Genomic DNA, 67,928 nt, shown 5'->3' on the forward strand with positions numbered 1-67,928 from the left:
TATATGTTTCAAAGATCTTATCACTCAAAGAAAATGTTTTAAATTAGGAAAATAAGTACGAGGTATGGCTATTAAATAACGGGACTGACGCTGCAGTGGAACGAGTGCGCATGCGCCAACCAACAATGACCAACAGCTGTGTAGTTTGAGACTTCCTCTTCAGAATGCAGTTAGTCTCGTTTCTGTAAACAACATCGTTGTGTCATAACCTTCATTTATGTAAGTGTTGTTATTTTGTTTTCCCGGAAAAATGGTTAGCGTAATAATAGAGCAACGAATTGTTATTAAATTTCACGTTAAACTTGGAAAAAACCGCTACCGAAACCTATAATTTACTAAAAGAAGTGTATGTCAGTGAATGATTATCGCGGACTCGTGTTTTTGAATGGTTTAAAGCGTTTTCAAGATGGTTGACAAGACGTGGAAGATGATTCGCGGCCAGGTCGTCCTTCAACATCAAAAACGGAAGACAATGTCGAAAAAGTTGCTAATTTGATTCGGTCTGACCAACGATTAAGCATTCGTGCAGTTGCTGAATCTGTAGGCATTGATAAAGAATGTGTACGGCAAATTTTACATGACAATTTGAACATGCGAAAAGTGTGTGCAAAAATGGTACCAAAAATTCTTACAACTGATCAACAAGCAGCTCGTAAAAATGTTTGTACTGACACTTTGAATGCCATTGAAAATGACCCAAATTTATTGGAAAGAATAATAAGATGTGATGAATCGTGGTTTTTTACTTATGATCCGGAAATGAAGCGCCAATCCATGCATTGGAAGACCTCAACTTCACCGAGAGCCAAAAAAGCAAGAATGAGCAAGTCAAAATTTAAAGCAATGATGATTGTTTTTTTTTGACATTCGTGGGATTGTGTACCTTCACTGGGTTCCTGAAGGTCAAACAATTAATCAACATTACTATCTTGAGGTACTTAATAAACTACGTGAAAGAGTAAGAAAAAACTACCCGAAATGTGGAAGGACAAATCATGGATTTTGCACCAAGACAATGCGCCAGCTCATTCCGCGTTATCTGTCAAGCGGTTCCTGACCAAGTACAGCATCCCAGTGTTAGAACATCCACCTTACTCGCCAGAACTAGCACCATGCGACTTTTATCTTTTCCCTAAGGTGAAATCTGCATTGGAAGGTATGAGATTTGAATCCATAGAAGCTGTTCAAGAAAAAGCGGCAAGACTCCTGAAAGAGTTGACAGAAGATGACTTTCAGCATTGTTTCCAACAATGAAAAATTCACATGGAGCGTTGCAGGGATAGAGAAGGGGTGTATATTGAAGGTGATAATAAGTAATTATGTTTCAAATTAAAATAAATGTTTTTACAATATCAATCCCGTTTTTTAATAGCCATACCTCGTATTTTATTGACTTGATTATTCTTAACAATAATATTGATTAGCTCTGAAAATAAATCTCATCTTATTAAAGCATAATCCATTTCAACCACCTACTATAACGAAGTAAACTTAAATTTTATATCAATGTGGGAGACTTGTAAAATAAACAATATCCTTTGTTTCATACAACAGGGATGAATCCTGAGCAAAGTTACATTAAATCCTTGTATTTTTCAGCTGTTAGCTTTGGAGTGACTTTTTTCAATGTTTTACGTTTTGTTTTGGGTCACACACACTTAGGCAAAACTATGCTTGTGTGCTCAGCATGAAAGTGACGTCTTAAAAAAATCTTGTTTGGCTCTTTTTTTAGAACCGTGCACTCAATCATACTTGGCCATTCCACTATGCCTCCATATTATGTATTGTGTATGTTATGTCCATGTTTATGTTTATGTATTTTCTAACAGACAGCACTCTCTGAACCTCTGCCACTGACTTCCTTGAAATCTTATGGTTCAAGGTAGTGGACTGAATATGGCGTGGACTCCTTTGTCTTACAAGTCTAATTAAAGGAATTAGCTGGACAGGCAGAAAATATCTCCAGCTTCTGGTAATACAGTAAACAAATTTCAAAAAGATGTATGAATTAGCAGTGGGCATAATGACTACATGTAGCAACATACTAGCAATGGCAAAGTTCTTATTCTGTCCTCTGCAACCATCAGAGAATAAAAACATTTCTTTTACACTGTTTTTGTCGAGGTCCTGTACAGATGGGCCAAGGTATGAGTGCACGGCAGAGGCTCTACCTACTAGCCATCCACAAACATTGATCATTCTGTGATTAATTTAAAAGGGCTTAACTATGGAACACCTTATATTTGAATATAACCATGAGACAACTGAATAAACCAATAAATATTCCAGTTCTCGCCTCTTTGGTCACTAGAAATAATGAATGATGGACTCTAAAGGAAAGCCCAATGTTCTTGGAAAAGACACCTCTCTCCCCCACACATCAGTGCATTCGACTTGTGCAGATCGCTTGGCCCATATGTAGTTGTATAGGCAGGAGGATCTCGGATGACCCATATTTACATTTGTATCACGCCACAGGTAGCATACACATCATTTGCTGGCAACATCATAGATAGTGAAAATGTGAGAACCTCCTGTGATAATGAAACTGACTTTTGTTACACTTCCCTAACAAAATTACTCTCCAAATCCAAAAAATTCACCAGTATTTTCATCAGTAAACAGGTTAGCTTCTTTTTTATGTGTCTTCAAGTTTGTTTATATATTACATGCAAATACTGAGTATTCAGTTCAGCTTTCGTTTTTGCATCTCCATCCTTATAAATATTAGATAAGACACACTGATCCTTTTTGGAGTGATGAGAAAATAGGTTCATTTTTGTTCTGGTTTGTTCTAGAGATATTTTGTGAAAATAGACACACAGGCAAATAGATAGGTAAGCATACGGAACAGTAATTTGCCAGAAGCCTTAATGACGGCAAAAATATACAAAACTTGAAGTTTATAGCACAATTCATTCTTATGATGTCACAGAGAGTTCTAAGTTTTGCTAATTCTCAGCCAAATCCCATGGAGGGACATATATCATCATCAAACTCTATCTTGTCCATATACAAATACATTAATACAGCAGAGTATACCCAACAGAACATAAAGACTCTTACCAACCAATCCAACAAAGTAAACTCATTACATGTGTTAATAAGTCACATTTTAAAATGCCATATGATTGTACTAAATTTCATTCACAAATCGGTTTGTTCTGCGATTTTCTCGTTGCCATTATGGTTACCTGTTACATCAATGTGAAAATGTTTGGTAATGCTCAGCCAAATCCCATTTGACATGAAGAGCTCCGTGCAAAATCTCCAGTCTATAGATCAATTAGTTCTTGAGATATCATGTGGACAAGCAGAAACTTCAAGTGATAGGCCTCCCTTACACTCAGCCAATAACATCAGACTTACTTCATTAATTTCACCACTTGAAAAAATCATAAGAAGTAGGAAAACTGAATTACGTTATTCTCCCAATGCCACAAAAACAAGAAAAAACATGCAGGTGGTAAATTTTAAAAAACTTGATGACATCTATTTACTCTACAAGATGTTATTATTTCATTTTTGAAGAACATTTCTTTAATTATCTAACAGCCCTTAAATTAGGGTTTTTATTTCAGATTTTAATTGTATAGTTTATAGTGTTGTTTGTGTAGTACTGGTGTTGCAGAGTATTGGGATTTTAATAATTATACCAATGTTTGTATATCTGACTGTACAACTGAAGATGTTTAAGGCATCCTATTCATTCAATAAACACAAACATTGCACTAAAATGTAATTAATCACTCCTACTAATAAGTAAATTTTGTATTTACACATGTTGTTACAAAACTATAATACATTTCTTGCACATGTGCGAGTACTAGAAGGTTCAAGGGACTCAAAAAAGTGTGTTTACAGTATATCACACTCTTGAAATAGGGAATACATAGAAGAGGCAAAAAGACAATATAAAGATAGGGTTAACAGAAACATATAAAACTGTTCAACATTACTTTACTGAAAATCATCACATGAAGTACTATAAAGCAACGTAATACACTTTGAACAGAATTTTTCAAACGTAAATTAATTGAGGCTTTATACATAAAATTGGCAGATCAACCATTAAATGAGCCCTCTCTTGAAGTTAGGCCCCTTTGACTACTAGTATTAAAAAAGTAATTAAGTAGGAAACCTACACTAATTATAAAATTCAAAGAAACCTTATCTAATAAACTTCTAACACATAGAACATGACTTTGTGTACATAAACAAAAACGTCCCTCTTTTCAACCATTGCCATCCTATTCCCTCTTTTTGTTTGATGATTGACGTACAACTTATCAGTTCTTATCCATGATACGGTGAATTTATTGGCACATATTTATTTGATTTCTTAAATTTTTGTGCAGGGTTAACTTATGCCTTAATGTTTTTGACATCTGATGATAGATTCCAATCCTCAAAACATAGTGTTCTATTTTTGTAACAATGGCAAATATCTGAAAAGCTGTTATCCTATCAAGATTCAAGATTCAAGAATTATTTGGGTTTTAACATCAATGTCTGAAGCTAAAGTCAAGCTGTACAAATAACTCAAAATTTTGGTCAAGTATCGACAATAGAATAATTGCTCAGGTCTTAATAAAAATCAGTGTACTAAAATAATGAGGAACACAGCATACAAGATACAACATGATGTGAATTCTAAAGACAAGATTTGACTTAATGCTATAACTGTGACTGCCTTGCAGTCACTTCCTAACTTGTACAATACTGTGAATCTCATATTATGTTTAACCCTCTCCTGATCGAATGACACGCTTCTGGCACTACCGGGCTGAATTAATTCAGCTGTTCTGCCAAGGAAGAACACTTTCACATTTTAAATTATAATTACAACACTATTTCGACACAACTGTTGCATATTATACATTGTTGTTAAGATTTTTAAGTTCTCTATAGTACGGTGGGATTTGAAAATGTACTAATCTTATGAGGTAAATCAAATCCAAATGAAAACTCATTTGTACAATAAATGTTTATTTGTATAATAATATAAATATATAAGTTTTTATGCCTCTAACATATAAAAACCAAGATTAAACTTACACTTAAATGTATTGATTATTGTGTAATCTCTACTCCTTTCTTCTGATGATACAAGAAACAGTTTATTTTACAGAATGGAGTATCACATTTTTTACACTTGGAAAAAGTTTGAACAGCTCAGCCTGATTTTTTTTCGTGAAAACCCCTCAAACCTGAGCATGTTTGATTTTTTTCTAGTTTATGAGAAGATTTTAGGTCATTTAGAGAACAGGGAAAACTTAATTTTGTACCAATATTTTTCCAAGACCAAAAATTTCCAATGAGTTGTTGCAGCAGGACTTTTCAGAACTCCGGGTGAGTGGTGCCATGTTTAGTTCTTTCCTGCCTATTTGTGAGTTTTTCCAATAAAAACGAATTTATAATTGCTTGATTTAATACAAAATCATACAAATATTTCCATAACTTCTTTGATGGTCTTCCAAAACTGTAGTAACTAAGGTACTGATCTGATCGGTTCACTACTCCTATGTTTTTCGTGCACTGAAGTACAACTTCAGGACACTGCATTGATATTTTCTCATTTCTAGTCCTTGTGTGTCTTTCTTTCAACTACATGTTAACTTGTGGATTGGCATTTTTGGCAAAAACTAAACTTAGTACTTAAATGTAAAAGTACTTAGACACAAACAGCATACAAAGCAATTAAAGTTTAACATGTAAAGGACAGTTATACTTTATTTATTTGTGTTTATTAACACAATGTTAACACTACATGTTTAACTTGTGGATTGGCATTTTTGGCAAAAGCTAAACTTAGTACTTAAATAGAAAAGTACTTAGACACAAACAGCATACAAAGGAATTAAAGTTTAAAATGTAAAGGACAATATACTTTATTTATTTGTGTTTATTAACACAGTATAAAGTAATTTCTAACATGATTATGTATAATAAAGGAGTGACAACATTTCTATATATATAATATGAATTGTTGTAAAAAAGCCTCACCCATTACAACTAATAAAACAATAATAAATCACTCGAGACTAAATTTAACGCAGAGTTTGCATGAATGAAATGTAATATATTGCAAATTGAAATATACTTACAAAGTACTTTAATTGTAAAATAAATAAAAATAATAAGTTGGCAGGTAAAATATTATTCGTGAACATGTATGTGGCATGTATTTTTAAAGTGATCTATCTGATTATAAGTGACTGATAGATAACAATAAATCAAAGTTTTATTTAGTAGTAAATATATGAAACATTACAAAAAAATACGATAAAATATTAACATCATAGTCTACAAAAAGTAATGTTTATACGTTACTGAGGTATCATATCAACACATCCATGAGCCCCTCTCCAGTCAAATCCACCATCATCCATATTTCGAGAAGGTTCGACGATCGACTGCGATGACTGGTGACCTGTATGAACCTTCCAGTGCTTCCCCACACACGATTCATTTTCAGCTTCAGTACAATTATCGCTTGTATGAATCGAGCCTACCACATCGGTGGAGCTAACAGCTGAAAGCAGCGTTATCTAGTAGATCTAGTATTGGTGGTGGTTGTTTGCAACCGTCGATCCTGCATGCTGTGTTCGGTTGCAATCGTCCAGCTTGCGCTTGCTCATCTGAACCACTCCATATGATCTAGTATGCTACTAAATCGTGCCAGGACAAGTTGCCGCTATTACGCTTGAGCAATTCTCACTCATGTGTGAACCGGGCCTTACTTTATAATCCCAATGATGACGCATGTTCATTCGTTTAATTTCAAGGTGTAGAGATTTTCACGGTTTGTAAATTAAATATAGCTTATTTTAGTTTCTTTCATGGTGAACAAAATTCTCGATTTCATGGTTTTCACAGTCAGGTGGGGTTCCTGGCTCATAATTTTCAGTAAAACAACAAACTGATGAATGATTTCTGAGTAGGCGTTTGAGTTAACAGTACATTAAAAAACTATTGGTCCAATAATTTTGTCTAGAATCTGTACACCATACTCCAACTTTTTTAGGGTTGAGTGAAGATTTTTGAAAAACATGTTGGTTTATTGAAGCTCAAATTCAGCTATTCTGGCAGTTAATGTATCAGTTTAAGTAAAACTAAGTTTCATCTTTGAAGAAAGTCACATCTAACTTCCCACTCCCACTTACCATTATTAACTACATTTTACTATAACTACTTTCAGTTGCTTTGCCGTTGTGTCAGCATATGTAACATGTTCAACTGCTTGCTTGGATATTCTTTTTTTTGTAACTATTATTTCATTTTGTAAGACTTGATGTGAGAGCTGAAATGGGCTTACTGTATGGATATATTTTAAAAAGTCTGTTCTATTACATTATTTTTAATAAGAGCTCACCGTCACGCACAGGCCTCGGCCCATGTGGCGGTACTTTCAGTACAGGATGCTTGGAATTGTAATTATTGTATATTTGAAAATAAAGAGTAATTTGGTTTGAACTTCTTAGTTGCATTATTTCTACAGAATCTCTTAAATTATTCAACCAACATACCTTTCTGGGTCTGTTAATTTTACATTTCACTCCTGGACTGCCTGTATGTTGTAAGGATGAAACCTTAAACGTTTACTAGTTCTTTGGCACAAACTGTATGGTAATTGTGACTGTTGGGATAGCCAGATAGTAAAAATCGATTATAGTTGTTAATTCTAATTGATAATTAGATAACTCCAAAGTTATTCTTAATTGCTGTTTATATTTCCAGTACGGCGACTACTGATTTACTTGTTAGCAATTTCTGGATATATATATATATATATATATATATATATACTAATATTTTTGTGAAATAATCTTTTCTACCTTTTGCTGTACTATGCTAGTTGTTTCAAGAGATGAGAGATACAATTTAAACACTTGTTATTGCATATGTTACTTTAAATATATTTAAGTTTAACTTTTATTTCAAAATTCACTCTTCCACTGGACTCAAATAGTACTCGCACACTCGTATGCATCTGCATTGCTTAGTGTATGTAAAAGAATATATAAATGTATTAAGTAAATGTTAAAATTGTAGTGTCAACAAACTGTTGGAATAACAACTAAGACTTATATAGTACCAATTTGTACAATATATTTTATTTTATAAAGCTCAGGGTTGTGGAAAATTAATGACTATTATACTTTACAATAATTACATAATCAAGTAACTTATATCTACATTAAATAAAAAGTAGATAACTGATGAGAAAGGTTTAAAATAGTATTTTCTACTAAAAAGTTTGACTCATATAAGCAACACTACGGTTGAGTCAACATTGTCAGTCCATGGTTTCAGAGGTATAACAACTATAACCATACAAAGAGTACAAAAATATAAACATATTTATAACACTACTAAGTAAAAACTAAAATGCCTGGTCATTGTGGCAGAAGTAAAAGAGGAGAGAAATATGGTCAATCACATTATCTAAGGCTAAAGGACAAACTTCTTTTTGGAATGAGAGGAGGAGCAGTTGGGGTTGTCAGAGTTAGCTTTGGAACTCTTGCAGCTGCCGATATCACTAGCAGTAGATTGTTGATGCTGCAGAATGTACAAACATTGGCTGAGGCTCAGCAACATAGCATGAGACGCAGCCTTCAACAGCAGCAAGTCGTTGTCTACATGACGCACATCACCTAGAAAATCAAACCAACATTAATTTACAGTAGTTGGAGTAGTAGATTTTGCAGCTACTTAGATTACTCGCCATGAATTACTGATTCTGTAGAATGTAGAAACAATGGCTTTGCATATGTTTCTGTATGTGTCATATATCTCAAAAATTCCCTACAGGCTAAAAATTGAAAGGATATTCACAAAACGCAAATAAAATATGACAGACAAACCATCTATCAGCATATCTTGGTTTGCTGTTTACAACTGGCCCAACTTTTTCCAAAGTTATTTAAACATTGCACTTGTTAGACCAATGGAGCACTTCCTGCAAAATGGTATTCTGCCTCAAGAACAGCATGGATTTGTTAGTGGAAAATCTTTGGCCCAGAAATCTTGGACACAAAATGACCTTGTTATCAACAAGAAAAAGATCAAACAACTAACTACGAGAAGACATAAATCCAATGTATTAGAACTTCCTGGTTTCAAACCAACTAACACTATAAAGTTTCAACTGATATCTTTGAATTGTTCCTAACGAAAACCTGTGGGAACCATCATACATGATGTGCGCCAAGCAATTCCAGATGCAGAACTGTTGCAACGAGTTCATGGTAGCCGTGGAGTGGTTCCGGTTAATAGTTCTGTTACAACTAACTGTAAATGTTCATTTGTTGTTGTTTGGGTTCAATACTGCAAACTGCATGAAATATGGTATATTAAAAATATTAATGTATAGTTAATTGAGATAAAAATTAAATGTTGATAATAACATAAAAAAGAAACATATTAACATTTTTCCAACTAGGAATTAAAATTGCGTATAAATAAATAAATACAATCCCAATTGATAACAAATAGAATTGTAGGAAGAGGGAAGAAAGCAGGAAATACATAGCCTCTCTAGACTCTGCAACATATGGCGTCGCGGTTATCTCATCATTCCAGTACCAACCCAGAATCTGTTGCAATGCCAGGTATTTACTGCAAAGGTTGTGTTTTCATGATGATTGCAGTGGAATCTATTACTTTATCATTGTTGCGGTTCCCAAACCATTATAGTTACAGAGCGTTCTAACTGGACAGTGCCAGTTGCAACAACACAACTGTTCATCGTACTAATGCCTTGTGCTTGAAGCTGAACACTTCATTGTTTGCCCTAAGCATAAAAAGCAATTGCAAAACCAGATTTTACCAGGACTACTTATCGTATATTATTCAAGAGCTATGTGGGATACAGCATATCAGCTTGGGGAGGATCTTCAGAGAGTAATCTACAGAAAATTCTGGTAATAAAAAGAAGGCAATCAGAATATTAGCAGGCCTATGTACAAGAGATAGCTGCAGGTAAATGTTCTACAACAAAATACTTACTGTTCCCTCTTTCAACACTCTTGAAACCTCTATTACATAAATCAAGACAGCCTTAAATGATATACGTATACACCTAAAACACAAGACAAATATGAAATTTCAACATATCCCTTCACAGAACATTTGCTTTCTTCTCCAAGCTGTACGTGTTTATCTATACTGCAAAATTTTACTTTAAAAATGCCTGATATGGTAAGACAATGGTGGTTTTATACCAAAGACCTAGACAATTCTGATGAGAATAGACAGTTTTATTTATTCTTGAAAAAGAGGTACCAAGCTACTATTAGGGATGCTAAGTCATCTGCAGTGCTCCCTAGTCCCAGTCTCAGATATTGTTAATACGCAATCGAAATATCAGTCATCATCCAATCTCATGCAAGTCATTAAAAGAACTGATGGTGTAATGATAAGGGATCCGAAATACATATTACATTTTTGTAATGACTTCTTCATTAATAAATCGGACCAACAAACTGTTATAAGTAGTAGAAATATTTCACAGGTCCGCCTCCAGCATATGTAGCCTCTACATTCTTTCTTAACCCCATCACTAAGTCTGAAATAATTAATATAATTCATTCCTTACAACAAAAAACTTCGGCTGGAAATGATACTTTGTCTTCAAAAGTACTTAAATCTTGTCTTCATCTCTTTCTTCACCCATTAGTACATGTAGGATCTGATGGTCTACTGTAAACTATTACATAAAAAAGGAAAGTTCCATGAACTTGATAACTCAGTGCTTGGTACCGTGTGGACGTGTCTCAGCCGGCTCCGCAGCGTAGAGGTTAGGTTATTGTGCAATCTAAGTAATACGTGTAAAAGCTAATAAAATATTGTGAATTAAGATAAACCAAGTATGCCGGGCTTGTGTAGCGTCTGTAAGAATGATTTGGGAGATGATACTGATTCTATAACCTGTTCTGGTGGATGCAAATGTGTGTTCCATTTACGATGTGCTGGCATAACATCAGAGGCACTGAAAACTAGAGGATCAAAAAAGGAATGGGTATGTAGTAATTGTAAGACTAAAATCCAAGTTGATGCTAGTGAGGGCTGTGGAAAATCTCAAGCTTTGACACAAGAGATGTTAGTAAAGATTTTACATGAATTCAAGAAAGATATTGTTGCTGAGCTCAAGAACTATGGCAAGCAGTTTGAAGAATTTAGGGAGTCTTTGCAAATGTTCTCAGATACCATAGACAAGGCAAATGAAAATATGAAAAAGCTGACTGAAAACTATAAGGAGCTCAAGAGCGAGAATCAACAAATTAGGGCTAGTAATAAGGAGCTAAGAGAAGAAGTGGATAGTTTAAAGATGAGAATGAGACAAATTGAGCAATACTCGAGGAAATCAAATATTGAGATTCAGGGCGTTCCTGTAACCAGCAACGAGGACCCTGTCCTAATTGCCGTTGATGTGGGGAGGACTGTGGGTGTGGAACTGAAAGCAGAAGATGTGATGGCTGCTCACCGAGTGCCTACATTCAAGCCTAGAGCCATACCACCACTCATCGTCCAGCTTAGGGACCGGAGGCTTAAGAATACGTGCATTGCAGCCTACAAGAAAAACAAAAAGTTAAGTGCTAAAGACATAAACCCAGCGTTCCCGAACAACATCGTCTACGTGAACGATCATCTGACCCCGGAAACCAAGAACCTACTCAGACTGGCAAAGATGAAAGCAAAGGAAATTAACTATAAGTATGTCTGGTGCAATGACGGCAAGATATTTATGAGAAGCGAGGATGGCCAAAGGTGTATCCGAATCGACTGCGAACAGGACTTGTGTAAAATAAAATAAGTCTATTCACCTACTTATGTTCCTAAGGTATTTGTATTTATTTCTACAGTATTATTTTTAATTAAAAAATATGTTTCTAATGAATTTTAAAATATTTAAGGCACATTTATTAATCAGTAATAGTTAACAACAAATGAATTTGGATGATGAGGAAGAAGTCATTTGGCCAGTCTCTTATACTCTAGATAATGTTTTTCCAGACACTAGTATTGAAGGTTTTACTTTTGTTCATTTAAATGTTAGATCCATAAGAAATAAATTTAACTTTTTACAAACACAAATTAATAGTTGTAATAAAAAATTTGACTTTATAATTTTCAGTGAGATATGGATTAAGTCAGAGGAAGTAGGACTCTATAATTTAGATGGATATAATTTGTATGCGACTTGTAATGACAATTATGCTTCGGGTGGAGTGATGGTTTATGTTTCAGATAATATCATATGTAATAGCATTCATAGTGATATGAAAAATGCTGACTCTGTAATTTTGAATTTTAAGCTGAATAATATCAAATATACTTTGGTTTCTTTATATAGACTTCATGATTACTCAATTAAAAACTTTTTAGAGGAATTAGAGGTTATATTGAGTGCCTTAGAAGGTAATTTATTGTATTTAGCCGATGGTAACATTGACATTTTAAAAGATAATTGTTATTCAAAAAACTACTTGACCTTAATGAGTAATTATGGTCTTTCATGTTTAGTTAAACAGCCAACTAGGATGGGTAAAGATACAGAAACGTGCATAGATCATGTGTTTATTAGGTTTAGGTATTTGAACTCTTTTAAAATTGAAATTTGTAATTTAGGTATATCAGATCATTGTTTAGTAGCAGTCAATTTTAGTAATAACCGTCGTAAAAAGGACTTTGATCCCACGATGAAATCAAATTTTTTAAATATCAAAACGGTTAAAAGATATTTAGAAAGCTCACATTGGGATGAGGTAATTAACTCACAGGATGTTAATCTGTGTATGGATAAATTTTACAGTATTGTTAATAAAGCAATAGAGGTAGGTACAGAAAGTAAAGTTATATCACGCAGAGAGAGTAAAGCAAAAGCCAAAAGCCCTTGGATAAATAAATATATACTAGACAAAATTAAAAAACGAAATAGGTTATACAGGATAATGTCAAATAGGCCCTATGACATGCATTTCAAAAGCTACTTTAATAGATTTTCTCTTAATTTAAGAAGTTTAATAGACAATACCAAACACGAGTATTACAACAATTTACTTACTAAATATAATGGAAATTCGGCTGAACAATGGAAAATAATCAATAATATCACTGGATGTAAAAAGAAAACTGACATTGAGAGGTTAACTTTAAATGACGGATCGATTATTGAAGAACCGCAAGCCATCTGTGACACGATAAACAAATACTTAATTGACGTTCACGAACAGCTGATTGTTGACAACACAGGTGGCGCGGCGGCAACTACAGCGACGGCAAGCGGCACTAGCCAACTAATAAACACTGGGAACGTGCCAAGTGCACAGCAACGTTCATTCTTTTTAACTCCTGTTGATCGCGAAGAATTAAAAACTATCATCAGTAATTTGAAAAATAAACGCTCTAGTGGTTTTGATAATGTAACTATCAATCTAGTAAAAAGTTGTAAGGATATTTTTGCTCTTCTGCTTGAACATATAATAAATTGTAGTTTCCATACAGGGGTGTTTCCAAATTGTCTGAAAAAAAGTATCGTAGTTCCGATTCCTAAAAAATCTAACGCAATTAAACTGGATAATCTTAGACCAATAAGTTTGCTTTCTGTGTTTTCTAAAATATTTGAGAAGGCAATGAAGTCAAGGTTATTAAACTTTTTCAGCAGTTTTAATTTTTTCAGTAAAAATCAATATGGATTTTTGGAAGGTAAAAGTACGGAGCATGCGTTGTCCGCGTTTTTGGAGATTGTTTATACAAAAATAAACGAGAAAAACAAATGTACAGCTGTTTTTGTAGACTTTCGTAAGGCCTTCGATTTGGTTGATCATGCATGTTTACTGGATAAAATGGAAAATATAGGAATTAGAGGAAATGCATTGAACTGGTTTAGGCAATTTTTGAGACCGAAACGCGAACAAATTGTCAAGTGTAGGGGATGCTTAAGCCAATGGCGCAGTGTAGTGGGTACGGCGGTTATCGCAAGATAACCAGATCAAGCAACGCCGAGCGTGGCTGCTGCTTGGACAGGTGACCGCTGAGCGATCCTGTCCTTGCAAGCGGCCCGCCTGCCCGGCCATTGGTGGTGGTTCGGAAGTCACCTTTAAGCCGTTGGTCCCCAGGTTAAGTGTTAGAGAGGGCTTCTTAGCCCTAACTTCGCCTGGTAAAATAAGACATTCTTTACTTTTACTTTTACTTTACTTAAGTAAACCGGGAATTATAAAAAAAGGTGTACCGCAAGGATCCGTTTTATCAGCTACTTTGTTTTTAATTTTTATTAATGATCTTTTAGAAGTCCAATTCGAAGGAAGGGTAACCGCGTTCGCTGATGATGTTGCTTTTTTGTTTTGGAATATAGATAGCCAGAGATTATGTAACAGTGTAAACGAAACACTCTCCTTCTTGAATAGTTGGTGTTTAGAAAATAAAATGTGTGTCAATGTTTCAAAAACAAAAGTTTTAAATTTTAAAATAAATAGACCCTTATTTGAAGAGATCCAATTTAAGTCATCATCATCGTCAGACGTTTCCGTTCTCACGGGTCGTCGTACACAGCCTCCTCCACTTTAGTCTATCGTTCCAGGTCTCCTCTTCATCCACCTGTATTTTCTGTAGTCCCCTTCTCTCTATGTCTTTCCACACTTGGTCCTCCCATCTTCCTCTCGGTCTTCCTCTTGGTCTTCTTCCTCCTTCCTCCTTCTCCAGTGCTATTCTAGGCATTCTATTATCTCCCATCCTCTTCACATGCCCCATCCACTGTATTCTTCTTCCTTCCATTGTCTCTTGCAGTGAAACTACCTTCAATCTTTCTCTAGTTATTTCGTTCCTTATTCTATCTCTTCTTGTAGTCTTCTCTATCCAATTTAAGTATCATTCATTAAATTGTCAAAGTAAGCCAAATTGTAATTGTCTAGCCATAGAAAATGTGGGATCCTTCAAATATTTGGGGGTTATAATAGACAGGGAATTATCTTGGAAGGATCACATTGAGGAGCTAACAAGAGGATTAAAAGGGAGCATTCGAAAATTTTATTTTTTGAGGAATATATGTGACCAAAGGCTTTTAAAGATACTCTATTTCGCTCTCATAAACTCTAAATTACAATATGGCATTCATTGTTGGGGAGGAACTTTCAAGAATTTAATAACAAAAGTAAGAACAGTGCAGAATCATTATATTAGGATTATATTACATAAAAATAAAAGAGAATCATCTTTTAATCTATTTCATCAACAAAATATATTGCCTTTACAACATTTATATATCTTCAAGGTTCTTCAAATTTTCTTTATTCGTAGTGGCAATAATGAAACCGAGCTTATAATGCATAATCATAACACACGTAGTAAATCAGCCAATTTATTAAGAAAACCAAAAGTTTCAAAATCCTTAATGACAAGATCTTTTATTTTTTTAGGTGCAAAACTATTTAATGAAATACCAGCAGACATTAAATTGTGTAGATCAAAAATTAGGTTTAAAAATAAATTAAAGCAATGGCTTTTTAACTTTGAGGACACGTCAATACTGATACATATCCTGAGATAGTCTGATTTGGTATATTTTGCTGAATGTGAATAAGTTTGAAATAATATTTTGAGTAAGATTATGCTATTTTTGTTATTTTTGTTTCTTTTACAGATACTTAGTACAATATTACAGTTCAATCATTATTGTTATTAGTATTTTCTTTTGTGGAACTTTGTTAATTTCAATTTGATTATATCTAAGCTACGACATTTTGTTATGTTACTTATGATGTCACATATTTTTTTATTAGAAGTGAAGCTTTGTTTTTGTCTAATTATGTTCTGACTATTGTTTTTTGTATGTTGTTTTATTGATTTAGGTAGTGTACATACTGTGTTGGTTAAGATGTTGCACGAGCTCGTCGCACTATTTATTTTGTAAAGGTAGACTCTAAGTTATGTTTTTTATGTATTGCTAAACCATCGCAACTGGTTAAAGATGGTTTAGTATTTTCAAATGAGTAATTTATGATTAAATTGTAAATATTTATCGAAAATAAATCATTATCTCATTATCTCATTATCTCAATTTCAGACCCATTTCCATCACGTCTAGTCTCTAAGGTGTTTGACAGGGCTGAATTGAATAGACTGTGGTTGTTTAAAAATCAAAATAATATCCTATTTGCAAATCAGTTTGGGTTTGTAAAGAATCAATTGATGGTCGCACTTACAAATAGAAATGTTCAGGCTAATCAATTTTAAAATATCACCTGCAACTCATGAAATCAGTCTGTACATGAGTCACACAATTGTTGAGCCTGAACAGCATATAAGATTTCTGGGCATCACAATTAACAATAATCTGAAATACAACGCCCACATGGATTACATATGTAGGAAATTGTGTTCAGGGTTGTTTATTCCTAGTAGATTGTTCTACTTTTCATGTGCCATGTTTTACCAACTGCTTACTATGCCTAATTTATCTATATATGTGTGTGTGTGTGTGTTTTAGAGTGGCTATCTTGGGGTCTGAAAATACACTAATAAAACAAATTTTCATTTTATAAAAAAAGGCAATATGAATTATAGCTCACATTAAGCTTACAGAATCATGCAAATCCATATTTTGCCAAAGTAGGATTGTTTACCTTTCCATACCTATATAATAACTTTTGCATTGCATAAGCAAGCACAACCAATTTAAAGGTTTGTTTTTTGATAGGCATCAGCTGTTTTAAATAGGTTATAAAAATGTTGCAAGATACCAACCATTTTGCAATATTTACAATAATTCCAACAGTACTTTTTTCAACAAAATCTGTCAATGCATAAGAGACCACGATCACTTTAAAGATACAGTACAATTGCACAAGCCGGGAGCGCCAAATATGTCACAGTTGAGAGGTATCAGTTGCTTGTTGCTCCCGACTTTTGCAAAAGATTCTTTAAAGTGGTCGTGCTTGCTTATGCATTGACGGATTTCACTGAAGCATGTACCGTTGGAATTGTAATAAAAAGTTAAATAGTTTTTATCTAGTGTATTTTTTATAACTATACTGGTTTTTTTTTATTTGACTGTGAAAAATTTCAGCATATGTCATTTTGTTAATATTAAAGAAAATAGCACAATTATTTTTTCATTTCATCTTATCTGTTCAAACCTATGTGCCCAATTTGGTTTCCTTTGCTTAACTATTATTTTTTTTTTAATAATACAGGCATTTCTAGAGTTTCATATAAACTTTTTCCTAAGTCATTTATATATTAACATTTAAATTATTCCTACAGGGTTCCCACTAATCCTAATCATAAAATTCATGGTTTTACGGTTTTTATAGTACAAAAATAGTAATTTCAGGTCGATAATTTTTATGAATATTACGCAAGTTTATGCGTTCTACTGCGATTCAAGTTCCCCTTCCCCGTCTTCTTAACATCAATTAAGAATAATTTTTATTTTTTATAATGCTTTGCTGTTTTGTGATTTAAGGCAACATAAAATAAAAAGTCGAAATCTTTTTTATTGTAGCGACAATACGTACATTGTATGGCAAACGTCAATACAGGGTTTCTAAAATTCAAGGCATTCATACACACAATACACATCCATACATACAATTTTACAATCACGCCTCTTTCATTCATCGCAAATGCAACCCACTTAGTTCAGCAGAGTCAGTCTTCTAATTGGGCGGTCTCCCAGTCAAATGCCAAAAACTCACCCGCATTATAGAATGCTTGAGACACCAAGAAGTGTTTGAGGCGAGTCTTTTAACGCCTTAGGCGTTGGGGCATTTTAATTGAATTGGGCAGTCTGTTGAGGAAATGCACCCAGTCTGTGCCTCCCAGTCCGGTACTTTGCTCTGCCACATGTCTCATACATGTGTATGTCTTGGCCTCTGGTTAAGGCACATTTACTCATACAAAACAAAATAGTTTCCAAAATGTAGTGGCACGGCACAGGCAACAGCTGCAATTTCTTGAAAACTTCCCTGCACTACTCTCTAAATTTGATTTTGGCGATTACTCGAATTCCTTTTTTTTGGAGTCTGAATGCTCTTTGAAAACGGAGTGTTTGCACAAGTTCCCCAAAGGACCACTCCGTAGGCCAGATGGGGGTAAATCAAGCCATAATATGCCGTAATCAGTACCTGACTCGGACAGTATTTGGCTAAAGATCTCAAAACAAAAATGCCTGAGAAGATTTTTGAGCAAACATGGTTAATTGTGCTCATTCCAAATCAGCTCTCGATCAAGGTGCATTCCTAGGAATTTTGAAGAGCTGATTTCTTCCAGTGTGGAGTAATCTAACAAAATGGCAGGCCCACACTGGTTGCCCACAGTGCGCAAGTAAGGCAAAATTCAAAACGTTGGTTTTTGAAGAGTTTGTTGTTAGATTGAGGCTATGGAAGTATTGGACACAGTTGTTGATGTCACCAAAAGCCTGTTTTTCCAAAACTTCGCTTAACATTGCATTGAAAAAGAGAGTCGTATCATCGGCAAACTGCACCAATTTTCCATGCAGAAGTGATGATTTTATATTGTTCACGTAAAGCAGGAAAAGCACAGGACTCAGGATAGACTCTTGAGCGACTCCATATCTCAGGTCTATTGGTTTGGATGATTTATTTGATATTTGGACAACTTGGGATCTCTGACTTAGGAATGAGCTAAGCCATTTAAGAGGCACGTCTTGAATGCCGTTGGACTCGAGTTTGTCAAGCAATGTACCGTGATCTACGCAGTCGAATGCTTTGGACAGGTCTAAGAACACACTCATTGTGTGGTTTCCACATTCAATCCCCTCTACAATCATATCGACAAGACTCACAACTGCGTCTGTTGTCGATTTGCACTTTCTGAAACCAAATTGTTCACGTAAGTGCTGATTGTATTTGTCCAAAAAGTGAAGCATTCTTATAAGAAAAAGCTTTTCAACAATTTTGCTAAGCACTGATAAAACTGAGGCAGGCCGATAGTTATTAATTGAAGTTGGGTTGTCTTTCTTAATATATATATAATAAATAGGATTAACTTTAAGCAATTTTCAGAAGAGAGGGAAACACTCCTTTTAGGAATGAATGACACAGAAGATATTGAAGCGTGACAAGACAATTTATAGTTTATTCCATCTTGAGTTCCAGGTTTCTATCAAGCCAGTTTAACCTAATGCTACTGCACTTAGAACTGGAGAAGACACCAGAATTTGTAAAAATTATTACCAAATGTCCGAAAAATCATTCTAAGAACAAGTGTGGAATATTAACTATTCATGCCAAAATTATAACTAAATAAGGATATACTACTGATGGCATACTTCTTCCCATCAGGTTCGGTTCAGGTTCATTCACATTTAGCTTACGGCATAATGTTATGGGCTAATATCAATAACGCAATTGAGGTACTTCATTAACAAAAGAAGGTTAGGTTGAGTTTAAGCAAGACTGGATATTCATCTAAAATATTGTGGTATATTGATGGTGACGTTTGAAATTTATTTAGTGTGTTTAACCAATCTGAAATAATTTTACTTTGTGTTTGTTGTTTTGGACATTTGCCGTAAATACCACACATATGGAACATCTGTAAGTCTTTATATTTAGTTTTTGGTTGCAATCTTAACCTATACGTAACAGGCCAGTGTCAACGTACTCATCATTGTGCGCAATGTTACACGACTTACTGCTGCCAGACGCTGGGACTTGGGCAGCCACTGCTGCCGTGCCGTGCCACTGCCGTCAATTATGGCTGGACTGTGCTAGCACCTGCAATCTTTATAACGCAACTCACGCACTTCATTGTTATGCTGGACATGCGTCTAACGCTCTGTAGGCATTGTACTGTTACAGTTCAATAATTCAGCAAATGTTATAACAGTGAGACTTGCAAAATGGTTCTTACTAGGGTTAGGACAATATCTCACCCTCAGCTTATTGAGGATAATCTTTGTGATTCTTTTAAACTGGAAAATATAACTGAGGAACTAGTTGCTGATTTGTGTGCAATATTAAATAAACTGAAGGTTAATTACCCTGCAAATGATTTTCAAAATTTGGAATCAACTGTTGTGCGACAGACCTACAATTTTGACTCGCTAGGCAGACAAAATTTCTCTAGTGCAAAACTTGTCTTTGACAGGTTTGCTGGTGATTTTGCTCTCAATGAGATGGTATTTACTAAATAAAACAACCATATGAGTGAAGCCTGAATGTCATGTATGCTAAGTTAGTTAATGAGGCTTACTGTAATAAAATAGTACAGAGATAATTTCTTGATTAATATAATCATGTAATATTAAATGTTATTTCAAGTGAAAATGATTCCTGTACCACAAATAAAATAAATGAGAAACAGACTAAACAGTCTGATCTAGTCAATTTAACGAGTCAACTTCTCTTCTTGCTGAAGAGGAGCACTTAGATGAGGCTGGTTGAGAAACTGTTCAAGATCACAGAAAAAAATCAATTCCATACCCCCCAAGGTCTCTCTTTTGAACACAGTAACCCTTAATCCGTCCTTGCTGACCTCAATGAACCTGACTCTCCAGGTGGAACAATGGGGGTGGATATTGGAGAGGATAAAAATTCTGGGAGCCTTAAAATGTTTTTATGCAACTCATCTAGTCAGGGAAAGGGACATAAGTCATGCTATAAAAATAATGTCAAATTATGCTAATCAAGAACTAGCCATTGTATAATTAGTTCAATCTAGTTCTATTATAGATAACATTTTTAGTGATATTCCGAAAAATCAGTTTTCACTGTATGTCTTGGTTACAGGAATTTCGGATCATCATGCGCAACTTGAAGATTTAAATATCCCTTTATCCCTCAACACACAGTGTTGCAAAATCTACAATCAAGCAACATTAGGCTTTCAGGTTATGAGGAGATTTCTGGAAAATGAGGAATAGCATGAATTGTTTGCAGCCTTAAGTGTTGACGGAATGTGTGACTCCTCTCTTGCCACCATATCAGTTTATCTTGATTGTGCATTTCTGAACAAAAGATCCAAATTGTGGTTCTAAAATGAAGATCCCTTTGGATGAAAATCTAAAGAAATTGCATAATCAACTACTTCTTCTCTACTCACTGTCCAAGCATCTAGAATCTTCTCACCCTTTGCAAGTGTCTTTTCTTAAAACCAAGAAGGAGTTCAGAGGGAGAATTCATTCTGCCAAGGCGAATAAAATATCTGGCTACATCAGTGGGGCTTCCAACAAACAAAGAGGTGTCTGGGATGTTGTTAGAAAATGTTGTTGGATATACTTATTCCAAGTATAAAAACTATCAATTTTAATCATATAGTGCTTGATGACAGGAATTGAAATCTTAAACGGACTCCAAAATTAGTTTCTGAAAACTTTAATACCTTTTGTAGAAGTAAGCCAACGTCTCACAGACTCTGATGTGAATTCTTCAATTAGATCTCCGAAATCATCATCTTGTTGTAATGTATCCACATCTATATTTCTTGCTCCAACAGATGAAAGTGAAATTATTTCTGTAATAAAATCCTTAAAAACAAGCAATTCATGTGGAATTGGTGGTTTCATCTAAAATCATGAAAACAGTTGTGTAGACATTGGCTGACCCTCTGGTTCACATTTCTAATTTTTCATTTGAAACTGGGAAATGTCTATCTAGTGTGAAACTCTCAATAGTAAAACCTATTATTAAAAACTAAGGACATCCTAATCAAATTAACAGTTTTCAAAAATCCTAGAAAGCTAAGCTAGTGCTTATTAGACTCAAAGTATTTGTCTCTTAAGGTGTTTTATATGAAAATCAATTTGGCTTTCATCAAGGAATGTCTACTGTTGATGCAGTTTATGAGATTTTGTCCAAAGTCTTGTACTCATTGGATAACAAGAACCATGTTTTAGGTTTATTCTTGGATCTAACTAAAGCCTTCAATGTCACAAACCACTCGTTATTGCTTACTAAACTTGAATGCTTGGGTTTCAGAGGGAAGGCACATGATTGGATTTCATCTTATTTATTAAAACCGTAAACAGGTTGTTGAAATACCCTTTGTTGGCACTGTGGGTTGTTTGAGAAAACAACTATCGGAGGAACAAAGTTTCAAACTGGAGTCCCGCAAGGTTCCGTTCTTGGACCTATGTTGTTTTTGCTATTTATTAATGACATTCATCAAAGTATCCATGACTAACTTATTTTTGTTAGCGGATGATACTTCCCTTGTCATCTCTAACAGCAATCGAGACCAGCTCGAAGTCCAGACTTTTATCCCAGGTAGCTCTTTGTTGCAGTGGCTAAGTGAGAATTCTTTGTTTGTAAATAGTACTAAAACAAATCTTCTTAACTTTGGTGAAATTTTTAGTGTTGTGTGTTTGTATATACAAAAATTTTGTATGAATGGTACAAAATTTGTGCCACTTCTGGAGTGAGTGACAAGCAATACTTAGAGAACTAAATTAAAAGTATTTATTGTGTTTTTAATTTAATAAGAGAGTACATTTTTAATAGTTTCACATTTTGATTACAATAAGTTGCTGAATAAGAATATATAAACAATTGATGGTTAAAAAATTAAATTTTGTAGTGTAGTAAACCCCTATAGTGTCAAGAGCCTATATAGGCCCAACCTGTGAAGTCATAAAACGCCAAGAGCCTTTATTTAGATTCTCAACATTTTCATACAGTACACATCCATTTTTGACTAAAATCAATAAAGTTAGTACTAATTTATACAGAGCCATAATTGCTTCTGGAATATATATTATTTGATGTGTTTAGGTAATTTTTATAGTAGTGTTAATGTTTAATAAAGTTTCATTATTCATAAGGCAGTGGCGTTTGAGGTTAGATGATAGCCACCTGCAGCTATTAGTATTGTTGTTGTTGTAATACTATCTCACCTTACTTACACTTTTAAAGCTTATAAAAGAGTGTAATTTATTGCTTCTTTTTCTTATTTAAGTTGATATTTATATCATCAAAATTTTATTTTATTTAGATTTTGATCAATGAAAAAGTTAAGTTTATTTTCCAATTTTAAATAAAATGTATAATAGCAAGTACCATTGTATTGAGATTCAAATTATATTCAAACAAAATAATAATATACACTCAAATGTTTTATCTAACGACATTTGTGTTTTTATGGTAAAAGTCAGTTTTGTACTTTGCTTACTAATAAATATATAAATCTGTAAATTGTTGGTATTATTTAACCAAATTTACACAGGTCTTTCCCAATTAAATATGTAACAATGTGAAACAGAGGTTTGTTGAGTAAACACTGTTTTCAGGTATTTATGGTACTCTAAATTTATAAAATATAAATACCATGAAAAATATATACTTTTAAGGATATACAATTTTTAAAGTATTGCAATTTAAAACTATTGCTAATTTTTATTTTTAATTATAAAGCATTTCATAAATTACATTACATATCATTGTTCCCCAATTAACAACGAAAAAGATTCGACCAATCAGTATTTTATCATAAAAGTTAGCGAAATAAGAATGATTTATGTCTATGAGTTTCATAACTTCTAAAATTACTGCAGCGTATTACAGTGACAATGCCGCAGCGCACGACAGGAAACCTTGTACCAATAACTCTGACGTTACGTGACGTGGCCTACCCAACATGCTTGGGGCTAAAAGGGTTAATCTGCTTAAATATTTAACTAACCAATAAAAAAAAATTAAATTTTATAAGAAACAGTAACATACTTTGTTTAAACTTTCTTCAGAAGCATAACAGTAAAAAATTCATGGCAAATACTCAGTTAGCTCCATTTTTATAATATTAATTAATACCTTTTACCTTTACACTTTTAGCCAAACTAATTACTATTTAAGAGTTTACAGTATGCTTACCACAAGTTGGCAGGTCATCGATGGCACGAGCCAGCAGGAAGTTGCTCTGTTCAGCTCGAAAGAGGTGGTCTTTGACAGCAGAGAAGGCGTCCCACACAGCGAGAGTGGAACTGCTCTGAAGTCCGCCATTGCCAGGTGTTACATGTTCCCGGGGCAATAGTGGTGGATTGTTCTAGAAACACAACTTCATTTAAATTGCCTGATATTTCATATTTTAATCTCAGTACTAATTATAAATTTTTGTAATTCAAGAGTAGACAATTATTATTTATATTTTTTTTTACAAATTTGTAACTATACACCCTGTGTAGTTTCTGATATGTAACATTTATTTTTTAAAGTATTTTCCTGAATCAAAACCATTACATTAATTTATTAGTATACAAAATAATATATTTTCTTAAACCTGTATTGAATATTATCAAATTCAAAATAGTTTCTTAGAATAAAACCCATTTGGTGTATGGAAATTTTTAAATAAAACGCTGAATTTTTAGAAATTATTGTTGAGTCTATTTTAAAATTATTTAATTGTAAGCTGACATCCATGAATGTTATGTTTTAAGCATCTACATTATTAAATAAACAAATTATAAAAGTATTTCTCTGGTATTTCAACTCAATAAATTTACACTAGTAAAAATAAAGTAAAGGTTAATTGGATCATCATGAGTGGATTGCCCTTATCAGAGCACTATGACTAGAACAATAAGATTAGTTAATCTGTAAATTGATATAACTAATTATTAGGCTAGTTGTGTTGTCGCTGGACTCATTAAACATTTTAACATGAAACTGTTACATTAATGCAAAATTTCTCTCTTGGTTGTCTCAAAAACAAAAAGGTTTAAGAAATCTTAAAGAATAAAAAAGTTTGTATTCCCAATTTCTTTTCAATCTTGTTGTATTTCAAGATGGTGGGTAGCTTTGTGATTTGAAACAATACAAGTACATATTTGCTAACAAACTAGTACATTAAAAATTAAGTGTAATCCTTAAATATAAAAAAATGTTCTTCATTATGTGGTTTTATATTTTAATACAATTTCAAAATGGCCTCAAGACAAAGTTTTAAGCCCCACATTGTACTTCTTAACTCATTAGAAACATACTTTGTATGTGTTTGTAATTTTGTATATACCATCTTGAATGACTATAAGCCTGCTCTATTTCATTAAATGTTTTCCGATGAAACAATGCCGGAGTAAATATATTCATTACTATGAATCTTAAAATTTGAAATTATTTATTAAATTTAGAATTGTTTCTTCTACACAGGCTTGTAGATGTTTTTAGGATTTATAGGGACTTTTTTGGTTACAAACAGTTATGCTAAGATGAATGTAAATACAAATTATGGCCATATGTGCTACTCTCTTTTACACCAAATAACTTTGAATAATACAATTTATTTATCTGACTGATGTATTCTTCTTTATGATTTGTTGAGTTTGGTACACAAACGTGACAAAACTAAAGAAAGGTGTCCCATAACAAACAGGCAGGTTTTGAATAACAAAACCAGTTATTATTTTAAATATCAATGGCTCTTTACCTCCTCAGGGTACAACATCCTTTACCTCTAAATGTCAGTGAAACTTCTTAACCCACTTAACCGCACACCACTAATAAATCCATTAACTTTCCTATAACACCAAGACAAGTAAAAAAACTGTTGTTTCTTTCAGTTCAAATCCAATTTTTATTATAACTAAATTATAAAAGTTAAAAGCAAAAAAAGTATAAAACAAGGCACTTTACTTAAAATTGGCATATTTATTGATAAACATTAAAAAGACCTCTTAACAAAACTGTTTATATCAAATAAATTTCAATTGCATTCTAAAATATGATTAAACTGAATAGTTTAATTACATTTTACTATAAAACAAGATAAATATTTCAAAATAATCACAACACTACCACACGATACAGAATAACAACGAGATATGTAGTAGACGCGAGCGCTCACGCGCACTCATGACAACTGAAAAATCAGCAATACACGCCACGGATATGTTTAGTTATGAATCTGTAGGAGACGCAGAACTGAGAGCAGGTGGTCGTACTGGAGTGAAGGTTTTTTATAAATATTTCCTTGGCAATTATGATAAGCATGGAGCGTGCACGGCATTTTGAAGGCCTTTTGTGAACCAAAAACCTCTCCAAGAGACATAATCTATAATATCGGATATAATTGCATTCTGATATATCCGTCTATGGCGTGGGAAGGGTTAAATTGAAACATGCAAATAGGCAAACTTACTTATTCTCAGCTGAAAATTCTCAATCTGACATACAATCGTACTTCATATCCTACATACATTACATTCTATTTTTTAAGCACAGGTTCCCCCAGTTATTTGTCTGAGCATTTCTGTTACATGTCCAGTATAAGTTTCAGAGATAGGCCCACTCGTCAGAGTGCAACTACACTTCTCATTCCTCATCATTGTAAAACTATCTACAGTAAATCTTTCACAGTCACCACATCTCGATTATGGAACTCACTATCCGAAAGGACTAAAGTAATTGATAAAAACACGGATTGACACAGAGGACAATACAGTCCTAACTTCATCTAAGAAATAGACTATTTTCATTTCATTTTTGTATACTGTTTCGACCATATAATAGCACACCTACGATAGCAAATTTGTGAAGATTTCTTTCAACTGTTTTCAGATATGTTGTTTTTATTCACAGACATATATTGCAATACATGGTTTTTACAGCATAAAACAAACATTTTTATTATATTATAAAAGAACTTAAAATTTCCCAACAGAAAGAAAAAATAACAATGCATTGTCTTATTGTTGAAAAATTGTGACTTTTGTGTTCCGTATCACCCACCAAAAGTTAATTTTAACATAAATCGATATAGCCAAATACATCTATAAGTAGAAAATTGTAAAACATTTTATACAAATAAAAATGCTATAACGAAAATTTACAAAAATTGTAGAATGTCAACAAATGCAAGACATTTCTATTGGTCAATAAAAATAAAGTTGTACACATTATCCCCAACAAAGTATTACAGATGTACATTTTACTGTAATGAGTAGTATATTTGTTGCACCTTATACTAAAAAAATGTACAAATAAAGTTTTAAAATCTATAAATTTACTGATAAAAACGCTATAAAACACTTAATAATGTTTTAGAAAAAGTATACAGACAATACATCTAATAATATCTTAGAGCTAAAAATTTAAGGTTTTGATTGATGTACAACACTTCACGAATACTTTTATTTTATCTATATCCGTATTGAAATACTGAACTAATGTATCAACATTGTGGTCAGCACAAACTAAATATTAACTTTTAAATGTTATTAAAATTCTCCACCAAAGTTTTATTTATTTAATGTACCTCTTTTTGATGGTTTGATTCATTAGAACACACAGAAACAAATTTATTGGGATTAATATTTGAATTGATGGTTTCATATGTGATAACAACAAAAACAACTCATCAACAAAATTTTAGTTGATGACCAACAGACTAATTTCTACTTGATGGTCAGTAGAAGGGTTAAAGACGACAAATCATATAAATAATACCCTTTCTCCCAATACAAATTGTTTAGATTGAGATCATTAAAGTATGACTATTATGTCATAAAATTATGAGGCAATGTGATACTTTAAAATAAATAAAGTTCTTATTTGGATGAGTACCAAATCAGTACAACAAATCAAAATTTGTATACATCTAAAATAATAATAGACCAACGAAGTTTCCAAATTTATATAGCTAAAGAGGCCTCCATTTATACATGAGGTTTATCCAATTTTCACATTTAACCCATTTGCTAATGCAAAAAGTATAATAAGGGTTAATGAATGCGGAAACCTTTTGAAGCATTTGGGTAAGTGTTGCAAAACGGCTCCTACTGGGGCCGTCCGTACCATGCAGAGAAGTCTGCCGGCCCTAACTGCTGGCCAAATCAAATGTGTTAAAATGAAAAATTATAATTTGGAATGAGGTGTTATTAAAATCACACCATACACAACAATCCTAGATGCACAACTCCAAAGGGATAGAACTGTTTCTGACACAACCCTTTTAGTACCATTGGTTTTGGATTTTTCATGCCTTATAGACCGTCCAGTAATAGCTTATGAAAAACTGTTATAGCTTATGAAGAGAATAGTATATTAAACAATAATGGCAATATAAAACATTGTGTAACATTTTTTTATAAACTGGAGAACAACACACATATTTTACTGTGGACAGAAAAAACAGTTTTTCCACAAACCCCATAAAAACTTATTTTATCTTTCGAATGGGAAGGTCCTGTCTTACCTAATGTCACTTTACCTTAAAATACAATTTAATGTATTAAAACTAAAAAAAAACACTATAAATATATGCATACCAATATTTCAGCATCCTTCTAATCTCTACAAGTTTTTATACTATGAACAATATTAAATGTGCCATATAGAACACATAAACTATTCAATGTTTGTAGATATTTTGCAAGAAGCTACAATCACACTACTTGAGTGAAAATAACCCTTATTCACCATGAGGTTATTTGGGAAATAAAATTCATAAGTAAATATGGTTGTTACTACTGGAAACAGCATTTAGAATTCATTCATAATGCATCAACTAAAAGAATCAAACTCACAAATATTTGCAAAGATAACATATTTCAGAAACCAGTTTCAGTAAAATTTAATTCGGCAAAAGTTGAGTATATTTGACCTAAGTATTACAGATGATAATTTTCATAGTAGACGCCTGTTTGTTTTCATAATTACATCATATAGGAGCAGAAGAACTCCAATTTACAATGATGAGCGCATTTGGGTTCAAGATTTTTAACATAGTTTAAATTTAAGCGTAAATTTGTAGCCCCCGACTATCAACCATTCTTTCTGTCTGCTGTTATTTGTGTCCTGCCATTCTGCAAAGTATAGTTCTGGTGGTCACAAGTGCAGTCAGTGTTTTATAATCATATTCACGTTGTGATAAGTGAAATAACTAATAACTGCAGCGATAATTTAGAAAATTTTAAAATAAGTGAGTTAAAAGTTTGTTTTTATTTTTCAGCAAATCTGTATTATTGTCATTAAATTTGTATTTTAATGAATTGTTATCCTGTATTGATTTATTTATAATTTTTACAGTGAATTCCAAATACACTTAGAAAACATTTCATTATTGTTTTTCTTATTTTCTTACATATTTTGACATTTATACATTTCGAAAAAAATCTTCAAAAATATATACCACACAAAAAGATCATGTTATATCAAAGTTATGTTTTATCAATAAATTTGTCATATTTCTTATATACTCAATTAGAACTAAAAAAAATTTAAGTGCTTTTTTAGGCCAAAAGTATAATTTTTATTGATAATACTGTACATTCCTTTTAAGGATACATAAAAACAATATAAGAAAAATATAATAGTAACTTAACTCTGCATTTACATAATAATTCTATCTTTTATTTAAGTGTCTATATGACTAAGTAATATTTAGGTAATAAACAGTATGTTTTCTGAATTGAAAAATGCTTCTGATCCACCAAATCAGTTAGCACGATTGTCAGTTGAGTTAATGCATTTAAATTGTTCTGCTTGCATTTTTGGAAATAACATAAAGCTTCTGATACATCTTATGAAAGCTCTTAAAAGTGAGAATTTGTATTAAATAATATTATGTAATTGTCTGTTTATTCGCTACACTTAAAAAAGAAGGATTTTCAAAGTTATTTTTTTAAACTCCATAAAAGGTATAATTGAATCAGAAATATCAGAATTGGTAAAGTTTCAAACCCACCAGATACAGGTGATAAACCTAACTAAACTTACTGATGACAGTTTTTTGTACATTGATAAACAAATAAAAAAATATAGTTTACTTTTTGCAACTGCATGAAACTATATTGGTTACCTTTTTCCTACAGCACATAATTGTAATTAATTCTGTTAATTTGAACATGGTTCAGTTCCAATTAGTTTAGATTAGCAGAACACCACTGCACAATCAACTTTGGGTTTTAAACGTTAAAATGAAACCCCACTTATTCTAAATAAGTTAGAAAACAAGATCAGCGAGTTCTCCCAAGCCTTCAGAAATGAAAATGGAAGGGAATAATCCAATCAGTCTATAGACACAAAAATTGTATAAAGGCCGAACAGAAAATATCTGAAGATCCATTTGCTACTTGTTTCAAGAAAAGCATTGTGTAAAGAAAAATTGTCATTATAAATCTTTTAAAAAGAAATTATGGCTTACATGAGCTACAGCCATAGCATGAAGTTCAGCAACAGCACGCAGACGATTGACCCACTCTTGGCGTGCCCGGGCGTCCTGCGCTCGTAGCTTGAACATTTCCCCAGAAGATGAATTAACGGTGAATGTGTTGGAGTCCTCGTCACTAGGAGATATCACAGCTGACTCCAAATGTACCCAGCCTCTTGGAGTCTGCCGGCTCTCGCTTTCGCTCTACAAAAAAAAAATGTTATTCCACTTTGTATGTGCTATTAAGAACTGCACTTCATTTATATTTTACATTTCTTTTATAAATACTGTATTCATAAATTTCAAGTCTTATAGTAATCACTTTAAATGATAATAAAAGAAAACTACACACATATATCAAAACTCTCGACTAATAATTTCCAGTATTTTTCTAGGTCTGAAGCCAAACCAAAATATTATATTAAACTTTCAAAAATTCAATAATTAACCGAATAGCAGCCATTGGTTTTTTCACTTAACTATTTTAAATTTGAGGAGAGCTTGTAATAAGTTGAAATTTTGTATATATCTTTATAACCTAAAGTCATAATTACAGAACAAATTAAATTTTTAAAGGCTTTATTTTCAAACTGGTGGCTTCCTAAAATCTTTGAGGACACATATTTAAAAAAAATGACATAAAATATAATAACCACAGTAATTACACTTTAATTAAGACGATCCAAGTTTAAGAAAATCTGCTGATAAACAAATGAGATAACGTGCTTTTAAAAAACCGAGTACTAAACATTATAACTGTCATATATTAACTGTCATCATGTGACAGCACTGTTTGTGAGCCACAACAATCGGCTTTCAATGTTACCTGCTCTCATCAGCTGATTATAACGTTAAATTATTGAACTGTGATCATAATATCTTTTCTTTCCTATTGCAGTATTTAGGTTTTTTTTTATTAAAACATAAGAAAATTAAAATATTTTATAATCCATAAAAACAATAACTTTATTTATACGTATGTACATAAAACGAATCTTCATGTGGATGCGTGGAGGTTTAGCACTGGTGTCAAAACATCACATTTTCACCTCTGATATGACTGGTTTTTATATTTATGACTGGTAAATATTCTTATTTTTATCACAAGGAAAATTTTAGGTCTCACAGAAATGAGAAGCCATCCAGGAATGATGCTTTTACTGTGCATATCACTGTACATGAAGGCCAGTCACAGCTTTGTAGTTTTGGATATATTCTTTTTATACCAGAAGTAAGTGAAATTTGTACTAGTACAATATTAGTGTATGCAATTTTAAAAATATATAACTAATTATCACTAAAATAAAACTATCAAAAATATGACATGATATCAATAAGTTGTTAATTATCTAAACACAAACTTGAGTTCCAAGTTTACATGCTTGAATAACTTTACTTTCACAAGCTGCCATAAAAATTGGAAGCAAAATCGTTGAATATGTATGAAAACCTAATGTTTAAAAGATATCCACAATAGTAAAAAAAATAACTGAAATGGAGGTTTTAAATCAAATTATAAAGTACTGTATGGTTCAAAAACTGTTATGTTGTACTAAGGAAAATATAATTATATTTTATAAGTAGTAACCTAGATATAGCAGTTTGAGAAATCAAAATAGCAGTAATTACTGTTATCTGAACTGATAAGAGATAAGAAACTAGTCTCTTAATTTATTTTTTATGTTTATGACTATCAAAATGACTTTGATGTGATTTTTAAACAAATCATGGACTCTTATTTTTCAAACACCCAGTAAAGAAAATATTGAAAAATGTCCTTTGACGTATTGTACATGATCAATTTTGTAAAAAAATTTTGTAAATCAAACACTTAGATAAAACCATTTGTATGTTAAAAATACTTTACAAGTAGTTTAAAGCATACTATTGATATGAATGGTTTTTGTTCATCTTTTGTTTTACTGTGTTTTGAATGACATCATTTTCACTCCTTCCAACCACTTTTGATAGCATTTATACTTGGGAAATTATAACCTATAAAGTTTCTAGTCCTTTAAAAATATATAAAATATTTATTTTTACTTAATGTACTATGAGGTTGTAATGTAGGTCTGACTAGCACTGACAAGGTTATTATCCACTTTTACTTGTGTTGTTAATATTCTTCATGTCCTGTTTGAGTATTATCATGTATAAAAATATTGTAGAGGCTTGGCTATCACTATTTCAGGGTTTTATAGATTAAATCTCACCTTAAATAAGTACAATATCAGAATAATAAAATTAATTTGTACCTTTGTTCAATTTCAAAATAGTCTATAATCTATTTGAACGTTTTAAACATCTTACAATTACAATTTAACTTAAATTTATTTCAAAGAACTATATCACTAGTTTGATAAAAACTATACTTTTGACATTTCATTTTAGAAATTTACATCAAAAATATATTTCTTTTTCTGTCTCAAAGACTGGGTCACTATAACGCGATTGACATGCACCACAGATGTTATTACAAGTAGTAAAACAACACACATCCTTTTTTAAGTTTTGTGGCAAATTTACCATTGAAGTTACATTTTTTATTGAAATATTCTTTTCACTTATTGCAATTAGAAAGAAACAAAATTTTTAATAGTTTTGATAAGGTTAACGGCTTTCCTGGAGAGTAATAAAGTTATGTTTGACAAACAGTTTGGCTTTGTCAAGGGAGGCTCAACTGTGAAGGCAATGTTTGCTCTCTTGGATAAAGTTGTTAAAGCTCTTGATGAAGGACAGTTTTCTACTGGTATCTTTTTTGATTTGAGAAAAGCATTTGACATGGTTTCGCATGAACTTCTTTTGCAAAAGCTTGACAGAGTGGGTGTGCGTGGCTTGGCAAATCAATGGCTGTCATCTTTCTTGAGTCAGCGTAGACAAGTTGTGGAAATTCCATACGTTGACGTAAATACTAGGAAAAGATGCTTTTCTGACGAGCAGATTGTCAAGACGGGTGTGCCACAGGGCTCCATACTTGGACCCTTCCTCTTTATTTTGTATGTGAATGACCTCAGCAGTTGTGTTTCGAGGGGCTTGTTGTGTTTGTTTGCTGACGACACATCACTTGTAATTGATGAGTCTTGTCGTTTCAATATGGAGATAAATACGTTTGTTCAGTGTAATTCAATAGTCCAGTGGTTTCAGAGTAATGGTTTGGCCGTGAATACTGATAAAACTACATTGCTAGATTTTTCAATTTCATCAAGACGCAATGACTCTTTGAGTGTTTGGGTTGGCGATACAGAGGTTTGTTCTGAGCAAATGGTCAAGTTTTTAGGCCTAATTGTCGATAGGAATCTTAGCTTCTCCTTTCATGTAAATCATGTCGCACGTAAAGTCTGTGCTGGTATTTTTGTTCTTCGTAGACTTTCATCTTTCACGGGCACCGATGTGCTTCTAACTTCATATTTTGCATTAGTTTATCCCTACCTTTCATACGCTGTTGAAATTTGGGGTTTTGAAAATTGCAGAACAAACCATGTCTTTCTTTTGCAGAAGAAAGCGGTGAGAGCTATTGCTGGCATCCGTCAATCAGAATCCTGCAAATCACACTTTAAGAACTTCAATCTGCTTACTTTTCCAAGTATATATATTTACCACACATTGGTCTTTTTTAAGCAAAACCAGGGCATTTTCGAGTCACTAATTCCGCAGTCCGGACACTGTCTCAGAAATAGCAACAAATTAAATATTCCCCCCCATGCAACCTCTTTTTTCAAACATCACTGTTTTTATAATGCCGTAATTTTTTATAATTCTCTTCCTGTGGACCTAAAGAATGTGAATGATATAATGGTCTTTAAGAGATCACTGAAGGCTTTTTTAATAGAAAAATGTTTCTACACCCTCAGTGAATTTATTGGAAATAAATAGTCTGTATGATGTAAAATTAATTAGTTTTAATAATTGATTAATTATAATATATAAATATTAATAATTGATTAATAATAATTTTATAGATACAAAACTGTACATGTGGTTTTTTTTTAATATTTATGACGCAATCCAATGCATGTTACATGTCTGATGGAAATAAAGGATATTTGATTTGATTTGATTTGATTTGATTTGATTTAATATCTGTTTTTTAAAGAGGATACAATTCACAGATATTTATACTTAATATAAATGAAAATATGATTATCCTTCTATTACATACACATTATATGTCACCAGAAATGCATGATGTAAGAATACTAAGGGTGTGCTCGTGTGCTGGACAAAAACTGGTGTGCATGACGTCAATCAGTTAGTTATAACATAATGACTCTTCTTTTTACAACACTCTGCTTCCAATAATTGTAATATTTTATACTATTTTAATTACACTGAATTTTGTTTTAGACGTTCAGGTTCTTATAAAATTAGTCTCATACTGTGAAGTAAGTAAGCAAAACTAAAACATTAAATCTATAATAATGTAAATCACTCAATCTTCATACTGTACAATTTATACTACACAATTGTTTAACATTAACATGTTCATCATGTTAATTTTCTTTGTATTGTTGTTAACTAATGATTCATGCTTAAATTTTCACCATATATTATTACTAAAAACCTATTATTATTATTACTTCATTACCTAGTGAATGAAATCATTTTAACTCATTAATTTAATTTAATCAAATAAAAGCATTTAAAACATAACTTTTAATGAGTTTAGTATTATTTATAGAATAGTTCATAACCTCAGTACCTATGTTTAAAGCATTTGCACTATTTGTACAGTCTCAGTTATTATGTGTTAACGTTATAAATGAACGAGGAAAAATTTTCTGTAATTTTGATAACTAATAAATTTTTCAACACCTTCACTACGGCTTTACACATAGTGATCTTAAGTAGTCACACTACAGCATGTGCACTATGGCGGCCGCCATAGTCAACATGTTAAACTACTGTACAATAGCTGTCTCGCTATATACATGTAGTTAACACCTTTACTGCTGGTCTATACTCAATGAGACCCAATAGTCTCCCACTGTGCTCTGCCATCTGTCACATTAAATATGTTAAATGAATGTTCCTCTTTACAAATAACAGATTATATTTTTTAAACAGAATACGTGAAGTAGAGTACTTCTGAAAATAAATATGTACTACAATAAAATATGATTTAAAAGTAGCATCTTACCAAACAGATACATTTTTATATTAATACTAGTTCCGTTGTATGAAGAAAAAACAAACTATTTTTGTGTAGTAAGTTGCTTTTATCGTGCCCCATAAACAGTAAAGGGTCTGTCACAATTCCTGGCTTTCTCTAAAAGTACAAAACCCATCTATATAAAAACTAGATACATTAATTTATTCTTTAAATATTGATAGGCTTATTGCACTAACATTTCTTGATGCTACTACACATATAGGGCAAAGCAAATAAAAAGTAGTTGTAGCTAATGCTGAACTATTTTTAAGTTATAACTAGATTTCACTAATTTTAAATTTGCTGCAGCTCAGTCAACAATTTTTCTGACTGGGGTGAGAGTATTTATTTTCAACCTCTTCTCTAGTACTAGTAAATGTATATATCTTGAATATAATTTGACATACTTTATTCTGGATGACCATAAACTTCCTAAACTAATAAAAATATAAAATAAATTTCTGAAATTTCTGATAATTTTGTTTCAATCTACTCAATTTATTCTTAGTGTGCTTAAGATAATTTTAAACACAAGGGATTTTACTTAATAAAGGCACATTTAACTTACCAAATAGTAATTGAGAATGCCAGTTTTGGGATCCAATATGAACCACCTGAACTGCCAGCCTTTCATAACATTGGTATATTTGTAGAGCTGGCCTTCATACAATTGACACATCATTTCAGTGGACATACTGTCCGACCTGCAAAAACTTTAATTTGTACATTCCTAAAAATTCAACCACAACAAAATCAAAGCTACTACACAATCTGATTCTCTGTGTACATTTTGTACAATAGCAGTACAAGAACTGATTTTCATGTTTTGCAGGAATATACGTATTAGATAAATATTGAGTCAATCAAATTCCATTTAATGAAAATTCCATATGAGTGTATGTGTGATACGTGCATGCTGCTTAATGTCATGCATATATTAGGATTTCGATATAGAGTCATCCCAGCCTTATAGCCTATGTGGTTTGAATCATAACTTAAATATAATTTGAGTTTTATTTAAATAAGAATTTTCATAAGATATAAAAGAATGTTGAATAAAAGAATTACTGTAACCATCTTCTGATTCAAGGTGTCTAGTGTATTATAAACCTTTATTTCTGTACCTTCTTATTTTCTGTTTGTTTAATACATTTTTTTTATCCATTAGGACTGATAATCTTTTATTACATCATTAAAGTCATTTTCCTCCTGATTTTAATTTTTCAGCTGTTTAATATATAAGCGTTTTCACTGTAGAGAAATACTATGTAACATATACTAATGAAAATAATGTTGATATCATCATGAAAATTAGACATCCAAGTTTGATATTTTATTTGAGATTTAAAAAAGCCTCAAGAAAAAATTAATCTTAAAATTCTTATTGCACCATTTGTTTTCCCACTGTGGAATGGTTGGGAGCCAACAATAAATCATATTGTTACCAGTAACAATAAATCATTTTACACAAAAAGATTGAAAGTAAAATTTGAAATTGTATATGTCATGAATACAAATACTGAACACAAATGAACATAAAATCTTATTTTAAAAATATAATTCAGCCTTAGGTATTAAAATGCACTTGTAATACTTAAACAAAACAGTATGAAATTAACAGTTCATTTATATATAAAAAAACTATTGTACGATTCAGACTTTATATAATAAAAAACTACAGAACATTAAACCTAAATAAAAAAATCATTTTTTTATAATTAAATCTTAGTTATTTATAAACTCAAAATGCACTCATTGTTACACTTATAGAACAATAAAAAACTGTTAACATTTTTACGACTCAGAATTTCAAATATTTAGTAGGAGTGAAGAGGACTAGTTAGTGTGAACCTTATATGTTGATCTTTTCTGTAGCCTATATGTGAGTTTCGTGTTATAAAAGAATTATCTTCAAAAAGTTTAATTAAACAAGATGCATCCTTTAACTCATTCACTGCTGTAAAAATCATAATTGACAACAAAAATGGCTAAATTTGAAAATGAAAGATAATTTACCCAAATGACTCTTATATGACCAATGAAGTCAAGTTTGGTTGGAAAAATCTTTTTTAAAGCCTTTTGTGTTGAGCGACATGGCAGCACGGCTCCGTGCCACTGGCGGGAAAGGGAACCATGCCGCCCACACTGAACGTGTTAAATAACTTCAAATGTGACATTTAATAGATTATACAATTATTTGTAGAAACGTCCATAAAACCGAATGCTGACGATGCGAAACCAGACATTACGAGTGAAAAGTTTAGGCTATCTACTTTGTATGGTGTACTAAGATAAGACTTGTGGCCTAGCGATTTAGAATATTAAATCATTTTAACATAACCTTCACATTTTTTCTAAATCTACACTATTAAGACATTAATTATATTTTAATTGACTCTCCTACTAACTTGTGACACAATTTGAGTTCCTCTAGGTTCACTCTGTAATGGCAAGCAATAGCCTACAATTTGAGTCACTGTGTCATCTCCACTTCAGTGACGTATTTAAGTTAAGCATCTAACAGGGCTTTAACCTCTACATATATGATATTTACGTGTTTCCAATGTACTAAACTATCCCATATACATAAGACATCTCCAATAAACCTCATCACTTGACTTTAGCAACTTATACATTAGTTGCATAGTTAGCATCTGCCATGTTTATTACCAAGTATCATACCAAAAGGAATTTTTGTTTTGTATTATACTACATAAATAAAAAATTTATATGCTAAACTAGTTGAAAATTAATTAATTTGCAAAAGGGAATTACCAGTTCATGAATATAAAAAACTTATTATATTCATGAAGTTCAACTTTTTATTTTTGCTTTTCTGCTAAGACTTATCTCATAAATTTACATTTACCTTTAAATAAACATTTTGCCCCTTTGGTACTTTTTTATATACATTGGTATATAATATAGGCCTATACATTTTACACAGTACTTCATACTTTCTTGCTGGATAATAATATCTGCATCTTTTGGCTAATTTTGTTTTTCCAGAAAAAATTAGTACACGACCAGGGACTTCAAACTTTGTGGTTTTGTACTGAAATTGCTCAAAAACCACTAAAAATGGTGTTTTCAGTGTAATTTTTTGTGAGTAAATATTTTCTCTGTTTAATAATCAAATTTTACACAATTTGGCCTATATACATATAATTAAATGTGCCTTAGCCTAGAGCATAGGGATGTTTCCATAATGAGAATTTTCCTATATTCGATATTGATAACTTCACAAACTTTAATATCAATACAATATTATCATAACAAAAAATCTATATCAACAATATTTAATGATATTTGGTAATTATCATATTAACCGCCGGGGCGGAAAAAATACGAGTTTGGCGTTCTTAACTTATTGGAATCGTCCTATATAAAAAAAAGTATAAGGTTTGATGGGGTGGAAATGAGAAATAACGAAGTTCTAGAAAATAAAAAATTAAATAACTTTCCAGTAATATCTCCATGTTCTACATCCACGTCTAGCGTCACGTGACCTTTTGTGGCCAATGATTGAACCTCGTGATGACGTCATCGGTTGCGCCGCCATCTTTGCAAACGTAAATGAGAAATTACAGAAATGAGCAGAATTTTGATCAAAATTAATAATGTTTTTCTTAATTTCGAGAAAAAAATTAATTACGAGTGCCTCCGGCCATCAGCGCGGGCTTCGGCTGCCCCGCGCTGATGTCAATAAAAGAAAAACATCCCTCGAGATAGTACCTATCAGTAAAATATAAAATTCTAGAGGGGCTGATCAATAATATAAATTGAAATGTAATGCAAAGGCAATTATGTAAAGTTTAAAAACTAAATGAATCATGAAAAACTCAAATATATAGATGGATATTAACAGAGAACACTTACCATTAGTGTGTTGGCGGATATAGCTAAACAGCAGCAACAAAAAAGTGGTCTATCACAACGAAACGACACAGTCTCCCGGTTTAAAAACACCACTCGACCGCACGACGAACAAATACACTCATTTTTAAAAATGCCCTGTTCTATTAAAAAAGAGATAATTTCGTTTCGGTTAAAACGTAAGCTCTTTACGTGCCCTACGAAACACTCCGACACACACAATTCACTAGGGTTGGTTGAACTAGTGGATGGTTGATTCATCATTGTAAACTCACTCACTCAATCCGACCTACTGAACACGATATCTTGTGTAGAACTGACCTATGCCCCGGACAACTCAGATAACAGGTATGCTATCAGGCTGCTATCAGTCTTGGCCGCAGATAATATTCAAGTAAACAGATTATCCAGACACAGCACACAAACTGAACATTAAAACATTAGAAACTTTACCACTTATCAATATACCCCCTAAAATCATGTTATTTGTCATTTGCACCCCCTAGTACTATATATATTTTTTGTTCAGGAGGGTGAGCAGAATACGTTGGTAACGTCAAATTCGTGATTTGCCGCCCCGGCGTTTAATCTTACTGGTACCTGATATTTTTACTAACACAAGATATAAACATGATTAAACAACTCATTATAGCCTAGGCATTAATTAGATTTGGTGTCATAGCGATCATAAAAACACACCACAGAAAAGTAGATAGTAAAATTTACATTACTACCAACATGAGTCTAGTGCGAGATATTTCTCTAAAATGTATATGCAAGAACAAGACAGCTTTTTGCATGTGTTATTCAGTAAATACATTGCATTATAGATTTGGCTAATAATAGAAAAAATGCCATGAATATAAGAGTTTAAACTGAATGTTTGTAATAATAAAATATTGAATGCCAAGATATATAGAAAAATATTTTGATATCTCAATTATATTGCAATTCCAATATGTATAATATTGGAAATATTTATACAAAAATATGAATAGTCATTAATATTGATAACATCGTAACATCTCTACTAACGCATATTGTAGGCTACATTTTATAACAGTTTAGAGAACCCCTTGAAAATTAATGAAAATGGGCATAGCCTACCAGTATAGAAATTACTATATGGCGAGTTACAGGGTTAAGCCTATAGCCTAGTCTCAGAAAACTAAGTTAAACAGTGGAACTCATTTTGTAATATACACTTACATATTTAGATATGATGAGTGAGAGTTTAAAACATGGTGAGGGTCACATATATCCAAACCACATTGTTTTCTCTTGCTCTTCTTTTTTCTCCGACGTATCATATTCTTCATTCTTTGAACATATCTTTAAGCTTATCTTCAACATTATCTGCTGTGAATTATACTCTATTTGTCCTTTTTAAACATTTTCACCAAATATAGGTTAGCTGATAATGAGTCTGTATGAACAGATATTTATTGTATATTTTTACATTTCAATTCACTGATATGTAAGTAGCCTAGTTAAAACAACTATTGGTCATATATTCAATGTACAGGTTCATTCAAAACCTATAAGTTATTTAAAATTGAATAGCACGAAAACGATTACAAGAAATAACTAGGGAAATGTTTATCACAGATAAATTAATAATACTAGTGCTAGGTCGATAAATCAGTTTCCGTCATTAATTTTACACACAAAGTGTCATGAAGTTACCACAATATATTGCTTCACTATTTCCAAGAACAGTATTAGAATTACTAATAATTGTATCACTCATAGCTGACAGTCACACTCAATCGAGAAGTACTACACTGCACAAAAATCATTATTATTCGATACGTAGGTTATCTACACTTCATATTGGTAGACAAGATTATAAAATTAATGTTGTTACATCACGCCACGCTCATTGAAACTACTAAACCAAAAAATAAGCAATGATACAAAAAGCAATACATAGAAGAATAAAAGATATATGCTAATTCTTCCCATTTTGGAAGACAAATTAGTATTTGATCCAACCACGATATACATATGTATATATATATATATATTTATATATTCAAATTATGGATGATTGATTAGGTGTATTCAATTATTGTAAATTCACACACGCCATGTATTTATTTCACACATACAACTTATACATCATTTATACAATTTTTAGTGTACAACAAACCAGAAACTAGGATATTAACAGTTCAATATAGCATATACAGTATACAAATAGCTGCAGCTATTGCAAACCTAGAGGAAACTTAGGACAAACAAGTTAGCGCAAAAACTTTACTAGAAAATAAAAAATGAGAACAGGAAAACAAACATGCATTTAAAACAAACTTCTATCAGTTATAATGCAGTCTAAGCCTATAACAACATAACAAAAACCAACTTCGAATTACTGAGCGAAACTAAGAAAACATATAAACAACAAACAATTGGTTGAGATTATTATAGTCAAAGGATATTGGTATTAAATTCCTCAGTCGTCGCAGGCCATATTGGTAGAGCGGGCTTTCCTTTTGAAGGATGCAGTGCTGTCAAAACAGAAAAAGTCAAGCTCTTAATACAGTTCAATCCCCATTTTTGTAACATGAGTGTGCTGGTAATAGCTGTTGTCATTATATCTGCTGGGGATTAAGGATCTGGATCTCGTGCCAATAGGTACACATATCTTAATAAGTGACACCAAAAACCTAATGTCACAGTTCGATAGTTTGAAAATGTTATTAACAGAGGTCAGCCACATTACAATGGGTCTTCAAAGGGCCAGTCTTAGTCACGATACAATCTCCTAGTGATATCCTAGTGAAGGAAGCTAAAGTTCATGTCCACGAGTCAACAAAATATCTTCTGTATGGAATTAGATTTTTCGCAATAATCCTTGAAATGTGGTTATCAAACAGTTGCACAGTTTTAAGGCATTTGTAGTGCAAATGAGTTAAAGATCAATAGTAAGCCCTTTTGCATAGAACTTTATGTTAAGCTAGGGAAATATCGTAGCTAAAGTTTATACAAATAATACTCAGATACAACGCTAACCTAAACTGTTTATATGTTAGTTTCCAATTGTTTGAAGAATTTCTTTTAAAAATGTGAATAAGTTTTTAGTTTTTGCTTAAATTTGGTCTAACTATGTGAGCCGTAAATCGCTTCTTATTTGCTTCAAAAAGTGTCTTGGCATATACTCTTTCCCCAACAGGTTGCATGTGTAAGATGGTTTCGTCTGCAAATGCAAAGGAACACCCTCATTTATTGTCCTAATATGAGTTAAAGTCACTTGTCACAGTCGTTATCAGTCACTTGAGCTGAGCAGACGTGCGGTGTTTGTGCCGAGTTCAAGGTCAAGCGAGACACGTGCCGTGTAGGCAGGTTGAAATTTGCAAGTTTATTAATATCAATCGTTCAATTTTATTTTCAAGTAAGCGATAGTTATGGCAGGCATCTGTAGCGTGTGCAATGTTGCATGTGATAAAAATGCTGAAAGTGTTAAATGTGCGGGTGAATGTGGACAACAATACCACATAAAGTGCGTATCCTCGCAGGCAGACTACATAAAAACGCGTGCAGCTAAAAAAGATTGGTTCTGCGACGCGTGTAAGAGAGGCAAAAATACGTCATCCACGGGAGCAAGCAAAACTGCAGCGACAAGCACGACGCTGACGAAAGAATTCCTCGTCTCGATGATGGAAGAATTAAAAACGGAAATTTTTGGCGAACTTAAAAGTTACTCCAAACAGTTCGAAGAATTCAAACATTCCGTAGAGTATCTATCAAATGCTGTTGACGCATCTAATAAGAATATGGAATTAATTAAACAGCAATACGTGGAAATAAAAAAAGAAAATGAGAAACTTCAGGAAACGAATGGTATTCTGACAAAACAAGTAAAGGATCTCCAAATAAGAATGAGAAATATGGAACAATATTCCAGAAACTCGAACATTGAAATATCTGGGATCCCACAGACACCAGGAGAAAATATCCAGTCAGTAGTAGAGGACGTGGGCAAGGCAATCGACGTGGAGGTGAAGCGTGGAGACATCGCGGCGGTTCACCGCGTCCCATCCTTCAGGAAGGAGCGGACCCCGCAGATTGTGGTGCAGTTCCACTCAAGGGTGCTGAAGACTACGTGGTTGGAGAAATACAGAGCAGCGAGGAAGAACAACAATGGACTTACCGCAAAACATGTAAATAATATATTTCCTAGTATTAACCTATACATAAATGAGCATTTAACCCCAGAAAATAAAATGTTGCTGCAAAAAGCAAAAGAAAAATGTAAAAATGTAAGCTATAAGTACACATGGTGTAAAGAAGGGAAAATTTTTGTAAGAAAGGCTGATGGTAATAGTTGCATCAGAATTGTTGATGAAGACGATTTGGCCAAAATCGTTTAAAGGGTGTGAACGAGTATACATATTGTTTCAATGTAAATAGATGTGTGATCAATGTGTGCGTAACATGTAATAAGCCGATTATTGAATTGTTTCAAAATATATTTTTACGTTAGTTTATGTTACCAGCTTTTGAACCAGGTAAAACATGGCCAATATATCACGATTTTGAATGCCCATTTTTTGCACCTAATGATAAAAAAAGCTTTAGCTTAATTCATTGGAATGTAAGAAGTATTAGGAATAAATTTAATATGTTAGAGGCAAAATTAAAAACTATTAAAAAAGAAATTAACATTATTATATTTACCGAAGTGTGGATAAAGAGTGAAGAGACTCCTTTTTATCACCTACCAGGCTATAAAATGTATAGTAAATGTAATGACGAGTGTGCGGCAGGAGGTGTGATCGTTTACATAGATAATAAGTTAAGTGCTAAGTTTATTGACTGCAATATGACCACTGCTGACTGTGTCATTGTGGACGTTAAAATAAGTAACATTCCATTTTCAATAGCCGCTATTTATCGACTGCACGAATACACACAAAAAGATTTTTTAGTTGAATTAGAAGATAAATTAAAACTCCTAAAAGCAAACTCGGTAGTAATAGGAGATTTTAATATAAATATATTATCAGATAAGCCAGACGTGCAAAAATACATATCTATTATGAGCAACAACTGTTTTGTACCCATGATAAAACAAATTACGAGAATAGGACATAACTCGCAGTCATGTCTTGATCACATATTTATTAGACACAAATCTGTAAATATATTTGATATAGCTATTTTTCAGTTAGGAATATCAGATCATTTTTTATTAGCCCTAAGTTTCGAATATGGTAAAAATACGTCACACGTAAATAGGGAAGTACTAATAATTAAAAGTAAAACTTTTGTGAATTATAACAACGTATGTAATGATATACTTAGGAGTAACTGGGCGGATGTATATAATAGTATTAATGTTGATTTAAGTGTTGAAAGTTTTTATGTGATTTTAAAGGCATGTATAGAAAATAACACGTATGTAATGGAAGTACCGAATAATTTAGCTAGAGCCAAAGTGAAAAGTCCGTGGATAAACAAACACATTTTAGATGCAGTTAAGAAAAGGAATACTTTATATAAAGCCACATTGAATAGGCCTTACGATATTAATCTTAAGAGATATTATGAAAATTACCTTGAAAGATTAAAACAAAAAATAGATTTAACTAAGAATTCGTATTATACTAACTTGTTAAATAAATACAGTGGTAATAGTAAAGAGCAATGGAAAATTATAAATCAAATTACAGGAAATAGGAGTAAAGGCGAGTTGAGTCAAATAGAACTAGAGAGCGGCATTGTAATTGATAATCCAACTCTTATCAGTATAGAAGTAAACAAATATTTCGCCAGTACGGCTAATCAGCTGACAGCTTACCTTCCCAGTGCCGGCGCTTGGGACAGCAGCGATACCACCTCAACTCTTGAATCTTTTTTTATCTATAGAACTGACCAGGAAGAAATCCTGGATATAATTAAACATTTTAAAAACAAAAAATCACGAGGTGTGGATAACATTTCTGTTGATATACTAAAGCAAATCAGTCATACTATTGCACCGGCACTTGAGCATATTTTTAATTTAAGTTTTAAGTCAGGCCATTTTCCAACATATTTTAAAAAGAGTATTGTGGTTCCTTTACTGAAGAAACCTAATTCAATAAAATTAGACAACTTGAGACCGATTAGCCTTCTACCGATAACTTCTAAAATAATAGAGAAAATTATGAAAAAACGGCTTCTTAGATTCCTAAACAGTAAACACTTTTTTAGCGAAAATCAGTTTGGGTTCACGAAGGGAAAATCAACGGAAGATGCACTTTCAGTTTTCGTAGAATGTTTATATAATAACATCAATTTTGGCAAAAAGGCATCTGCATTATTTATTGATTATAAAAAGGCATTTGACCTGGTGGACCAAACTATTTTACTTTCTAAATTAGAACATGCAGGAATAAGAGGAGTGGCGCTCAGCTGGTTTAATACATACCTTTCAAACAGAGAACAAATTGTAAAATTTAAAGACTGTTATAGTAATCCAGAAATAGTTGAAAAAGGTGTGCCACAGGGCTCTGTGCTCTCGAGTACGTTATTCTTGATTTATATTAATGATTTGCTGAAAAAAACATTCAAAGGGCAAATTTATGCGTTTGCCGATGATTTGGTTCTATTATATGTTGATGAAAGCGAAGAGGAGATATGGCAATGTATAATACAAGACTTAAACATTTTGAAGTTGTGGTGTGTTCAAAATAAAATGATTGTAAATGTATCTAAAACTAAAGTAGTTAATTTTAATTTAAGAGATTTTAAGTTTATTAATGATATAACTTTTCATGAATTTAATTGTAAGCAAACAAACATATGTAGATGCGAGAAAATTGAGATAGTTAAGCATTTTAAATATCTAGGAGTATTTCTAGATAGTAAATTGTCATGGGTAAAACATATTGAATATACAGGGTGTTCTGAAAAAAGGTGCCCATAAGTCAGGGCGTGATTCCTCACATCAAAATAAGAAAAAAAGGTCTAATTAACATAGGTCCGAAAATGCTTAGTTACCAAGTTATACAGGGTGAAAGATTTCGTCTGAATTTCAGATCCCCTGCTGCAACGAAGCCCTACGGGTATTTGTTGGCTGTTAATTAAGATGTACAATTTAGCGTACTTTATGTAAAATGAACTGAAAAATTGAATAAAATCGTTTCCAGACCTGTAGCTACAGTAATTTTTAAGATATGTGACGAAATACGCGAAACTTGGTCCCGAAAAACAAGTTACATTTAGGTTTGAAGCAGATTTACTATGTTAAATGTACAATAAACACAAAATATTTTTTCACGGTACTTGTAGAAAATTTAATTTCGAAGAGAAAGATGTAAAATAAGTCTATAATAGACAAACGCAAACTTTAAAAAATAATCCTTAATTACATACAAAACGCATGAAAAATAGACAAAATCTGTTAAGCTCTCTACAAATGTAATATTGAAATTAAAACAGCTGTTTTATTAAAACAAATTAATGAGTTACTATTATTTTTTATCAAGTAAAGATTTTTAACAATCATACATTATCATACATAAAAAAGTTATCTGAATTATCATTCAACAAAAAAGTTACACTTGTCCAAAAAAACTAACCACGTCACAGTAGATGTTCAAAATGTTTCCCCTCATTCAAAATACAAGCATCCAGCCGTCTTCTCATAGACTGCCGAACTCTTTCGAAGATCCCAGGTGTCTCACGTATCCTTTGAATCCCGTTAACAATCCTTATTCGCAACTCTTCTATGGTATCCACAGGCGAGTCGTAGACAAGCGTCTTTAAATGTCCCCATAAGAAAAAGTCTAGAGGATTGAGGTCAGGTGACCTTGCAGGCCATGCTACTGGGGCTCCTCGACCAATCCATCTGTTTGGATATGCTTCATTTAAAAATTCTCTTACTTGTATGTAATGTGTAATGAGCTGGAGCTCCATCCTGCATTTGAGAAACTAAATAATTTCTATTTAAAACATATGTTTTAACAATGTAACATTGTTTATAATAATTTAAATAAACATTACAAGCAGCTATTTTTCCATTGCTCATTAAGTGCGTGTGTTGATCTGTACTTTAATACAAGTTAGTGCGAGTGCCGTTGAAGTTAATTTTTGATAGCTAATAATATCTTATTCATCATGGCAGGTAATATGAATATTATGTACACTAATGGTGAAATGGCAGACATGCATTTAATGTACGGTCTTGCACATTGCAACAGTCGTCAGGCTAGACGACTCTATCAGGAACATTTTCCTCATAGACAGTTACCGACTCATAAAATGTTTTCTTCCATTCATAGAAGGCTAAGCGAGACGGGAACCTTTAAATCTGGAAAAGTTGGTAGATCAGGACGGCCACGTACAACGTGTACAGCTGAATTGGAGGAGGGCGTGTTGGACGAAATAGAGAATCATCCTGGAAGAAGTACTAGAGAACTAGCCTTGGATTTCGGTGTTAGTAATTCAATTGTCTGGAAGATTTTACACGAGCAGCAGTTGCATTCTTATCACTATCAAAGGGTCCAGGCTCTTTTGCCTCGAGATTACTTTCCTCGTGTTCAGCTATGCCAATGGCTTATCCAAAGGTGCAGAAATCCACATTTTTTAAATTACATTATCTTTACTGATGAAGCAAAATTTTCAAGAATGGCTATTCTTAACACCCACAATACTCACATGTGGGCAATTGAAAATCCACGTGCTATTTCAGAGAACCGTCACCAATATCAGTTTTCTATAAACGTATGGGCTGCTATTCTGGGTGATAAAATTTGTATTAGTTTTTTACCTGATACGCTCAATGGTGAAAATTATTTACATTTCTTGACGACTAATCTGAATGAGTTACTCGAAGATGTGCCACTATACACACGCAACAACATGTGGTTCATGCAGGATGGAGCTCCAGCTCATTACACATTACAAGTAAGAGAATTTTTAAATGAAGCATATCCAAACAGATGGATTGGTCGAGGAGCCCCAGTAGCATGGCCTGCAAGGTCACCTGACCTCAATCCTCTAGACTTTTTCTTATGGGGACATTTAAAGACGCTTGTCTACGACTCGCCTGTGGATACCATAGAAGAGTTGCGAATAAGGATTGTTAACGGGATTCAAAGGATACGTGAGACACCTGGGATCTTCGAAAGAGTTCGGCAGTCTATGAGAAGACGGCTGGATGCTTGTATTTTGAATGAGGGGAAACATTTTGAACATCTACTGTGACGTGGTTAGTTTTTTTGGACAAGTGTAACTTTTTTGTTGAATGATAATTCAGATAACTTTTTTATGTATGATAATGTATGATTGTTAAAAATCTTTACTTGATAAAAAATAATAGTAACTCATTAATTTGTTTTAATAAAACAGCTGTTTTAATTTCAATATTACATTTGTAGAGAGCTTAACAGATTTTGTCTATTTTTCATGCGTTTTGTATGTAATTAAGGATTATTTTTTAAAGTTTGCGTTTGTCTATTATAGACTTATTTTACATCTTTCTCTTCGAAATTAAATTTTCTACAAGTACCGTGAAAAAATATTTTGTGTTTATTGTACATTTAACATAGTAAATCTGCTTCAAACCTAAATGTAACTTGTTTTTCGGGACCAAGTTTCGCGTATTTCGTCACATATCTTAAAAATTACTGTAGCTACAGGTCTGGAAACGATTTTATTCAATTTTTCAGTTCATTTTACATAAAGTACGCTAAATTGTACATCTTAATTAACAGCCAACAAATACCCGTAGGGCTTCGTTGCAGCAGGGGATCTGAAATTCAGACGAAATCTTTCACCCTGTATAACTTGGTAACTAAGCATTTTCGGACCTATGTTAATTAGACCTTTTTTTCTTATTTTGATGTGAGGAATCACGCCCTGACTTATGGGCACCTTTTTTAAGAACACCCTGTATACAAAATTCTTTAAAGCGTCAAATTAGGAAATTTTATTATATAAGGAATAAATGTAACGCAGATCTATTACGGACTTTGTATTTTGCTCTTATACATTCTAGGTTGCAATATGGTATTCACTGCTGGGGAGGAGCGTTTAAAAATTCAATAGGAAAACTTAGAGCAACCCAAAACCATTTTTTGCGTATAATTTTATATAAAAACAAGAGAGAATCATCTTTTCCTCTTTATCAAAAGCTGAATATTTTACCACTCCAACATTTATTTATTTATAAAGTATTACAAATTTTTTTCAAAAGAAGCGGGAACCTTTAAAGTTCACCTGAAAAAATGGCTGATGAACTCTGAGGACACCAAACAATTAACAGATATAATTGAATAAAACATTTCTGAATGTATATGTGAGTGCTGTAAAGGTTGTATATGGAGTATAGGGAAAATTTAGATTTCATGGGTTAAAATAAAATAAATAAACTACGAAAGTAGCAGTATTTGATAAGTGTGTATAATTGTTCCAGTAATTATGTTTTGGTTGCTTAATTTTATATTAATAAGTAAGGTTTAAGATTGTCCACATTAGTTTGTAAACAAATAAAGTGATAACACTACAGAGGGCGAATGCCAATTCTCAGTGTCATAAAAGTAGTGACTGATAATAATGTATATTGTTTGATTGCCGGCCATCAAAACTGTGTAGGATGGTCGAGTATATTCCTATCATTATAAGATGCATGAAGTGTAATAATGCAGAAGGAATAAAGATATTTTCATTTCATTTCATATCACAATTACTTGAATGCAGAATCGTAGGTTTTCAGTTTTAAAGCATAACACCTTTAAATAGCAGTTAATATTTGAAGTTCTATTTTAATTTAATAGCACACGTTTTCTAACTGAATATATTTCACACTAGTAAAGTTAATCTTGATTAACATGAGAGAGCATCTTACCGCGTCACTCATATTAATACGATATGTTTGTTGAGTTGGTTAACTTCTTGTTCTATGTTTTTGATAATGATATGAACAAACTTGTCCTCTTTCAAGATTACATAATTGACGCACTAATGCTCAGGCAACAAGTTGATACTATAGAGCTGGATTTCACCAAGGCTTTTGATCGAGTATCCCACACCATTCTTATAAGGAAGCTGGATGCATATTGGTTCAAAGGAACCTTTCTCCGTTGGCTTGAGAGTTACCTTCAACACAGAATCCTTGAAGTGCGATAGAGATCACACATCCCAAAAGAATTTGTTGCTACGTCTGGTGTACCTCAGGGGTCTTACCTAGGCCCTTCATTATTTAACCTGTACATAAATGATGTCACATCTCGTCTTCGCTGCAAACATCTTCTCTTTGCAGACGATTTAAAGCTTTACATGAAGATTTGCACCGCTGGAGATGCTGCACTCCTTCAGAACGATCTCAAACAAGTATATGCATGGTCTCAAGCTAACCCAATGACTCTCAACCTTGACAAGTCCAGCTGCATCACTTTCCACCGCAACAAGTCTCCAGTCTTCCACGCCTACTCAATCAGAGGTCATGCATTTCATAGAAGCTCATCTGTCAAGGATCTTGGTGTGACTTTATCATCTAATCTATCTTGGGAACTTCACATCAGGAATATATGCAATAAGGCTGATCGTAACTTGGGCTTGATACTGAGACTCACCAAGCCCTTTAACGACGTTCACTCATTGAAGATTTTGTACTATGCCTATGTCAGACTCCATCTCAAGTAATGCAGCGACGTTTGGTCACCGCACCAGCACTACCTTATGGATGATATTAAGAAGATACAGAGACGTTTCTTGCGACTTGTTGGGGTTCGTCTTGGTTATAGATACACAGAGGTCCCCATACAAGATATTGCTACTTTCCTGAACATACCATCACTCAGTTCTAGACGCCGTATGTGATGTTTCTCTACCGTTTGATCAACGCTGAGTTGGACTGCCCTGATCTTCTATAAAAATAAACTTCAAGGTATAGTTTGGAACCAGAGCCATGAATTATTTCACTAAGATCGCAGCTTCCTTCTCTTATGCAGCACATGGCCCAATGCTGAGGATTCAGCGGCTTGGGAACAATATTCCATCCACCCTCGACATCTTTATCGCATCCACATCTGCAATCAAAAGCCGGCTTGCATCACTGTAGCTGTTATTAATATTGGCTCGTCTCTACACCTGCCCTGTGTTGTGTCTCAGTGTTTCACTGTGGCGCCTTTAAAGAACCACAGAAAGTTTTTGAGTTGTGCTTCCTGTCACGTGATTTGATGGATCCTAAATTTTACCTAGTTGCTTGTTTTTCTTGTTATCATTTAACTAATCTTGCCATGTAAAATTAGTGTAATTTATCTCACATTAGGATTTTGATATAATTCGTTTTTTATAGCTTTTTGAGTTATTTATTTTACCAACAGTTTTTTCTTTTTTTGTGCATTTTTTGACTTGTTAAGCAGTATTAATTATTAGTCACCTTCTCACGGCTGCCCTCTATATTAGTTAAATTGATACTTCATAGTTTATCTCTTGTTATGCATTGATCTTGGTGTCATTATTTCTTGTTGAGTCTTTTATTTTATTATCACAGTTAACTTATTTGTCAAAACTGTTACCTACGTCATAGTTCATTTCTTGTTATGCATCGTTCTTGTTGAGCATCTTTCTTTGTTATTGTTATATATTTATCTATTTATTGTACGCATTACTTGTTATCTATTTGTACTTTCTTGTTATGTATCTTACAATTCGTATCTATTTGTTTCATATTATGTATCTATTGTTTTGTTTACTGGTTACATATTCTATTGTTTTTGTTTTAGTCTACTAATTAATTTCTTTGGTCACTTGTTATGCATGCAAATAAAATTGAAACTTACTTGTTGAAATGGCGATGCCGTTGAAATAATAAAAATAAAATAAACACAACTGTATCATACATTTAAATGTTACAAGTTGTAAATAATTAGCGATTAACAGTAGTTATATCTGCTTTGAACTGTTATTAAAACTATAAGAGAAAACACAATTTGGAGACATAGAGGACTACGAAAATCGAGATTGAATGCTAAAAGGGCTCTAAATAAACAACTAATAATCTAACCCTTCAAAAATGAAACTAGTGATAAGGTATAATAGAATGTATAACTTAATTTAGAATGTATTATTTTTACTTGTGCTTTGAACTAATAAACTAAACAGCTACTTATAAATCAAATTTCTTTTAAACTTACTTTTAATTACATTTTAATTTAAACAAATATATATATGTATATATATAATTTTGTATACATTATTTATATTATATATATATATATATATATATATATAAAATTATAATTTCTAAATGCCTGCATCACCAAATATTTGCAGGACTTATCAGTATATACCATACACACTCTAATGAATAATTGCTTTGAACAGCCGAGATAGGTGCTCGTCTTGTAGGTGGTATGTCCCTTAGATTATGAACAGTATATGACACAAATTTTCATCCTGTGCTAAATTAGACGAACTTGAATCGATGTAGCTGTAGGTAACGTTCGTTATCAAACGAAAGAAATAGTTATTATAAATAAATTACATTGGCGTATTACGTATACGTATTATATTGAGTAAACTCTAACAATACCAAAGAAATACACGAAATTATAAATTTAGTTTCGTAAAATGAGCTTATCACTAGGAGATTAAAATGCATTGCAAGTATAAACAAACGCAATCTATGACCGTTTCACACTAGGCTACCTGTCACGTCACCCAATCTTGTCGCCGTTGGTGAAGTGTCAGCCGCCGTGTACGGAATCTTTGTCGTAGGCAGGAAAGTCTGGACTTATGTTTGACGAACACAACATGTAATACAGTAAAGTTTTCAAGGCGGATGGTGATGAGAAATGTGCTTTCATGTTACTGTTGTTACATAAGAGAAGAAAGAGAAGGTGAGACTGTGAGAGAAGTCACTTCATGCAAACTCCCTTTTACAAAAGCAATTTGATTAAGAAATGTTTATACGTATTATAACGATTTAAACTTTTCAAGATCGGACCTTTCTTTGAAATTCCAATCGAAAGTGCATATTGTACCGTATTTGTACCTTAATAGTATTATATAACAAATAAATTAAAAATACTCTATATTGACAGGCAAAGTTAGTTATTATTACTTATTTTACCAGGCGAAGTTAGGACTAAGAAGCCCTCTCCAACACTAAACCTGGGGACCAACGGCTTAAAGGTGACTTCCGAACCACCATCAATGGCCGGGCAGGCGGACTGCTTGCAAGGACAGGATCGTTCAGCGGTTACCCATCCAAACAACATCCGTGCTCGACGTTGCTTGATTCGGTTATCTTGTGATAACCATTATACCCGCTACACTATAATGGTGTACCATTGGCTAACAGAGAATTATTTAAATAGCATAGTTTCACTGATTAGGAGGGTTCAATAATTAACTGCTCTGTAACGTAAACGTAACTCCGTCTTTTATTAAAGAATGTAAAACTGTAGTCAAGCAAACGCTTTATTTAGAAATTTAAGAAAAATATATGTCTTGGTTTTAAACTTGATAAATAAAAATTTTTTACACGCGAGTATTTAAAGTTCCCATTCTCTCTGTTAACTCAAAATTATGCGTGCACGTATCATATAAGGAAGAAGTCATATTAACACGTACGATGACTCACTTATAGTTTGTCATCCAATTACTATAGAAGAAGAAGCTTTGTTATGTTAGATATTTTTATTTTTAAGGAAGCCAAAGCGCAAAGAGGCTAAAGCTTTCAGTAAAGTGACCAAGTAACTATTCACAGAAACGTAGTTTTATTTGGTAGTTGAAAAAAGTAAATAATGATTTGGTCGATGTGCTAGTCTTCTAAGCATAAACGTGACCGAATGATAACGTACGGTAATAAGATAGGTAAACGCATTCGTTCAGTCCACAAAACATGCCCCATTATTTTCTTGTCCGAAATAATGATTTTTGCTCTACTGTTGTTTAAATCTTAAGGTTCAAACAGCATTACATTTTTTACTCATTTACAAATAATTAAATATACAAATGTCATAATAAAGTTATAATAAATACGTCTTTAAGTAACAAATTCAAGAAATGTCATAGAAAAATAAGCATCGGTGTTTATTAATTCATAGAAATATCAAATTTAACCGTTTAAGTGAACTGTTATAAATCCTGCCTTTGCCCCTTGATTTCCTGTGGCATCGTTTACTTGTTTGTAAAATGAAGAACTCCTTCCCAGCTCTTTCTTTACATCAAACCTTATAGTTTCATTGTTCATATATATAAAACTACACATGATATACAAATTTTGATACTCTGTCTGGACGTTTGGAGAACACTTTTTATGGATTCCATAACATCATTGATTAGTTTCCTATCGTCTTTAATACTGTATATTGCAATAACTAATTGTCCACCTCTGTTAAATGGCCCACTTAACTTTTTTACGCATAGAGAGAAACTAGTAGTAGATTTGCCAGATTGCTTCCTGAGTGTTTATTGTAATTAAAAAATTTTTAAAATCAATTAAGTGATTAATATTTAAGGTGTCAATATTACTAAGTTCATACAAGTTGAGACCTACCTAGCTTTAGAATAAATAAGTTCTTAAACAGTTTATTTACTTTCCGGTAGTAAGTACACATATTAAAGAACATGGAATGGAAAAATACAATAACTGTGCGTATAAGAATAACACATGCCCTATAAAAAGCACAATTCTGGCAAAAGTTCTATGTATTAAAAAAAAACTTTAAGATAAAAATCCACTTGGACCACTAATAGTAGCGGTATGACAAATGAAGATAGAAACTGCGTTTCAACTGTACCAGCACTATTTTTTGGCCAAATAATCCACTATCATTATTTAGAATCCCCAAACAAAACTGTAAGGACTATTTTGGATGTTGAGGAGTTATTTTGGGAAGTTTTTAAATATAATAGTGGGGAGTGTGATACCTCATTTTAAAGATCTCTTGACAAAAATCAATGAATAATTTTTTAATTTATATTTTTGTAAACATACAGGATGCTAGAAATCTAAAAACAGCTATTATATGACTTTTATTATTTCTTTATTGAACAACGTATAAAACTCCAATTATTACCAAAAAGAGTTGAGGAACTATCCTTCCAAAAATAACTGAGAAAGTTCAGATTTCAAAAACGTTCGTCATTTAAAAATTATGTACATTTTTGAATTGCAAAAATACTTACAACGAAATAGTATTAAATACAATCCTATAGTTTATATTATACCAAACTAAAGGTAGTTATAAAACAATCTTTTTTCGTTTTTAAACTTAGATTGTATTTCAAGCGGTTTCAGTTCCGCTTGAAATACAAAAAAAATCAAATAATTTTAAGCATTTTATTCATGCAAAGAATTGTAATGTGACAATTAAACACAACCAATAGTTTGACAAGTCCTTCATCAATCCCACCAACAACTTACAGGTGTTTAAACTGTGTACCATTATTGCAAATTCAAAGTTCCACCCGCCATCCGTAACTGTCTACTGAACGCTGGATGTCCTCTGAGAAACGTAAGTTACCGCATTTCTTATTCTTTCTATAATATCCTCCCTAGCAGATGGTCTTGTAGCATAAACATTACACTTCAACCTCCCCCTAAGGTGATAATCCCAACAGGCCAGATCTAGAGAACGGGTGAGGTAACCAACTGTTGCACCCCACCCTAGCCATTTATTAAGAAATTAAGTGTTTACGAAAAGCTATATCATAATGTGGAGGGGCACCATTTTGTTTCAGTCACATTCTTTAACTTCTATCGGAAGACCAATAAGTAGCTTTGGCAAGACATAGTTAAGAAAATATTTGTAGATACCTTCATTTAAATCTCCTTCAAATAAGTAGGGTACAATCATTCTGTTGCCAATTATGCCACACCACGTGTTCAGCATCCTATACCTCTAATTTTCTACTGCACGCATCCTGTATTGATTCTCGAAGGACCAATAACACATGTTATGATGATTCATCTCGTCGTTACTTTTAAACGTAGCCTTGATAGTTTGTAAAGTTGATTGAAGATAGTCATTTTCTCTAAGCTCATGATGTGACGATACCTTGTATATATGTAACTTGTGTTGTTTTTGTAAAGGAGTCTCAGAACTGTCGTTTGACTCATCCCAGAGTCAGCAACTATTCCCTTTGGCTTAAATCCTGTGGGTTTTATAGAGCAGCTGCTCCATTGAAGTTTTGATAACAATCACCACAACCATTAACATATCAAACGCTTCCGCACTGTTGTAAGCTATTTTAAATATTTACAAAATTAAAATTACAAACGAAACAAAATTATTACATTTTATGGTGAATATGTTTCAGACCCAAAATGATGTAGAAGAGAAACAAACATCAAAGATAATGCTTCCTAGCTGTCATTTACTTGTTCAGTACTGAATTGGCTGTTTCAAAATTAGTTCACCAGATATAGGTTTTGTGAAAAAACCTGCATTATTGTTATTGTTTACCAGAAGATTAATGCACACCTTATCAGCTGACAAAGGTTGATGGTTAAGGGTGCGCTCTGCCACAGGCCAGAAATCGCAGTACGATGTTTCAAAAATCCGCTTGGAGCGCTGGCAAAATCGGTTGTAGGGAGGGCAATGAGTAGTTGCTGTGGAAGGGATCGGAACTTACCGAGCGCCTCCGACATTTGCCGAGCGGGGGACCCGAGCCAGGTGCTCAACGTCCGACTCACACACGCGCTGGAGCGCACAGCTTCGTTTTTAACATGGAAGGGCTATTAGGCATTTCACTCTTCAGCCACTTTACCCACGCCACATGCGAATAAAGCAGACTATGCTTTCTGCCCCTATATACTGACAGTAAATGGACACAAAGATACACATGAAAGCTATCGCTAAACATGTATAAAATATTGTAGTAGGTATTATTTAGGCAAAACATGATACGTAAAATATTATAGAAAAAATCAGACTGGGAGTGGCTTCCTTCAAATATTACATGTGAATAACATACATGCCACTTTCACTTTTATTACAGTACATGTTTTAGATTTGTTAAGACTGTGATGTACCACAGGCCAGAGATCGCAGTATCGGGACTACGGAGCTCAATTATTTGTCGAAAGAAAATGCGTTCGGTGGCGTACGGCTCGTAACAATGGAGATCGGCTAAATCAGTATGAAACTGTAACCGGTACTTTTCCTACCGTTACTCGTTGGTACAACATACTTTTATTATTATGCAATAAAACGTTTTAGTAAAATATATTTTATTTTTGTTAATTTAAATTCGGTCTACTGAAATATTTGAAAACGAACAGAAACGTAATCATTCCAGTAATATTGTCAGGTCAGAGTGTCTACCGATCTGGAATACGTGGAAAAACTGGGCAAGGCAGGAATTGTTATGAAAACCATGGAAAATTTAAATAATTTTAATGTTATCAACAAAACTAACATAATTTTATTAATTCTTTGATACATAATGTAAACCCACACATTTTCTTGTAAATATAATCATTCTTTCATTTTTTTAGAATTATTAGATCACATAAGATTTTTAAGACTAACTAACCACGCTACCAGCAACAGTATATTAAAAAATTACATATTTTATGAGCTCAGTTCATATATTTACGACTTAATACACACAGCTACATGTCACTCTCTGTGCGTCTGCCAAATTAGAATGTAATTATAACTTTGTAACAACAATAAACTTTACAGAATTGAACAATAGTAACATAATACAATTCAGCAACAAAAAGCAAAGTCACAACAAGACATTAAAATTACAATCAAGCAAAATATCACAGGACCAACATGAGAGAAATTACAGTTTTTACTTAGCTAATTGTATAGGATAAAAATTTACCTGAGTATATTACACTGAGTATATACAGGGTGAGTGGCTCTTGGTGTGACAAATTTTTTTTGGGTTATAATGCAATGTAAATGTGATACAATGGTGGTTATAAAAAAGTCTAACTCCAAAAATTAGGTCTAAAATGAACTATTTTCAGTTTTTCTAAAAAAACCCGTGTTTTTGTACGTAAATCTGTCATGGAGTTCAATGCGCATTTCCATCACAAAACCCGTAAATAAAGTGCATATCAGCGTATTCTCGGGTAGTGAACTCCATGGCAGCCTACACTTGACTAAATTGAGCAGAAAAATAGTTTATTGGAGGTAGAAGTAATTCATGTGGACACTGGTCTTACAAAACAAGATAAGGAATGAATGTACAATACTGGTGAAAGTGATAAGATAAGGAATTAAAACATTGATAAAGGATGTGACCATTAATCCGTAACTAGCATCCACAAAATTATTTTAAACTGCTTTACTTTTTTGTAATCTTCAATTCCTTGTTTTATGAGGCATTTTATAAAACATAAAAATTAAGTACAGTTGTTATTAAATTGTTTTAATCTTTTTGTAGCATGCGTGTTTATAATATTCAAACCGATAAAGGTAGATAACAGAATACTTAACTATGGTCATATGGCATACCATTTTAAAGCCTGTTAAATGGCAAAGTTTTTAATATGACGACACATTCTTGTGTACAGGGTGTGGTAAAAAGATGGGGTTCAATGATATTTCAGTTTTTCTTAAACATAGCAACTTTGCCATTTGAATCGACCTGAAGCTTAATTTTCTTTTCTTACCGTTTGAACCGATAACTTTTTCAAATTGAAAATTTAATGGAGAATCTAAAAATGATGTAGTTTGCTCACATACTTTGCTGAGAAATTTCAGATTTACGTACAAAAACACGCGTTTTTTAGAAAAACTGAAAATAATTCATTTCAGACCTAATTTTTGGAGTTAGACTTTTTTTATAACCACCATTGTATCACATTTACATTGCATTATAACCCAAAAAATTTTGTCACACCAAGAGCCACTCACCCTGTATATTGGATTAGATGCAAAATGAATTAAATGTCTCTAACATCTTTCTTCAAATTTTGGAAACAACTCATTTTAGTTATAAAAATACAATTTCTATTACCCTCATTACGCAAAAATATTAATGTTGCATTGAAACTAATAACACATACGGACCTATCTGTCATATTTAATTGTGTAGTTTGTTTTTTAACAGGTACCACTAGTCTCCATGACTGTAAGGGATAATATAGGATTACATGTGAATTAAATGAATTACTATATCAGCTGCTCTTGTCACGTCTATTGCATTATACTAACATAAAATTGTAGGGGATCTAGTCTGTCTCTCACAGGAAGCCCTCGAGGGTATCTTGGATCAACTAGTTCTGGCAATATGCATTTGTAGTAAAAAGTTAAAAGTGGAATTTTAATTTAAAATGTTAACATTTTAATTCCTTTATTTTGTAATTGGTAATAGCTGCTCATGTAATGAGATTTGTTTAACAATCAAATGAAGCAATCATACATTAAGTCAAATAAAACCTATTATAGTTAGACTATAATATTGCACTAAACAAATTACCTCATAATGAGGTATGTCACTCATATTTTGAAAATATTGACATTAATCAATAATTTATTGTTCGCCAGGAGGTATAGGTAGTTGTTACACGTTAGGATTTTATTGTTACGGGAAGAGTTCGCCAACACTATTTCGGTGATATGAAGATGTATATGAGAGCTTCCACACGACACGATCATTCATAGCATGGGCGCGCAACGGTGGCGCGTAAGTAGTGTTTCGTCCATGGCCGTTGGAAAGACCCGGCGCCGCGCGGTCCTTTGACACCGCCGCCCGTGAGGTCAGTGGCGCCTGTGATCCTATGCGATCCTATCCTTTCACACTGATCGGATGACGAATAAATAAAAATATTGTAGTTCATACTTTATACATACTTGTTCATAATACATTATTATTTAAAAACAAAATATTTACTACAATTTTTCATTTATGCAAGATAGGAACTTGATTATTAATGTATGAATAGATATTATAAATCAACAAATTGAAGGAACACCAACACTGAAAAGCCACACGTTATAACCTAGCGAAAGCGGGTGAGGGGAAATATCCAGCAGGCCTACATGCCTACATTTTCCGGCTGTAGCCGCCACGCGCGCCACCTGACAGAGCGTTGAATAGCGCTTGCAGACCTTTCATGTCTGCCTTATTGTACCTTAACTTCAGAACTTTTTAATAAACCGTTTGCAGTTTTACTCTTACTATATTCCAATCTACGAATGTCTGTATTTTATTCTTTAATAAAAATTCACGTTTTTATTTTATGAAATGTTGAAAATACCCTTTTTTAAAAACCTTCCACCTGATGTGCAGCTTAAGTTGAATCGAAATTGAAATTTCTAACTAATGCACGTATACAAATATTTAGTTACTTAAATAACATCAATATGTTTGTAATAGCTCAAAAAATGAGCCTACAATGAGGCAGATTCAAAACCCTTGCATCAGCGTTCACCAGAGTGGTAGAGCGCAGCCTTAAATCCAAGAAGAGCTAATATTATACATAAAAACATGAATATAAGGCAAATTGCCTTATTGCCTCATGGACAGGCATTGAAAATGGATAGGCTAATAGAATTCGTATTAAAGGAATATAAGTTATTGAGATCCTGCAGCAATTTTACGAGATTTAAAATGTAAGATGATTCCATTCCTTATTTGTATAAATTCAAATGTAATTGTACAAATAATATGAATAAAGTTAATTTGAATTTGAATTTATAAGAACATTATTTAGAGAGTGTTGCTTGTTTGAATAAGATTGTCTAAAAACAAATTGGATTAATTCAATTTAACTTGTTGTTTCTGCCTACGGAACTGAAACCAATTGAGATACAACCTAACCTTAAAAACTGTGAGTGTGTGTGTTTTAGACTTTAATTGTTACTGTAACTTACTAAATATGTACCAAACTACTTATTAATACAGCGAACATTCCAGCTGACATTGTTTTTTTATAGAAGTAAATTATTTTGCAGTCCATTCCAGCTTTTCCATCACCGACGCCACTTCTATCTATCTCATCATAATTCATTACTATTGAACACCATAGAATTTCTTTCGATAGTTAGGGGTTGTAGCTCTAGTAGTTTGGGACAGACGTTGTCATCAATTGGTGGGGGTTTCTCCCCCTCCTAAAATTAAGTACGTGAGAGTAGAAATTTTCATTTGGTTTTCCCGAATAGACATTAAAAACAGTTCAGAAAATACTGGTAAAAACTGGACAACTTATAAAGCGTGAGGCACGGTATATCCCTTTAAGGGAGAGAGTCGGTTGGGTTGAGGAAAATGTACGTTTGACACCTCGGTGTTAACGCCCCAATATTTCAACAAATAAATTAGTTTAACTTAATACTGAGTTGAGAATCCTACGAAAATTTCTTATTGTTACTTTAGTGATTATTTTAATCACCTTTATATTGGAAGTTAAGACCTCCACAATATGTAACAATGCCACCGTACACATCAAATGTTATCCGGATTAATATACGAAAATATAGGCGTTAATGCCATTTCAGAAGAAAGGGTCAGGAGTTTTGCCACACCCTGTATATGCATTAAACTGAAGCCCACGGGTGGCGCGACAATACCGGTGTTGTCGCAGCCACGTGTACGGAATGCGCTGAAATCAGCAAAAGTTGTGTCGAACGCAGGCCTCGAGCAGTCCATAGAACCATGTACTTTGTTAATTACTAAATGAATCGCCTAGGCGGCAGCACCTTCCACAATACCATACTAAGACGAAACGCGCTCTGATTGGTCTGGAGCCTTGGTAACGAGAGGATCAGGTGATGTTGAAGCTATGCTAGGGAGTTGGCTAACTTGTGCGGGACGCGGCAGACGATAGTTAGACCCCCTCTCACTCTTTCTCTCTCTCCCTATTTTAACTTTTCGGAAGCCAAATTCTAAATTTTCAAATATGTATTAATCAAACCTAATTTGTTATTAACTTAATCCAAATTGTGTACTAATTTTAATAAATCGTATATTAGTTCGACTTCGCTGTTTTATTTCGAAAAGTTTATACAATCTTCCTCGCCACGAACCCAAGAGAAGACCTTTCGTCTCCCACTGGGCAATGAAGGCCGGCTACCACATCTGGTGTCAAGTGTGGGGTGGTACTGACTGCAAGAACGTCACCTACGTGTGAGGTAAGTGATAGAATAAATTAATTCATCATTAATCTTCTTAATTAAACTTTTCCGAAATTCAAATCGAACACTTTTAAAGAAAATATTTCACTGTAATTAACTGCAATTTCATCTTATACACATTTTTTAAGATGTAGTTTTTCAATTTATTAGAGAGTTTTGAAGTAATTGGAATAATTCTAACATAAATGTCTGGTGGCCATTAACCACGCCAGGATTTCAGGCCTCCCCCCTCTACACTGTTAGTGTAAGGTACCCGCCATAATGGCGTGACGGACTGGTGATTTATGAATGAATATTACTGAATTTATAAAATGTGAATTAATTGATATAAGAGTTACGTCTTAAGATGCCCGTTGTTGTTGAATGAAAGTGACTCTCATAGCTGCTGTGCTGCTGCACATAAGATTGTTCGAATCTGTAAACATTGATGGCCAGTTGATAAATAAAAATTATTGTTTGGGGGCTGCCAACCTAAAATCTTTGCATTGTAATGGTGATTGTGATAAATAGTGAGACAGTTGTTTGAAAATATAAGTTTATTGAAAAATAAGTGTTTGTAGAATATATTAACACATTAACCTCATAAATGAATGCTTTTAATTTAACCTAGTCTTAATTGCATGTGGAATTAAAGATACACATAAATTAAGGAGGAGGTCTATGAGTAAGTTGGATAATGCCTGGGCGTTAGTGGAAATAAGTCACTAATTGGAATTTTTTATTGAAAAATATATAGATTGATTAAATTGAAGTAAATAAATACTGTTTAACACTCTTTTTAAAATAAAAGAGTCGGTTTCACTGGGTTATTCTTGCTATCAGCTCAAAGGGCCCAATTCACTCCGATCTCCTTAGGAATTAAGTACTATAATTTTTTTTTTACTTTTTTGATTTTTTGTAAAAAAGGAAATTCTTTTATAAAGACGAAAATTTATAGAACTCAAAATAATTCAACTAGATACTTAGCTGAATTTTCGTGAAGGTGGGAATTCTTCTTAAATAATTAACGAACACTACAAACGACTTGTGATCTTTTGGAATTATAATATGTGGTTTTAAATTAGATTTTTGCCACAATGGGACTTTGATAATTTTGTTTCTCTCTCTTTTTTTCTTGAAATCCGACAACGGACTTAGGTGTGTGAACCCCCAACGATCGCAGTGATAATTAATTGGGAATTATAAATTCATATTCGAATTTGATTGGTAGAAACATAGAAAATATACCTAGTTTTGTAAATTTGAAGAAATATTTCACATTGATTGGCCAGTTCAGTGGATGATTTGTTCTTTTTTGCTTTGGAATTTAGTATCGGCCATCAATACGAATCCCCACTTTCTGATCAAAGAGGAAAACCAGTATGAACTAAAAATCCACGGGCAACTTACGACAGGTAGCGCAGAGGACCTACAGAAACGGTTGACCAAATGTGTTAAGGCCAACATGCCTGTTGACCCGGCTGATTTGGCATCTTTGGGCGTGGAAGGGGAATTAGAGGCCTGTGATGCTAAGCTGAATCTGTTATTGGCACCCATTGACAAATACTACTACGGGTACGGAAGGCCAGCGGCTTCAGGCCCGGTTTGGCATAACTACCTCAGGACTCAACGTATCCAGTAGTAACCGAGGCGGACGAGGAAAGCCAGCGAAAGTTGTTAAGAGAGGCTAAACGCTTTTGTGATGCGGCTAGTGAACAAATGGGCGCAGTAGAAATGGGGAGAGAGGATGATTATAATATAATATTATAGAAGATCGTAGATAGTAAGCCTATAGCCAACAAAACGCAACCGCTCCTTGCACCCGCGCTCTTGGCGGCGAATCGGGCCAATGTAGAGGATTCGACACCAATTCCGGCTGACCAACGCACACAGCCGGTCAGTTCAAGCGCAGTACCACCGACGCCACATGACTTGTACCATCGCCCGTCTACAAACGGGGGTTGATGTTTGAGGGAAGATCTCAAAGCGTAGGGGCGTTTCTCCAACGAGTTGAAGAACTCCGAAGAGCTAGGGGGTGACTCCCACCGAACTTTTTGAGTCTGCTGTAGATCTATTCTCGGGACCAGCCCTAGTGTCGTAGCGATCCACAATAAGCCGGATAAATACCTGGGAACAGCTCTATCAGGATCTGGATGAAGTAGTCTTCCAGCCACCCGACTGTAACATCCGGTTACAGCATGAGATTTTTAATGGAATGCAAGGAGAGACTGAGTCAGTCGATCTATTCATCGCGGTGATGGAGGGTTTGTACGGGCGAAGAGCTACCAAAGTGCCCGAAGAAGCTAGGCTGCGGCAAATGTACTATAATCTGAATCCCCAACTTCGAGACAGTCAAGCTCTAGTTGATGTTACATCGATCGAGCAGTTGTGGAAACTAGGTTGCAAGGCAGAAGCGGGCCGCTTCCGGTCAGTAGAACTGTGCAATGTGCATAGGGACCATGACGTGATGGAGCCGGACCTTGCTTATACAACCGTAAGACGTAGGCCAACGCGCGACTGCACACCTCAACCGGATAGGAAAATATTCAAAACAGCTTAAGAGGCTGACGTAGCGTGTTACAGCTGCCATGAAAAAGGGCATATGTCTAAAATTTGTAAACATAGTAAAAGGTCTTCCTCTTTTTTAATTGATGCAGGAGCGCAGGTGTCCCTATTGAAGCGGGGAGCCTCCTCCTCTGACCTTTTAAAATCACGTGGTATTAAGAGGAATTTCAGGGAAAGTACTTAAAACGTATGGACGCCAGCGAATAACCTAGAACCTAAAACCGGTAGTTCAAGTATCAGGAGTTTTTGTCGTAGGGAATCTGCCAAAAGGGTATTTAGCGGTGCTAGGCTGCGATATCTTGGGTGAGGGAAATGGAGAGATTAGCGTAGAACGCGGCGTGCTCAGGCTGTTGAGCAAGGACATTTGGCTGAACCGTTTAAGAAAGGGAGAAACCGTGCCAGACCTCCCTGACGAAAAATCTAAAATTAGGGACTCTTGTTAGCGATATTGTCCCCATCAGCTTGGTTTAAATTGGTAATTTTAGCCGACAGCTATGGTAGGGGCCTGCAGAGTATTGTATCAGAGGGACTGCCGGGGAATGTTAAAGTTGAAGTTTTCTTCCTGCCTAACGGTAAATTGAAACACGTAACATTAAGATTAGGTAATTTGCTCAACAAATTGACTGCCTATGACACAGTAGTTGTAATAGTTGGGACAAATGATGTAGATGAGTCAATGCCTTATCCGTTGACCTTGCAGCAAGCTTTTGTAGCTTTGCCGACGAAATGGGAAGCGACTGTCAAAGTGCTCTCCATATTTGATTTGCTCTCCATAAGATAAAGATCTTAAGACTGGACTGAGTGACGCAAATTGCCTCCTCAAGGCCATCGTTCAAAATTTAACGAAACAAAGTCGAGGGAAGATTTATTTCTTGGATCTAAAAGGGAAAATGAACCAACGTTGGTATACGAGGCACGGACTACACTTGAATGAGGAGGGGAAGCTAAATTTAGCACGAATTAATTAAAGACAGGGTTCTATTCAGTCATAAAGTAGCGGAGGCAAGGGTCGGAAGGGTTGAACGGTGGGATGAGGCAGAGTTTTAGACGTGCATAGATGCGAAGCTGACTCATCTACCACCAAAAGAACTCCACTCTCATGAAGTTCGGGCAAATTTTGGTTTACAGGGACAACCAACCCTTTGGTTGTACGTCTGCTCTCAAACATGTAATCCGAACTGTGGACGCTGCACCCATTTATAAGAAAGGCTACCGCGTGCCACACCATGAGAAGGCCGTGCTCGATGGTGCTATCCGAAGCCAGCTGGACAAGGGCATCATTGTCCCTAGCCAAAGTGCGTAGGCCCCGCCAGTGGTACTAGTGCTTAAAAAGTCCCCAAACGGTACGCCTAAGATGAGGTTTTGTGTTGACTACAAGGGGTTGACGCCGTAACTAGCCCAGAATGTGTACCCTCTCCTTAATATCACGGATTCGTTGGGTGGTTGCACAGTTTTCACCACTTAGGCCTTCGGTCGGGGCACCATCAGACACAAGTCGACGAAGAAAGTAGGCCCAGTGCCGCCTTCAATGTGCCGGGAGGGCACTGTGAGTACCAGCGCATGCCGTTCGGATTAAGCACCGCCCCCGCTACCTTTCAAAGATTAATGGACTCGGTTTTGATGGGGCTGAAGGGTGACAAATACCTTGTCTATTTGGATGATATAGTTTTATTCTCAAAGGACCTGCCAATTCTCACCTGGAAGCCTCAAAAGAGGTATTTCGTAAATTGGAATGAGTAAATCTGACAGTTCAGTTAAGTAAATTCAATTTTGTGGTTGACGAGGTGAACTACCTTGGCCATGTTATAACAAAGAGAGGGGTAGGACCAGACCCGGGTAATGTTAAAACCGTACGCGATTATCCTGTGCCGAAGACCGTAACAGACTTAAGGTCATTCCTAGGCCTGTCTGTTTATCATCACCATTTTATCGATGGCTACGCCACGATAGCTCAACCACTTTTTGAATTTACAAAACAGGGACGCGAATTTGTATGGGTATCCCAATGTCAGGAGGCCTTCGATCAATTGAAACAAAAATTGATCACGGCACCCGTGCTAGTGTACCCGGACTTTAGTAAACCTTTCGTATTGGCCACGGATGCTAGTATGTTTGCCTTGGGAGCCGTCCTATCACAGGGGATAAATGGAGAAGAACACTCTGTAGCCTACCGTTCTAGGGCGTTGTTTCCGGCTGAAAAGAATTACTCGGCCACTGAGCGTGAATTGCTTAGCTTGGTCAGGAGTACCAAGTATATCAGATGCTACCTATTAGGCCACCCTTTTAAGGTAATTACCGATCATGCTGCCCTAAAATGAATGCTTTCCCTTAACCCTGGAACCGTACACCGGGGTACTGAGTGCCCCAGGGATTTTTCATTTTGCTGTAGTTTTATGTTGGCAACGCGCAGCGCCACCATACTCCACGACCTTTTGCTTGTTTGTGGCGACCAGTCAGTTGCATTGTTTGCCGTGTGCGTGACTCATCGCTGTTTGTCTACAGTTCATGTTTGGGGCACTCAGTTCCCCAGTGTACGGTTAGTGTTTACTTTATCCACAGGTGTACATATTTTAGTTATTTTTGTTTTATGTCTGTTATTTTTTGTTTTTGTGTGTTTAAATAAATCATGGATAACCTGCAAGATGATGAAGACATTTTAAATGAATTACTTCGATCATCTGAGACCGATCAGCTTGATGTATTTGAAGATCAACCTGATTATGAGAATGAACTGGACTAATGTAGAAGATGACGATGTCTTATCAGATTTGTTTTCGCCTGATGCATCGGAGGATGAGTATTTACCAACTGAAAGTGACAAAGAGGAAGAAGTGTCAGAAATTCTGCATAAGAAAAAAAAGGGCGAGACGAAGTTTTGAAGAAAGTGTTGAGCCTGTACCCACAACTTCAGCACAGGTTCTGTCAGAAGATGATGAAGATGACGCAGACATAAGAGGTAACAGTTCTCATGATCAGCAACAAAATGTAATCCAACTAAAAAAAAAAAACAACTTTTGGGAAAAAAATAAACATCGCTGGTCTACAAAACCATCTACAAGAGTTGGGAGAACGCCAAGAAGAAATATAATTTTATTTAGATCTCGTCCAGAAGGAGCTGCTAGGGAGTCACAAATCCTACTCAGGTATTTGACCTATTTTTGGATGAAACTATTATAAATAAGATAGTTTATCATACTAACCAGGAGATT

At 33.7% G+C, this 67,928-nt stretch overlaps 1 protein-coding gene across 2 annotated transcripts; it reads right to left on the minus strand.

Annotated features, from left to right (window-relative positions):
• Window positions 1–3,943: 3,943 nt before the first annotated feature.
• On the minus strand, window positions 3,944–41,010 carry LOC124369329 (oxysterol-binding protein-related protein 11). 2 transcript variants are annotated; one of them, XM_046827288.1, is made up of 5 exons: window positions 40,343–41,010; window positions 35,826–35,961; window positions 30,103–30,312; window positions 23,832–24,003; window positions 3,944–8,657 (listed from the first exon to the last, which is right to left on the minus strand). In XM_046827288.1, exons 1-5 carry the CDS (start codon window positions 40,450–40,452, stop codon window positions 8,455–8,457), a joined length of 831 nt encoding a protein of 276 aa, XP_046683244.1. In that variant the 5' UTR covers window positions 40,453–41,010; the 3' UTR covers window positions 3,944–8,454. The 2 variants fall into 2 exon arrangements, with proteins under 2 accessions (XP_046683244.1, XP_046683243.1); XM_046827287.1 differs by having other exon boundaries at window positions 35,826–35,970.
• Between the last annotated feature and the right edge of the window lie 26,918 nt (window positions 41,011–67,928).

This window comes from Homalodisca vitripennis, chromosome X, assembly GCF_021130785.1.
Source record: "Homalodisca vitripennis isolate AUS2020 chromosome X, UT_GWSS_2.1, whole genome shotgun sequence".
Classification (NCBI taxonomy): domain Eukaryota; kingdom Metazoa; phylum Arthropoda; class Insecta; order Hemiptera; family Cicadellidae; genus Homalodisca; species Homalodisca vitripennis.

Bases quoted from the DNA above. Each gene is read 5' to 3' on its own strand.
- LOC124369329 (XM_046827287.1), bottom strand. From the start codon at position 40,452: ATGAAGAATATGATACGTCGGAGAAAAAAGAAGAGCAAGAGAAAACAA. The intron at 30,313-35,825 runs GTAAGTTAAATG...TTTTTTTTGTAG, and splicing joins GCATTCTCAATTACTATTTG to AGCGAAAGCGAGAGCCGGCA. The intron at 24,004-30,102 runs GTAAGCCATAAT...TTGTGTTTCTAG, and splicing joins ATGCTATGGCTGTAGCTCAT to AACAATCCACCACTATTGCC.